Genomic DNA, 72,089 nt, shown 5'->3' on the forward strand with positions numbered 1-72,089 from the left:
ATATTCTGGATTATTCTCTTTAGTATTCAAATATTTTATCCAAAACTCATTTCGATAAGTGTCTCTCTGTGACAAACATCTGAGAATATTTTTATTATGTCCTCATATTTTAGTAGCAATTTGGCCGAATACAACTAGAATAAAAACTCAAATGCTTTAAAAAATATTATTTCACACTTCCATTTTCCTATCAAAGAGCTAGTGATCAGGAAAGGATGACTACCCAACTTGACAACAACAACAAATGAAGAGAAACAATCAAGTTTGTGATTTGGACCAACTGGAGTGCTGAGCTCACAGAAAAACCAACAGGTCCTAAATCTAAGCAGAGACGTGCCTACAGGAGAGATATGAGGCATAAACTAATTTGTCTTAACAAGAGGCATTCGGACAGTAGTAAGGAGAATTCAGCTAGAGGAACTGGCAAGTTGATGGAGGATAAGAGGGCACTGGTGATAGATGATTAAGCCTGTAGGTGGTGAAAGAACTGGGGGAGTCCACACTCAATTCTCTTAAAAACTCTACTGGGTACACACAGAAAAGATTGAGACTCCTGAGAGCCTCCCTTATTCTCTTTCCCCTTTCTGGAACAAAAGCCTTAACTGGTGGGGCAACAAATATTGTCGCCCTCAGGGCACTGGTGAAGACCCATTGTAACTGGAGAAAGGTAACAGGATAAAAACATTCCTCCACCTCTAGGTAAAGAGAACCACAATGGGGAAGAGACCCAGCATGAAAAGGGGCAGTCCTTGAGGCCCAGGGACACAGTGCCTGCCAAAGATGGAAGCTCAACCAGAACAAAAGAGTGTCCCCCTCATTACCATGGCTAGGCTAACAAGCATGGAATAAAACTTGCAGGAGACACACCTTCTCTTCAGTGCAAGGCACAGTGAAGACCTTAGGCTGGAGGGTGAAGCATGCATTGAAAATACTCGCATGGAAAACCAGTCTCTACCCTAAACACAAGATATTGCTAGGGAAATATGAAGTCCATAACTCACTAAGCACAGCCCTAACAACAACCTCAAATCCAGCCCAACTCCTAGTTATGTGAATTCGAACAACCATTCTAAAGACTTAGCAGAAAGAAAAATATATGTCTCTTTCAGGTATGAAAAATATTTACCTCTATGTCTAATGTCTTTCACAAGATGTCTGTCTTCCAACAAAAAATTACAACACATGCAAAGTGGCAAAACACACACACACGCGCGCGCGCACACACACACACACACACAGCCCTCTCCTGAAGAAAAAATAACCATCAGAACCAGACTCTAGTATGACACATATGTGGGGACTATGCAACAATGAATTTTAAATAAGTATAGGGACTTTAAAGAAAAAGGCAAACCAGATACAAGACTTAGTAGATAATATCAGCAGAGAAATAAAGTTATTTAAAAAACAAAATGAAAATGCTAGAAATGAAAAATGTAGTAACAGACATGAAAAATGCATTTAGCTGGCTTATTAACAATGTCAATAAGCTAAAGAAGCAAGGAAATTGAGGATCTCAAAAAATTACTCAAACTGAAGCACACAGACAAAATACAAAGAGAAAAACAGAACAGGAAATCCAAGAGTTGTGAAACAAATCAAATGGCCTAACAAACAGGCAATTGGAATGGCAGATGGAAAAGAAAGCAATAACGGGACAGTTGAAATATTTGAAGAAATAATCATCAAGGATTTTCCAAGATTAATGACAGATGTCAAACCTCTAATCTAAGAAACTCAGAGAATACCAAGCAGAATAAATGCCAAGACAAACAAGAAAACAAACAAAAAGCACATCTATTCATAGAGTAGTCAAATGCAGAAAGCAAAAGACAAAGATAAAATATTGAAGGCAGCCAGAGAAAAAAGACTCGTTATATAGAAGAATAAAGATAAAAATTATATCACATTTTCCTTAAGATATTATGAAAGCTAGAAAACAATGGAGTAACATTTTCAAAGTACTGAAAGAAGTAAAAATTGTCAGCCAAATGAAAATATCTTTCAAAAATTAAGGAGAAATATTTTTCCTGACAAACAAAAACAGGAAATTCACTACCAGCAGATCTACATGGCAGGAGATATTAAAGAAAGTTTTTCAATCAAAAAGAGTATAACACAGGACAGAAACTCAGATCTACACAAAGGAATAAAAGGTCAAGAAATTGAATATATAAAAGTAAAATACTATTAAGAGAACTTAAAATTTTCTTATTTTTATTTACTCTAAAAGATAACCAATGGTCTAAAGCAAAAATAGTAGCAATGTATTGAATGTTTATACCATGTGCTATATAGCATAAAAAATTGGAAGGAGAAATTGGGAATACATGGTTGTAAGGTCCTTAGTCTACACATGAAGTAGTATAATTTTATTTAAGAGTATATTCTGGTTATACTCCATGAGTATGCAGAAAAAGTGGGAAAAAAATGAAGAATAGATGGAACAAATAGAAAAATACTAACAAGGTAGTAAAATAAAGTGTAAATATATCAATCATCATTTTATATGTGAATAGTACAATGGTATAACATATCAGTTAAAAGACAGACATTACCAGCTTAGATTACAGAAAGAGAGTTGGGTAGCACTCAACAATATGCTACCTGCAAGAACCCACAGCAAATATAAAGACAAAGATAGGTTAAAAAATAAAAGTATGAGATTTCTGCTTCAGGGAAGATGAAGTAAATGTACTTTCCTCATTCCTCCAGCTAAGTACAATCATCCCTCAGTATGTGCAGGAAATTGACTCCATCATCCCAGAGATATCAAAGTTCTTGTACACTCAAGTCTCTTATACAAAATGGTATAATATTTGCATATAATATACTCACATACTGTAAGTCATCCCTAGATTACTCATAATACCTAATACAATGTAAATGCTGTGTAAATAGTTCTTATACTGTATTTTTATTTTTACTAATTTATATTGTTAATTTTTTCTAATTTTTTTAGCTGTGGTTGGTTGAATCTGTGGATGTGGAACCTGTGGATATAGGGAGCTGACCATATAATTAAATATCCTGGAGTTCTATACAAAGCAAACAGAAGAAAACTGAAAGGTGTAAAGAGAAGAAGGAAGACCTTTAGGTACCTTAAGTCCTAAGGAATAACACAATGGTGAGTTCCCATTGTATTCCTTTTGTCTCACACAGGCATACTTCATTTTACTGTGTTACACTTTCTGAAACTCTCCAGATACTGTTTTTTGTTGTTGTTGTTGTTGTTGTTTTAAACTGAGGGTTTCTGGCAACAGTGCCTTAAGCAAGTCTATCAGCACCATTTTCCCAACAGCATGTGCTCATTTCATGTTTCTGTGCCGCATTTTGATAATTCTCACAATAACTCAAACTTCATTATTATTATTATTTATTGCTATTTTAATAATAATTCAAAGCAAGGCTCTAACTCTTCAATTCTTTGTAGGCCGAGAGAAGTGAGGAAGCTGCAGAAGAAAAGTCAGAAGGTGGCAGAGCTTGGTACATGAGGGTTAAAGAAAGGCGCCATCTCTGTCTCCATAGCATAAAAGTGCAAGGTGAAGCTACAAGCACCGGTGTCGAAGCTACAGGAAGTCATCCAGAAGATCCAGCTGAAGTAAGTTACGAAGGTGGCTACACTAAACAACAGATTTTCAGTGAAGGCAAAACAACTTTACATTAGAAAAAGATGCCAACTAGGACTTTTATAGCTGGAGAGGAAAAGCCCATGCCTGGCTTCAAAGCTTCAAAGGACGGGCCGATTCTCTCGTTAGGGGCTAATGAGGCTGGTAACTTCAAGTTGAAGCCAATTCTAATTTACCATTCTGAAAATCCTAAATCTACTCTGTCTGTGCTCTACAAATGGAACAAGAAAGCGTGGATGATAATATTTTTGTCTAAAGCATGGTTTGCTGAATAATTTAAGCCCACTGTTTAGACCTCCTGCTCAGGAAAAAAAAAAAAAATTCCTTTCAAGATATTTCTGCTCACTAACAATGCACCTAGTCACCCAAGAGCTCTGATGGAGATGTACAAGGAGATTAATACTGTTTTCATGTCTGCTAACACAATGCAGTCCATGGATCAAAGAGTAATTTCGACTTATAAGTCTTATTATTTAAGAAATATATTTTGTTGGACATGGTGGTGTGTGCCTGCAGTCCCAACTATTCAGGATGCTAAGGCAGGAGAATCACTTGAACCCGAGCAGCAGCGGTTGCAGCGAGCCGAGATCACGTCACTGCACTCCAGCCTGGTGACAGAGTGAGACTCTGCCTCAAAAAAAAAAAAAAAATATATATATATATATATATAGTAAGGCTATAGCTGCCAGAGATAGTGATTCCTCTGATGGTTCTGGACAAAATAAATTAAAATGTGAAAAGAAGTCAACATTTTAGATACCATTAAGAACATCTGTGATTCATGGAAAGAGGTCAAAATATCAACGTTAACATGAGTTTGGAAGAAGCTGATTCTAACCCTCATGGATGACTTCCTCCAAGACTTCGGGAGAGGAAGTCACTGCAGATGCAGTAGAAATGGCAAGAGAATTAGAATTAGAAGTGGAGGTGAAAATGTGACTGAAATGCTGCAATCTCATGATAAAACTTGAACAGATGAGTAGTTGCTTTCTATCAACGAGCAAAGGAAGTGGTTTCTTGAGATGGAATCTGCTCCTGGTGATAATAATGTGAGCATTGTCAAAATGACAACAAAAGATTTAGAATATTGCATACATTTAGTTGATACAGTGGCAGGGTTTGAGAGGATTGACTTTAATTTTGAAAGAAGTTCTACAGGGGTCAAATGCTATTAAGCAGCATTTCCTACTACAGAAAAATCTTTCACAAAAAGAATCAATTGATGAGGCAAACTTCATTGTTGTCTTATTTTTTTAACTTGCCACAGACACCCCAACCTTTAGCAACCACCACCTGGATCAGTCAGCAGCCACCAACAACAAGGCAAGGTCCTCCTCCAGCAAAAACATTATGACGCATGCTGAAGGCTCGGATGATCAGTTGCATTTTCTAGCAACAGCATGTTTTTAAATTAAGGTTCCTACTTTGTTCTTTAGACACAATGCTATCAAACACTTAATAGACTATAATATAGCATAAAGATGATTTGTACATGCCCCGAGAAGCCAAAAAGTTGTGTAACTTGCTTTATTGAAATATTTGCTTTACCACAATGATGTACAACTGAACCCACAATATCTTACAGGTATGCCTGTACAGTTCAGACTTGGGGTTGAAGAAGTTGGCAACCCAGAAATACCAAAGATAAAATAAGCCCAAACAAAAGCCCTCTCTCTTTAAACAAAGGACCAGGAAAGAGGTAGCAAGACAGAAAATTCTGAACAACCACCACTCTGTTGCAGACAAACATCACTGGGAAGGCTATAGCTGCATTCATACACATGCTAACAAAAGTCAACTGAAGAGCCTAGACTTCCACCCTCACCAGGCAGTACAAGGGACTTCAACTTCCCTGCTGAGGTGGTATCAGGAAAGGCCCAGTAGGGAGCCAGAACTTCATCTCCATTAGCCATTTAGAAAATCTCCCTCACTCACACACCTCCAGTGGAGACTGTATAGAGAGCCTGGACTTCTACTCTAACCCACCAGTAACAAGGCATTCCTCCACCTTCCTGCTGGGGTGGTGTCAGAGGAAGCCTAGTGGAACATCAGGACCTTCACTATCACTCAGAATTAACAAGACCATCTCCACTGCACTGTCAGTGGAGACCACATTGGGAGCCGGAACTCCCACCCTCACCCAGCCGTAAAGAATAGCTCCTGCCCTGGGTGCCAATAGAGGCTGAATGGGGAACCTGGACTTCTGCTTCTCCCTGTCAGTAATAAGGTAGAAATGCTGCCTTTGCCTTTTAAAGCAGTGTCAGCAAAAGCCAGCTAAAAGAGATTTAAATATGATCCAGAGTCTCAAAATATCATATGAAAATGTTTCAATTAAAAATAACTAGTCATACCATGAACCAGGGAAATCTCAATTGAGTTTGGGGAAAAAAAAAAGATGATCAATAGATGCCAACATTGAGATGACAGAGATGTTCGAATCATCTGACATAGATTTTAGAGCAGAAATAATAGAAAATGCTTTGACATGCAATTACAAACATACTTGAAATGAATTGGTCTCATAGAGATGATGAATAGAATGGTGGTTACCAAAGTCTGGGAAAGGCAGTAAGGAGATGGGGATAAAGAGGGGTTGGTTAATGGATACAAAAATACAGTTAGAAGTAATAAGATCTAGTGTTCAATATCACAATAGGGCGACTATAGTTAATAATAACTTACTATCTGTCTCAAAATAGCTAGAAGAGTAGATTTGGAATGTTCTCAACACAAAGAAAAAAAAGTTTGAGGTGGTGAAAATCCCAACTGTCTAGATTTCATCATTACACATTTTATGCTTGTATCAAAATATCACATGTAGTCCATAAACTGTTATGTATCCATATACATTAAAAATTAAAATTAATAAATACATAAATAATTTAAAGTTTGAAAAAAATAAATTAAGGCTAAAAGTACTCAAATAAATAGTGGCTGAAAATTTCTCAAACCTGGCAAGAGACATAAACCCACAGATTCAAAAAACTGAGCAAACCGAACAGCCTAAATACAAAGTATTCTAAACTAAAATATGTCATAATTAAGATTTTTTTTAAAAAAGACAAAGAAAATTTTTGAAAAAATGACACCATAACTATGTGAATAACCACAACTTAAATGATAGTGGATTTATCATCAGAAACCATGAAAGAGAAAAAGAAGTGGCATTTTCACTTAACACTTAATATTTTAAGTATTATTTAACACTTAAAATTTAACGCTTAATATTTTAAGTGTTAAATGAAAAGAACTGTGACCCCAGAGTTCTATACCCAGTAAAACTACTTTTCAGGAATGAAGATATAAAGACACCCTCAAATGTAGAAAATCTAAGAGAAACTTGTCAAACGATCTACCCTAAAAGAACAGCTAACAAAAGTTTCCTAAACCACAAAGAAATGATAAAAGAAAGAAACTTGGAACACCAGAAAGGAAGAAAGAACATGGTATACAAATATACGGTTAAATAAAATAGGTTTTCTTTCTCTTGAGTTTTCTTAACTATGTTTGATAGTTGAAGGAAAAATTATCACACAACTGATGTCATTCTAAATATACACAGAAGAAATATTGAGACAATTGCACTATAAATGAGGAAGGAAGAGGGACATAAAAGGAGGTAAAGTTTGTATACTTAATTTGAATGATGAAATGGCAACACTAGTAGATTGTGGTAAATTACATGTATATAAAATGTGAATTTTTACTCTGAATTGATCATTCCACACTGTATATAGGTATCAAAATATTATGTGTACCCTCAAAAATATGTACATCAATAATATACCACAAGAAATACAAATAAATAATTTTTTAAAAATAAAATATAAATCATAGAAAAACCACTAAAAAGAATATACATTGAAACACACTCAGAAACAGTACAGATAACTCAAAATAAAATTCCAAAAAATGCTTAAGTAACACAAAAAAAGCTGAGAAAAGAAAACAAATAAATGAAAAAGGGGAAAACAAACAGAAAACAAAAAAATAAAGTATTCTTAAGCCCTAACATGTCAATAATTTCATTAAATCTAAATGGTCTAAATACACCAATTGAAAAGAAATTGGCAGAGTGATTTTTTTTTAATGATCCAACTATTTGCAGTTTAAAGGAAACTCACTTAAATGGAGCAACATAGGCAAGTTGAGAGAAAAAGGATGGAAAAAATTATACAGTAAAAATGTTAATCAAAAGGTATCAGGAGAGCTAGATTAATATTTGATAGTGTAGACTTAAGCAAAAAAAATTACAAGAGACAGAAAGAGACATTATATATTAATAAAAGAATGAATTTACTGGCTGGGCACAGTGACTCATGCCTGTAATCCCAGCACTTTGGGAGACTGAGGCAGGTGAATCATGAGGTCAGGAGATTGAGACCATCCTGGCTAACACGGTGAAACCCTGTCTCTACTAAAATTAGAAAAAATTAGCCAGCCGTGGTGGCAGGCGCCTGTAGTCCCAGCTACTCGGGAGGCTGAGGCAGGAGAATGGTGTGAACCCAGGAGGCAGAGCTTGCAGTGAGCCGAGATCGCGTCACTCACTCCAGCCTGGGCGACAGAGCGAGACTCCGTCTCAAAAAAAAAAAAAAAAAAAAAAAAAAAAAAAAAAAAAAAAGAATGAATTTACTGGAAAAAAAAAAAAAAAAAAAAGCAATCTTAAATCTGTATGCACCAAACGACAGAGCTGCAAAATATGTACAGCAAAACTGATAGAAGTAAAAAGATAAATAGACAAATTCACAATTATAGTTGGAGACTTCAACACTCCTTTCTCAACAACTGATAGAATAACTAGTGAGAAGATAAGTAACAATATAGAAGAACTTGACAACACCAATAACCAACAGAACCTAATAGAACACTCAGCACAACAGTAGAATATGTATTATTTTCAAATATCATACAAATTGTGTTCTCCAGTTACAGTGAAATAAAACTCAAAACCAATAATAGAAAGAGAACAAGAATATCTTCAGGCATTTGGAAACTAAAAAACACACTTACAAATAACCCATAGGCCAAAAAGAAAGTCTCAAGGGAAATTTAAAAAACACATTTAACCAAATGAAAATGAAAATACAACATATCAAAAAATGTGGGGCACAGTTAAAGCAGAGTGAAGAGTGAAATTTATGGCACCAGATGCATTTGTCAGAGAAGAGGAAAAGTCTCAAATCAATAATCTAAATTACCACCTCACATGGAAAACAGCAAAAATACCCAAAGCAAGTGGAAGAAAGAAAACAATAAAGAGCAGGAACCAATGAAGTTGAAAACAGAAAACCAATGAAGAAAATCGATGAAACTAAGAGCCTATTCTTTGAAAATCAATAAAATTGACAGAGAAGACACAAGATACCATATTGGGAATGAAATAGGTTACATCAACACTGGCCCTGCAGACATCAAAAAAATAATAAGAGAATATTATCAATAATGCTACATATATAAATTTCACAACTTAGATAAAAAGGACCAACTCCTCCAAAAACACAAACCACCCCAATTCACCTAATATGACACAGATAATTTGAATAGCCCGATAACTATTAGTGAAATTGAATTTATAATTTATAGGTTCCCGAAAAAGAAATCTCTAGGACCAGATGGTTTGGACGTTCTACCAAATGTTTAAACAAGAATTAACACCAATTCTACACTATCTCTTCCAGAAAATAGAAGATGAGAGAACACATCCCAATTCATTTTATGAAACTAGTATTACTCAGATACCAAAATCTGGCAAAGATGGTACAAAAAAATAAAACTGCAGACTGATATTCCTCATGAATATGGATACAAAAAAATTCTTAACAAAATATTAGCAAATAGGATTTAGCACTATATAAAAAGAACTATATACCATGTCCAAGTGGGGTTTATTCCAGGGATTCAATAGTCAAAATTTCAAAATCCATGTTTTGTTCAATATCTCAAAATCAATAAATGCAACCCACCATATTAACAGGCTAAAGAGGGAAAATTATACAATCATAGCAATTGATGCAGAAAAGTGTTTGTCAAAATTCAAAACTCTGAAGCAACCAAGATGTGAATAAATGTGAAGCAGTAAGTAAATGGATGAATAAACTGTGTTACATCCAGACAATAGAATATTATTTAGCACCAAAAAGAAATGAACTATCAAGCTATGAAAAGACATGGAGAAAACTAGAATGCATATTAGAAACCAATCTAAAAAGGCTACATGTTGTGTGATTCTGACTATATGACATTCCAGAAAAGGCAAAACTATGGAGACAATAAAAAGATCAGAGGTTTTCAGGATTTGATGCAGGAAAGAGAGTGAATGAGTGAAACCAAGATGATTTTTAGGGCAACGAAAACATTCTGTATGTTTCTATAATGATGAATATATGTCATCATGCATTTGTTTAAACTCAGAATTTATAACACCAAGAGCAAACCCTAATGTAAATTATGGGCTTTGGTTCATAGTGATATGTCAATATAGGTGCATCAGTTGTAACAATGTATCACTCTGATGGGGAATGTTGATAGTCGGGGAGGCTGTGCATATATGGGGGTAGAGGACATATGGGAAATATCTGTAACTCCCTCTCAATTTTGCCATAAAACTAAAACTGCTCAAAAAGTAAGTCTTCCAAAAAAGACGAATAAGATTTTCAAAATTCAACGACCATTTATAATAAAAATGCTCAGAAAAAAATAGAAAGGGACATTCCCTCAACTCTTTGAAGAGTATCTACAAAATAGCTACAGATTGCATTGTATGTAATAGTGAAAGACTGAAGGTTTTCCCCCTCATATCAGAAACAAGGCAAGGATGCCTATTTTCCCCACTCTTATTCAAAAGTGTGCTAGAAGTTTTAGCTAGTGCAGTAAGTCATGGAAAGGAAATAAAAGGCAGAGAGATCATAAGAGAAAAAATACATTCTCCCCACTTGCAGATGATATGACTGTCTATGTAAGAAACCACAAAGAATCTAAAACAAAAGTTCCTGTAACTAACATTTGAGTTCATCAAGATCTTAGGATATGAGATAATATACAGAAATCACTGTAATTCTACACATTAACAATGAACAGAGACACGGAAGTTAAAAATGCATTATCATTACAATTACTTTTTAAAAAGATAAAGACTTAGTTATAAATGCAACAAAATATATGCAAACTTGCACCCTGAAAACGATACAGTACCAATGAAAGATATCAAAGAAGATCTTTAAAAAATAGAGAGTTATACCATGTTCATTGATTTTAAGTCAGCATACTCAGCTATGTCAATTCTTCCCAAAATGATATACAGATTTAACACAATACCTATCAAAATTTTATCAAGATGTTTTGTAATGTAAACAAGACTATCCTAAAATTTAAATTGAAAAGCAAAAGAACTAGAATTGCTAAAACAATTTTTAAAAGACTAACAAAGTGGTCATTCTAATTTATGACTTATGATATAGCCACAGTACTCCACTATGTGGTATTGGTGCTAATCACATTGATGTGACACATAGATCAATGGAATAGAGCAAAGAATCCAGAAACTGTCCCACACAAATATGTTCAACTGCTTTTTTGGCAAAAGCACAAAAGCAATTCAATGGCAGAAAGCCTTCTCAACAGCACCCACAGACAATAAAAAGATGAACCTCAACCAAAGACTCACACTTTTACAAAAATTAACTGAAATAATCATGGACTTAAATATAAAATGTAAAACTATAAAATCTTAAGAAAGAAAGGAGAAAATTTTTGGAATCTAGAACTAGGCAAATTGTTCTCAAATTTAACACCAAAACCATTGTCTATAAAAGGAAAAATTGCTAAGTTAGACTTACTCAAAATTAAAAATTTGCTTTCTAAAAGATCCTGTTAACTGGTTAAAAGACAAACTATAGACTGGGAGAAAATGTCTGCAAACCACATAGTTGACAGGAGACTAGTATCTAGAATATATTTTAAAAACTCTTATTAAAATTCAACGGTGAAGAAGCAATAAAATTAGATTATTGACACAAAAAAACGAAAAGACATTTCATTCAGTAGATATGCTATATTCACTGAAGAGGATATAGCAAATAAGCACACAAAAGCTATTCAGCATTATTAACCATCCAGGAAATCCAAATTTAAAGCATAATTATTTATTATCACACACCTATCAGAATGGCAAAAATAAAAAACTGGGACAAAACCAAATGCTAGTGAGGAGTCAGAGAAACTAGAATATTCATATATTCATGGCTAGTGAGAATGTAAAATAGAACAGCCATTCTGGAAAAGTTTGGCAGTTCCTTGAAAAATAAGCATGCAACTATCATTTGAAACAGCATTTACCCTCCTGGGCATTTATCTCAGATAAATAAACTATGTTCACAAAAAGACTTGCATATGAAATTTTTTTTTGTAATAGTCCAAATCTGGAAACAGATGTCCTTCTGGGTGAACGGTTAAACAAACTGTGGTACAACCTATATGATGGAATACTACTCAGCAATACAAAAGAAAATGAAGAAAATGCTGTCAATACACACAACAACTTGTACGGCTCTAAAGGGCACTATGCAGAGTGAGAAAACGTCAATCTCAAAACGTCAGATGCTGTATGGTTCCATTTCTACAACATTTTGAAATGATAAAAATTATAGAAATGGAAACGGTGAGTACAGGAGGAAAGTGGGTGTGGCTACAAAAGAGTAACAGAAGGGATTGTTGTGGTGATAGAACTGTTCTGTGTCTTGGCTGTGTCAACATCAGTATCCTGGATGTGATATTGTGCTATGGTGTGCAAAATGCCTGATAGGGTTTGGATCTGTATCCCTGCCCAAATCTCATGTCAAATTGCAATCCCCAATGTTGGAGGAGGGGTGTGGGTGGGAGGTGATTGGATCATGGGGGCTGATTTCTCCCTTGCTGTTCTCATGACAGTGAGTGAGTGTTCTCACAAGATCTGGTTGTTTAAAAGTGTGTAGCACCTCCTGCTTCACTCTCTTCCTCCTACTCTGGCCACACAGGACGTCCCTACTTCCCCTTCACCTTCGCCATGATTGTAAGTTTCCTGCGGCCTCCTCAGCCGTGCTTCCCGTACAGTCTGTAGAGCCATGACTCAATTAAATCTCTTTTCTTTATATATTAACCAGTCTCAAGTGGTTCTTTATAGCAATGTGAGAACAGACTAACACAATGTCACTATTAGGAGTAATGTGAAAGAGAGTACATGGGACCTCTGTGTATTATTTCTTACAACTGAATGTAAGTTATCTCAAAATAATAAGTGTAATTAAAACAGAACAATGTTCAAGCAACAACAATAAAGGATGAAAATGATAAATGAAGTATTTGGGGGTCCTCAGATCACCACTATGTCTTGAGATTTGCTAGATGGACTCACAGGACTCAGCATATAGTTGTACTCACAGCTAAAGTTTATTACAGTGGGTAGTAAGGACACACAGCCAGGTTACAAAGAAAAAGAGGACGGTTGGGCACAGTGGCTCACGCCTGTAATTCCAGCACTTTGGGAGGCTGAGGTGGGTGGATCATGAGGTCAGGAGTTCAAGACCAGCCTGGCCAAGATAGTGAAACCCTGTCTCTACTAAAAGAAATACAAAAATTAGCCAGGCGTGGTGGCAGGCACCTGTAATCCCAGCTACTCAGGAGGCTATAGCAGATAATTGCTTTAACCCAGGAGGCAGACGTTGCAGTGAGCCAAGATCACACCACTGCACTCCAGCCTGGGTAACAGAGCAAGACTTTCTCTCTCAAAAGAAAAAAGAAAGAAAAAGAAAACACGTCTAGAGGAATCCATATTCAGATGCAGGCTTCCTTATGCTTTTGTCCCTCCCATAACAAAGAAAATGCAGCAATATGTGTGCAGTGTTTCAAAATGCAGCAATATGTGTGCAGTGTTTCTACCCAGGGAAGCCCAAGAGAGACGCAGCACTCAAAGCTTTTACTGGGGGCGAGTCATGTTGGCACTCTCTGCCTAACACATAGCAAAATCCAGACTCCCAGAAGGAAATCAGATGTTCAGCACAAACCACATTGTTTGCACATTGAGCTACCCTTATCAGTGAGGGAATGGTGGGGATACACTGAAATCCAAGTTCCGAGATCCCAGTCAAGAGTCAACCTTGCCATAGGCCTTTCTAAGAATGGCAACCTAGGTCTACTATGATAACTCTTCACTGCACACTATGCAGACACTAACCAAAAGAAAACTAGAGGGCTATTTTAATCAAACAAAGTAGATTTACAAATAAGGAATATTATCAGGGATAAATAGGGCATGACATAATGATGAAGGGTTTCATTCTCAAAAATAAGAATCTTACCTGTGTATGCAATAAGTAACAGAACTTCAAAATATATGAGTGAAAGCTTATATGACTGAAATAGAAATAACCAACGCTACAATTATAGTTGAACTCCTCAACAGCCTTCTCCAAGTAATTAACAGAACAAGTAGACAGAAAACCACTAAGGATATAAAAGTCCTGAACAACACTCTAGGCCAAATTTGACCTAATTGACACAGAATGCACGTTCTTCTTAAATTTACATGGGACATTCACCAAAATTCACTACATTCTTGGACATAAAATAACCTTAACAGAATTAAAAGAATAGAAATTGTACTAAGTACAGGCTCAAGCTATAAAAGAATGAAACTAGAAATCAGTAACAGATATTTGGAAAATATCTAAATATATGGACATTAAGCAAGACACCACTAAAAGAGAGAAAGCCTCGAGGAAAGTTTTAGAAATATTTTAAGCTGAATGAAAATTAAAGCACAGAATATCATGTTTTGCAGGATGCAGCTAAGGCAGTGCTTAGATGGAAACGCATAACATTAAATGCTTACACTGGAAAAGAATGAAGATCGCACATTAGCAATCTAAGGTTCCACCTGAAGAAGAGCAAATTAGACCCAAAGCAAAAAGAAAGAAGGAAATCATACAGTTAAGAGCAGAAATCAATAAGGTGGAAAGTGGAAAAAAAATAGAGAAAAATCAATAAAATTCCAAACGGGATTTTAGAGGGAAAAAAGCAGTAGAAGTGATACACTTCTAGTCAGACTGCCCAATTAAGAAAAACAGAAAAAGACAAAAATCAGTGGTTTAGGGAAGTAAAAAGGAGATACCACTACTGCTCCTCCAGCTATTAAAATGATAATCAAGAAATATTAGTAACAACTTCATGTTAATAAATTTGAAATCTTGGATGAAATGAATCAATTCTTTGAAAGACACAGGCCACCAAAACTCACTCAAGAAGATACAGCTACCCTGAATAGCCATATACCTATGAAGGAAATTAAAATTGTAGTTAAAATCCTCCAGAACAGAAAACTCCAGGCTGATATGGTTTACTGACAAATTCTATGAAATATTTAAGGAGGAAATTACACAAATTTCTATACAACCTCTACCAGAAAACAGAAAAGGAAAACATTTTCAAACCTATTTGATGAAGCCAGCATTATCCTAATACGAAGACCAAGCAAAGATATTAGAAAAGTTTAATTTCAATGAAGTTCAACTTATTAATGTTTTATTTGATAGGTTGCGCTTTCAGTGTTGTTTCTGAAAATCTTTTGCCTAACCCAAGTTTACAAAGACCTTATCCTAGATTTCCTTTAGAAGTTTGGATGTTAACACAAAATGTGCAAGATGATATTTGTAAAGCACATAACTGATTTGTTTCCAGAATATATTAAATACTTTCAACATACAAGAAAAAAAAACGTCAAATTTAAAAAATAGACAAAAGGTCTGAACAGATACTTCATCAAGTCAATGACAAATAAGCATATGACAAGTGCCCAAAGTCACCAGTCATTAAGCAAGTGCTAATCAAGACTACAGTGATATGCCACTGCACATATATTAGAAAGTCCAAAATTATAAAGACATCTATATCACGTGCTGGCAAGGATGTGGAGCCATTGGGACTCCCATACAATCATTAGTTGGGTACCAAATTTTTCAGCGCTAGAGATAATTGGCGTTTGCTTTTGTTTGTTTGTTTGCTTTTTATTTTTTATTTTGAAAGAATCTTTGCAACAGAAGAGTTGAAAAGATAAAGTTTCCTGTTCCCTTCCCCCATTTTCCCTCGTGTTCGCACCTTACATAAATACAGTAAATTGACAAAACTAATAAATTAACAATGGTATGACATTATTAACTAAATTATAAACACTATTCACATATCACTAATTTTCCTCTCATGTCTATTTTGTATTTTGGCTCCAACCCTGGGTCCCACGTTGTACCTAGATGTCTTGTCTTCATGAGCTCCTTGCGCCTGCCACAGTGCTTCAGTCTTCCATTGTCTTGCATGATCTTGACGCTTTTGAAGAACCCTAGTCAGGTGTTTCATAGAAAGTTTTCAACTTGGTTTTGTCTGATGATGTCTAATGTTTAGATTGAGAGGTGCTGCGCCCCACTCAGTGCCTCCTATCAAGGATAAACGATGTTGATGTAACACTTAGGTAAGATGGCATCTTCCAGGTTCTTCACTATAAAATTTTTATTTCCTCTTTTGCAATTAATAAGGTTTGAGGTTTTCCCTCATCTCTCCACTTTGGCACTATATGTCCCCTTTGGATCTGAGGTCTTTGTTTATTTCTTTTCATTCCAGAAAATATGTATGTATTATTTCTCTCAAGAGTTTCTGTTTTCTACTTTTATTTCTTATATCCTTTGATCTCCTCCACATTGCTGGTTTTTGTAGACTCTAATTGAAGGATTTGCACTCTTCTGCTTCTCTTTTCCATCTCTTTTAGCTTTTTGTTTATTTTTTTCTATCATGTTCCTCAGAAATGTCTAAAAGCTGGTGTTCCAGATTATGAATTAATTCCTCAGCTATATCCATTTTGTTAAATAACCCATCTTTATTCAACTATTATACATTTCACATACAAATGTTTACTTTTTTTATTTTATGTTTTCTTATTCTTGTTTTATGGTTTCTTTTTTTTCATTTAGTGTGTTTATTGGGCTTGTTTTAAACTCTTGGTCTAGACATTCTAATATTTCTGCTTCTGATGGAATCTGTAATGCACTATCCCACTTTTCTTTTGAAATAGCTGTACCACTCAAATGTCTCATTACATTTGCTAGTAAGCCCCTTTTCCCTAGCACTGTCAGGTACTCTGTCAGACAATGAAAGCCAGGATCTGAGTCAATATTAGCCTAATTCGCTCAGATGAACAGACCCTAGTTGGGAGAACTTCAGGTACCAGAGAATGGCAGCCAATCACCCTCTACTCCACAAAGCAACTACCTAGTTCAAGACTTTACTTTTCATCCATCCAGAAAGTGCAGTAAAACAAGACACTTAGATAATTCAGGCGGGGGTAGAGAAGTGGGGGTAGAAAGGGGGTTAGATGAAAAGTGGTATGTATGTGAGTTCTCACTTACTTTTGTCAGTTCCTAACCAGCACAGGACTTTTGTCCTGCAACAAATTTTTCCTGGGGAACACCTGAACCAGAACTTGAGTTGCCATAGGTATGAGGGCAGGCTTTGCACTTTCTAAAGTAATGATGGAGGGAAAGCAAAACCAACCCCATAGGTTCTCATCTTCCATCACTGTGCCTGACTTGGTCTGCCCCAAGTCTACTTTCCCCACCCACGAGCTCAAAAATCCTCTATAACCCCAGGAATTTTCTCACAGCTTTCCATTTAAGTTTCTGTTTTTGCTCTAGAGCAACTGCCTCAACCTCAGCACCACGTACATTTGGAGCCAGGTAATTATTTGTTGTGTGGGGGCTGTGCTGTGCCTCGTAGGGTCCCTGCGGCAGCCCTGGCCTCTCCCCACTCGATGCAAGTAGCAGCACTGTCCCAGCTGGGACCACCAAAATGTCTCCAAATATTGTCAGATGTCCCCTCGTGAGGGGTCATTTTTGGATGAGAACCACTGTGATCTTGGGGCCGTGGGCTTGCACTCATGCTAGTAATGGCGTTTTGGCAGGAGTCACCAAAGAGCAGTCTCTCCTATACAACTGCACATGATACGTGCCCGATAAGTATCACTTCTCTTCCTTCTCTGCCCCTCCCTGACAAAGCAAAAAGGTAAAAACAAAAATTGGGCCTTAAACCAGACCTACAATGGTGCTGGAGACGACTGAGGAGAAACTACAGGGGAGGTTACTGGGCATGCCTTTGAGGACATGCGGCCCTCCACTGAGGGCAGGGGACTTCTCTGCCTGCTGATGGCATAGAGTCCACTAGTCACTGCCAGGCAAACTTCCCTGCCTCCTAAGACCTGTGCAGTCACCAGAGCCAAGAAATCCACACTGGACAGCTTAAGGCATCAGCTGATGAGCTGCCTCATCTGGGCAATGCACGGGCTTTAGCTCCCCTGCATTTAATTGGTATTAAAGATTAAAAAGCAAATTACCAAAGCAATCACACCGAATCCACTTGTCTATATCTCGCTACGGCTCCCAAGCAGTTTGATATTTACTGTCAGCTGGCATTTAATTACTCAGCCAGATTTGGAGGCCATAATTGACAGAATGCTGAAAACTAATTCTTTAAAAGGACGCTTTCCACATGCAAGAACACTTGGGCTCAGAGGTGACGCTGTCTCCCTGTTCCAAGGATCAGAGAGACAGACACCAGAACAGATTGGCTGCTTCTCCCTGCACTCCTCCCTACTGTTCTCTAGTTGATTTAGGTCTGTGTGCCTGCTGGAGTCAGTGGGGAAAAGCAAATGAGACATTGAGACATGAAACATTTCCCCTTTCTAGCCACAAATCCACCCTAGTCCCAATTCTACAGAAAACTCCCATAGCCTAGAGAGGGTCCTGCCTCCAAGGCAGAACTATGAAGCCAGCAGAGCCACTGTTGTGCCAAGTATGAAGGAAGAAACCCCAGTTAAAGGCACAGTGGGAGGAACATCCGGGTACCGCTGACTATGTAATTACATATTTCTGAAGCGTCACTGCACATTGCAAAAATCTCCACCTCACCCTTGCTATCCATGTCTCTTGTCACTGAACGTTGTTCTGACTTCCTAATCCTGCATCAATTATGTCATGCGCTATTGAATAATTTAGACACTAAAACTAGACTGGACTCAGCAGCATACATTACAGAAAAGGGGGCAATGCCGTTCCACAGAAATACGGAAAAGGTAGTAATCCGTCAGTCATTTCTCACCCTAATCTGTCAGTGTTGCCGTCCATAACAACTGGGCTCCATGCTACACTGAAAATACAGAGATCCTAATACAAAGAGAGGAGCTGATAGCACACTTGCCCTCAGCTGTTGTTTATGAAGGTTTATTTTTAAATAAATATTTCCAAAACTCTTACAAATGGCATGTTTTCAAAAAGGATTAAAAAAATTTTTCCCAATATTCCTACATTTCAACTAGCAAATCATCAAGATCAAGTATCAATACGAGGAAAAACGCCTTTGTTTTCTGGTTTCTTTTCTCAAGCATTTAGGCTTAAGGGAAAGGGGGCATTTTTTAAAGAGGGGTAGAAGGAGAAGAGCTGGAGGAAAGCCTAACTTTGATGGAATGATTGTTGGAAACCTGGGCTCCCCCACATAGGTTTGTCCTGGTCTCAGCCAGCTGTTCACCACTGCATGTCTGGTCTTTCCTCCTCCTCAGGAGGAAATGGAAGTTCTATTTGAATCTGTGCAAGGCCAAAGTCTCCAAGCCTTGACAAAATCACAGTTAGGAATTTTACAAAGCAGCCTTCCATACAAATGCACCGGGCTTTCCGTGGAGAGACAGACGGGGGCTATTTTGGATGTCCCACTTACAGCCGCGGGGGTGCCCTGCGCATAGAGCGGGCGCTGCTGGGCTCAGGGCTAGGGCGCAGAGCAGATGCTCGCGCTGCAGCGCAAGTTGGGGAGTATTAGGTGCCTGGATTTATTCCAGCAGCCCTGTGACTGCACAAAGCCAAGGTGTTCCCTGGCTCTGGCCTGCCGCATACACCTCTCCCCAGAGCGCTGTCGCCCCAGAAACTTCATGGACCATGGCCTCGCTGCCATCAGTCCTGGGAGGATTCATGGAGCGTGTATCTACCCGGCTGACTGCCTATTTTAAGAAATTAATAAAAGAGCAAGTACCAACTATTCCTTCAAAATCTCTGTCACCACACATCTGCTCATAGGAGGTGATGGCATGAACCCCACTCCACTCCCAGCAGCCTGTGGTCTTCACCCTTAGATGTTTCAGCTTGGGGTAGGGAAGCTCTGCCCCGCCCCCTTCCTATTTACACATTGTTTCCAGGTCATCTTCATTCTCTTTTCCTTGCTACCAAACTGGCAGGCTCAATGCTCAAGCCCCCAGGAATTTCAGATCTCAACAGAGAATATCCACTTTAAAAGAAAATACATCTATCTAAAAATAATGTAGAAACCAGAAATTTTATTTTTCAAAAATTAAACAAAAATACCTACAATCTTCATCAGTACTTACATTTTGATGCATTTCCTTCCAACATTTGCTAAAATAAAATTTATTTTTTTGCACGACTAGGATTATATAATATATTTATTTTTATACCCTGCACTTTTTAAATTTTTGCAAACATTTTCCCATTGAAAAGTGTTCAAAAGCTCCATTTAAAATGGAAACCTAACATTCCTGTAGCAGAGAGGCACCCTCACTTACTTAACAGTCCTTGAATTGTTGGGTATTTAAGTGTTTCCATTTTTTCACGATGAATAACTTGGAATGAACATCTTCGGACATACATCTCTGACCCTACCATTGATTACATTCTCAGGTTTCTAAAAGTGGAATTATTGAGTCAAAAGATATGAGCATGTTAAAGCTCTTAAAATAAATTGCAAAATTTACATCCAGAGAGGTTGCTTCAATTTGTACTCCCACCAACCTGTATTAACTTCATTTTTTAAAATCTTTAATAATCTCATAGCCCCAAAATTGTATGTAGTCAAAGTTATTGATCCAGTCCTCTGTGATTCTTTTTAACATTCCAATGCTAAGAATAACCATCCTCATTCGGAAGGCAGAAAAACAGCCATCTAAATATCTTCTAGTTTTTTTATAAGATTTATTCTCTTACATTTAACTCAGTAATCTATGTGAAATTAGTGCATGTATAAAGAGAGGATCTCTTTGGGGGCACAAGCCCCCTCTCCCCATTCCTCCAAGCTTCCATGTAGAGGGCTGTGTCTTCCTTATTTGTTTTTTACACGAGACAAGCAACTTACCTGATTGTGCATGAGAGAGAATGCTAGGCTCTTCCTCTTTCCTCTTTGTCTCTGCACTCCCACCGGGAGTCCCAGCTAGTCTGCCCCTCTGCCCTTGGCTTTGAGGGTTGGTCCCATGGGAAGACCTGAAGTGTTTAGTGCTGCCAGGGACTCCGTCTGGGCAAGTCTCTCTGGCCCAGGTGCAAAGCGTTAGCGAGTTGGTTTTCTAACACATCTAGACCCACATTCTCTACCCAGTCTCTGCAAGTAATCAGTGTAATATATTGACCTCTGTCTTTCTGACTTAATCTCTCAACTCATTTTAAACATGGGCAGTGTAGAGGAGGTTATTTATCAAATCCCCTAACATCTAAACAATTTACAATGATTATTTTAAAATAACTAGGCAATATTTCTAACTAAATAATAGATCCCTTCCTCACCAATCCGTGAGTCTTCCTTTACTGCATATCATTGAATATTTATATACTTAAGTCTAGGCTATTCAGTCTTTTCTATATTCTATTGATAATACCAACTTATTCTGTTCCATACAGTATTTTACAGTGTCATACAGTATCTATAGCATTGTATAGAACACAGTAAATCACTTATGACACTGATTCATTAGCCAGTATCATAGAGATTTATACTGTGTTCTATTATTTGTGTTTTAACAGATGCAATGATGATGTTATTCATTTGAATTGTCTGAGAGTAGCCCTGATGACAGTGATTTCCAAACTTTGGTGCACATCAGAATCCTCTGGGAAGCTTGTAAAAACTAGGATGCTTAGGTTGCCCACTATACCACCAATGAAATCAGAATGTCTGGAGATATTTTTTTAATGTCTAGGTGATTCCAATGTGCAGCAAAATTTAGGAGTGACTGCCTTAAAAGAAGACATGTGTGTGCAACCAGAAGACCAGGAACCAAGGGTTTTCTGCCAACTTCTCAACTGCCCTCACTTGCAGTCTTCACTTTCAGAAGATGAATATGTTAGTGCCTGGTCATGGCCTCGCACACTGGAAAGAGTTTCCATTAATGAAAGAATGTCTTTTCAATAGTTAGTACTCCCCAAAAGAAACATGCAGAATTATCTTTAGTCATGAACTTTACTAGCAATAAAAAGTATACTCACATAGAGCCAATCCCTGTTTTGCCAGGGGATTATATGGTAGAGCAGACAATGGATGTGTCAACCAACCATAAACACAGACTGCATCACAAAAGCATGATGCTTAGACCCACAAATTAAGAAGAAACCACTAAATAATTAGAGTATGCATTCATTTTATCCATTCAAAGTATTTTGACAAGGTTGGAAAAAAATTCTTTTTGGTTTAAAACATTTGCAAAGCCTTGAACTTGGGCCAGACTACAGAAAAAATGCCTAGAATTTATATAGCATATTTCTCCTAAGGAGTCATCATTTCCACCCCCAGCCCCAAATGTGCATCTACAGTTTTAGCTTTCTGTGCCTATTAGTGCATCCATGTGGGCCAGAACCACCACAGCTTCCTCAGCCCCCAAAGCCTGGGTTACCTTCTAGCTGAATGGTGCCTGCTGGGGCAGAACTTTGACACGATACCCTAACCCCTGCTGAAGGCTGCAGGAGCTTCCTCTACTCTCCAGGACTCTGATATCCAATAAAGGGTTCCTGACCTGGCATTCTTTTCTGAGTCCTGCCCTGACTGAACTCCACGCTGGGCTCCAGCTTGCAATCACCCACTGTAGTCCAGAAGATGACCTTCGCACTTCCACCTCTGCCCTTTTCATTTCCCAGAACACCAGGCTCCTACCCAATGCTCAGCTCTCAACTTGAGCCTTGCTTCCCAAAATGCTGCCACCTGGCTCCCTTTCTCCAGAGTCAGTCTTCTCTCTGTTCCCCAAAAGCCATTAAGCCATGGCAGAGGACACGTAAACTAGACCTGGGACTTGGCTCAATGACCCCCTCCTCCTCTGGAGCTCCTGCCACTCAATTATAGCATTTCCTTTCACATCTTGTGTCCTCAAATAAGACATTGCTGTCGGGGGTTCTGGATCCCCATAGAGTTCCTTTCCAGCCACCTCCTGCCTAAGTGCAGGTGCACCCCAGAGTGTGGACCACATCCTCCTTCTCACCTTATTCTCAGTCTGTCCCAAGTCAGCCAGTTTACACGCATAGTTCTGCAATCGCCTTGTGACAAAGCCATTGGTCCCCAGGGTTCTCCAGAGCTTCAGGCCTGTATCTTTGCTGACGACCAGAAATCTTCCCCTGAACATTCCAACGGCCTCAGTTTCAAAGTCTCCAAAGCCAAGGGCTCTCACATCTCCAGGTCTTCTGGTGGCACTCTTGTCTTTTCTAATGACTCTACTTAGATCCTTCAACCATGGTAGAGCAAGGTATTATAGTAGTAATGATAACAGCAGCACCCAGTGACAATCACGTTTACTGAGCACTTACTCCAGGTGTGACGTCTTGCTGGGTTGGTGCAGCTACCCTTCCGGGCATGGAGCGTCATCTCCGTTTTGCAGCTGAAGTTCAGGGAGGATAAGTACGTTCCTCCAGGTTACACGGCTAATATGTAGACTCTAGTCTAGACTCCCAGAGCCCTCTCTGTGCCAGGTGCTGGGCTCCTGTTACGCTCCCAGTACCTGTGAGGAGAGTGTGGGCCCTGCGAACCACTCCCCGACATGCATCCGCCTCAGAGGACCTAAGCCAACCAACCCGGTCTCTCCCTCTGCAGCGTTGAGCTCAGGGATGGACTGTGGTTATGGGTTGAATCGTGTCTTCCTCCAAAAAGATATGTTGAAGCCCTAATGCCCAATACCACAGAATGTGACCTTCACTGGAGACAGGGTCTTTGCAGAGGTTAATCAAGTTAAAATGAGGTAATTAGGATACGCTGTAATCCCATATGACTGGTTGCCGAATAAAAAGGGGAAATTTGGACACAGAGCTTCACAGGGAGAGGGTCTTGTGAAGACGGGAGTCGGGGTGTGGGGGGAGGGCAAGGGGCAGGTAAGCCACACACCCCAAGGAACCACCGGAAGCCAGGAGAGGCCCTTCCCTAGTGTTGCCTGAGGGAAGGGGGCCCAGCTAGCACCTTGATCCCACACTTCCAGTCTCTGGAGCTGTGGGGCAGTGGAAGTCTCTGGTTCTGAGTTGCAGAGTCTGCGCGCTTTGTTAAAGCAGCAATAGGAAACCGACACAGCCATCTCCTCCAGCCCGGGGGTGACACTCCAGAGGAGCACAGCTCAGGGATTCTGAGAACAGAGGCTGTTCCCCTTGTCCTGTTGGTCGTAAAAAAAAAAAAAAGAAAAGGAGCACGTTGCCACCAGCTGATGCTGCTGACCTCCTTGCAAACATGAGGGGAGGCCACACATGGAGGGGGAAGGTCCAAGAGATGGCCAGGCAGCGGACAAGGTCTGCTGACCACCTGCCAAAGAGCCTGCCCTAGCTCAAAGCTTCTGCCTCCTCTGACTTCAGGGATCCTTGCTGCTCAGTATCAGCTGTGCTTGCAGCAAGCATCACACCCCCATTTTTCAGAGGCTTAGAGAGGCAAAGTGTCCCACCCAAGAGCCCACAATTCATAGGTGGCAGAGGTGGGACTAAACGAAGTCCACCCAACCTTGAATGCAGTGCTCCCACTCACGAAGGATGTCACGACAGCGACACCCAGTGTCCCAGGCTGCTTCTGGAGGTAGCGGATCTTGTTTGTGTCTGCCTCTTCACCGTACCTTTCCTATTTTAGTCCACTCCTAGCTCCTTCCAATAACCTTAATTTAATGTAAATATATAGTTCTCCTTTTTAATCCTTGGCACTTTCCTCCAAACATAGACCACTGGCCTTCTGGGTCTACTCACCTCTGGCCACTCAGGGGCCCCAGTGGCCCTAGGCAAGCCCTGACCCATTCCCCACCCACAGGGTCTCACAGTGGCCGTGCCGCTCCGTCCACCTCTGCCAGGCTGGCTCCCTACCACATGTACCCCTGGAAAAGAAAGAGAAACTTCCTCTGCACCCCTGCTGCCCTGGGCTCTATGCATCATTACTCTTATGTTTGTTCCCACAGCAGACTGTCACCGCCTGGAACATAAGCACTTTGTGGGCTTCCAATCTTCTCATTCTGACTTGGATGGCAGACCACTGGGAAATTAAGGCAATATCTCATGGCTTTGCCATATTATACTTTTTGACTCATTCAACAAATATTTGAACACCTGCTACCATGAGTAATGCACTGCATTACTGAGAGCTATGAGATTAATTAAGTAATGAGAGTCCCTGTCCACACTGAGCTGACTGCACAGAGAATAGAGACCAAAAAATATAATAATAATGAGATAGAGAGAGAGAGAGAGAGAGAGAGAGAGGTGAACACAGGCTTATTTAAGGGAAGAGAAATGGTTCCATGTGTTTGGTGTATAGAGCTGTAAAAGATAAAACTGGAGACATGAGTAAAATCAGGCCCTGGATGCCTTATAAGTATGTTAACTGCTGAAGACTGATTACCTAGTATGTAGTAAGTATTAAACCCCTTCATGTTTTAAGGGTTACTATTCATGCTAACACACCCATGTATAGAGTTTTGTTTCACCATCAGAAGGGGAATTAGCAGCCCAAAAGATACTGGGTGGTAGTGAAACCAGGTAACGAGCAGGTGCTGGCTAGGAAGTCGGGGTTCTGCCTCCTTCCCCACCCCAGTCCTTTTTCTGAGAGTCTGCCTGCACTGCTGTTTCAGGGGGAAAGATAAAAATCTTACTCTGCAAGAACTGTTTCCTATCAGTTTTGCTGGGGTCGGCCCTAGCCCTGCTGAGCTGCAGGGCACGGGGCTATAAGAGCTGTGCTGGAAGTGACTTCTTTGATGTTTTCAAAGGTCAGAGCACATCTCTCCCCTTTTGGAGTGTCACTCAGCTCTAGGCAGACGATGTTTCAGCGGTGGGGAGAGCCAATTAGAGCCAATTATAACCTAACTAACCTCCTATGACACCAAAACTCCTTGTAGAATTTGCCAGCTTCTTGCAAAAATAATGTACATCTAGGCCTAACTCCCGTGTGGAATGTGCCCCAACTCCAGTCATCACTAAAGGTTCAGTCGTTTTCCACTGTGACTGGGCAGAGTATTCATCGCCAACGCTGAGATTCCATGCCCCGATGGTCCAGTGTAGGGACTGAGATGTGGGTTCCAGCATCAGTTAAAAAACATCCCCAGGTTCGAAAAATTGTGATGTATCTGAATTCTCCCAAAAACACAGCTGGGCTTCTCTGAAACCCAACTGTTTTCTCTTCTTTTCCATTATACACACGTTTTTCTGCATTAGTTGGCATCTGCATTTATAAACATTGGGTCCTTATTTCATATTTTGTGATTGTTCATTCTAATTATATTAACTATTTCAGGTATGTCCCTCATATATCTGTACTTGCATCTGATTTTATTTTTTTTCTCACCGAATATATTTCAGGTATCTTGAACTACACAAGTGAAGGAGTAAAATTCGTTGTAAACTTTTTTCCAAAATAGTTATGAAAACTATTTTTATTCAGTGAACAGGAAACCGAATCCATAGCATCTAGAAATAAATGTGCATCTTTGACAACTATAGCCATATGCTTGATACAAGTGTGTATATTTTCCTGTATTTATAAGCATATATCCAAATTTATCTCTCACACACACACACACACACACACACACACACCTCCCATAGCACAAAGTCTTGTAGCCAACCTCCAATAGGGAGTAATCTTGAAGCAAAAAAGTGAATGAATATACACATGAATAGATGCACAGATGCTGAAAGTACAAGATAAGTAACTTATATTCACTTAAATATGGATATATAGCTTATATGTAAATACAACCTTATTTCCAGTTGGCATCTGAAAATAACAGGACATCTGTTATAAATTCCAAATTTTTATTCAGTCTATGTAAATTACTGACGTATTCATAGAGCAGGATATGACTTTTTATTTTTAAATGTTAACATATTATATTGATGCTTTTAATAGTGATTAAAACAAAACTTCATTACATTGTTATTATTACGGGGGTATGTTCAAGATAACCCTTAAAATATAAGGGGATTTATTAGACTCCATGATGAGAAATGAAAAGAAATAGTAATTTCCAGAATAAATCAGGTTTCAGATCATGAGACTAATGCCAAATAGCAGCAGACACAATTGAGTCCAACAATTTTCAAAGCTTTCGATGTGTTTTGTAGCAGCAGAACTCTTTCTTGTCATAAAATCTTGAGCAGAAAACCAGTATCCTCTCCAGAGCAGCAGCCCAGTTTAAAGTGAGGCCTCAGAGCCCTCGGCATCAGCTGTCCCGGCTGCGGACAAGCGCAGCTGGGGAACCACTGAGCTAGTCTGGAGACTCTCGGTTCTAGCTGCACATTGAAAAAAATTACCTGGGAGGCTTTTGAGAAGCCCCAGACCCCACCCTAGAGATTCCGACTGAGTTGGGCTGAGGTGGAGACTGTAACGCACAGCCAGAGTTGAGAGCCACTGGCCCGGCACAGCTCCTGCAACCCAGGAGCAAAGCTGAAGCCCAGGGAGGCAGGACGGCAAAAGCACCGCTGCAGGGCGGGCTGGGGCCAGAGCTCGTGCTCCTGAATTATTCCAGTCCAGCGATGACGCTGCGTGCACTGTAGCCCCTGGGAAATGCTCTCTCTGAGGGGACTGACTGATGGAGGACCCCCTAAGGAGTCTGTTATCGCCACAGCAGGGGCAGAGGGGAGCTTCCCATGCTCTCCCAGACGTAGCCGTCCACCTTCTCCCACGAAACACACAGTCATGACTGCAGCAAGCTATCACACAACGTTCTGAGCAGGGAGGAGGGCTAAAGGAAGAACGGCCAGCAAGCCTGGCTTCCACTAAGTTGTCTCAGAAGAAAATAAACTCGTGATTGGTTCGGCCAGTAATTTTTATAACAATGACAGGTAAGATTGATCGTTTCATTAAGTGTTTTATACATATCATCTCATTTAGTCCTTGTAACACACCGACGAGAATGATAGCCCTTTGGAGGAGGAAACTTAAAGTCTCAGTTCTTAAAGAAGGTTCGTGATTTGCCCAAGGTCATAGAGCTTTAATTGGCTGAGCTGAGAGTTCAACATGGGCCTGTCTGATTTGAGAGCCTGTGTTTTTAACCTCCAGAGTATAAAATATAAAATGTAAAACTACTCAATTGCCTTGATTGTAGGGGCCCTCAACTTAACTCGAGGTCCTGGGAGGCCATCCGCATCTTCCCTTCATAAAACCTGGAGCCTCTTTCATATCCAGGAAGCCCATCCTCCAGCTAGAAATCCCTTCAAGCCTCCTTGAGGAAAGTATTGCTATAAACGAGGCACATTAGCTCTTTTTGTGTTGTGTATTTATTTCTTTATTATTTGCTCTCATTATCTAGAAATCTATATTTTAACCCTAATTGTCTCCCTGCGGTAATGATTAAGGCATGACTCTGAGATTTGCATTGCAAACACCACGAGGCCTTCAACAGGAGCAGATGAATTCTGAACTTGGCATCTAACAGCATTTATTGCTTCATTTTCATGTCTTCCCAGCTTCAGTTTGGGCCAAAGTTGTTAATATTTTTTTCAGGTTCAGAAAGGATGGGAGGAGGTAGAATTCAGGTTCATGATTTCAGCCTGCATTGACTCTAGCCAGTAGATCAAAATTGAACTTTTACCAGTGAAACGGTATCTTTGAATTAAAAAAAACCTATGGATCAGTGCCTTACGTACATTTTACTAGTGAATATTTATAGGACCACCCACAGGGTGTACAATCTCATACAAGCCACTCTATTTAGACAATGGTTATTTGGGAAAAACAAAAGGGGCCCTAGAAAAAGCTATGCGGTAAGTGGGACGCATTTTTATTCCTCCCAAGGGGAGGTGAGAAGCCTTCAATGGATAGCTGCACTTTTTCAGTTCTATAGTCTTAAAAGTTTTATTTATTTTAGAAATAGTTACAACCTAGCCAGGTAAATATATTGCGATAAATTCCATTTAACTTTTTCCCTCACTGGAATAGCCTCATAAAAGACAACAAAAACCTGCAGAAAATTCAATGAGGGAACAAGATTGTCAATACAGTGTGTGTGTATTTGAAAATAAAATGGCACAATCAGGTATAAAGAAGAGTCTTCATTCAAGTTAATAAAAATCAATCTAGAAGAAAGAAAACTGCATTTTGGTGTCTAAGTAATCTTATCTTTTAATAACAATAAAACTTTCCACTTTATAGGGCTTTTTCTTTGGAGTCTCTAAGAGTTTGTCAAGCAAGTGTTGGACTGGGGTTGATGGTGCACCCAGCAGGTAAGAGTCTGTCCCTGACCTCCCCAGTAATGATGGCGAGATCGTATCCCTGAGGCACCTCTGCTACACATACAGTTCCCCACCATCGCCATCCCTTAACTCACCAATCAGTAATGTTGACAAACCAGTGTTGTTCCAACTACAAAACCAAATATAACTAAGAGGAAATGGGAATTCTGTAAAAAACCATGTGCATTAGGTACTGTTTTGTTGCAAACAGTGAAATGCACTTAATAAATGGGAGCTATGCCACATGAATAGATGACTCTAAACACCCGAATGAAAAATAATAAATCTGACCTCCAGAGCCAGATAAAACTATTTTCATTTTATTGAGCTACCATATTTTTATGTCTCTAAGAAGCCATTGATTGCAAGACATGCCATCAATTTAATAACTCTCCAGGGGGAAAGGAAAGAACAACCACATTGAATATACATATCAATTATAAGAAACATATTGATTTTAGAAATGTTAAAACATGGGGGGGAATATGTCTTACAAGTGAGGAAATACAGCAAATATAAATGTATACTAAGTTTAAAGAGTACTTTTATATTTATTATCTAATTTTTCCCACAATTTCATAAGGCTGCTATGATTATTCCATTTTACAGATGAAAAAAAGCTCAGCCTCTGAGATGCTGATTAACTTGCTCAGGATCACACAGCTAATAAACCAATACCCTTAACTCTTTGCGTCTGAATTCCGTGTTCTTCTCACTACTCCACACTACCTTTCTGTCTTAAAGTAATAGAACCTTTTTATCTAAAATGTTTTTCTGATCACTAATAAAGAAAGACACATTTTTACAAGACTGCTCCAATAAATTCTTCACAACTGCTCTTGAAATTTCTTCAGCTAAGATGGTCTTCACACCACCTATAAATCAAGTTCTCTACTCATTGTTGGTAGTCAGGTTAATAGAGATGCAGCCATCCCAAAGGATGCACCCTCCAAGAAAAGATACGGGTCACTGGCTGAAAGCTCAGGTGGCCCCCGCAGCAGCTAGCTCACTGCTGTTCGCTTCCTCACTTATTCTGGACAGAGCACACCTGCTTTTGCAGATTAAAATTTTGAATTGGCTACGTTAACTACCCTTGGTGTGTTGTGAATCTTCTTTCTGAAGATTCGCTAATGAATGTGCAGTGCCCATAAAGCTTTCATTGACTGGTTACACAACCAACTGTCCCCACAGTGTCTTAGTGATGAGAGTGGGAACCTGCAAGTGGCTTTCTCCATTACCTAGATTGCTAGAAATCGATTCAGTGGTGGGGGAGTCTGGTCATACCTGGTTATGACCCGGAAGCCTCCTGGGAGGTCAGCAGATACAGAGTCAGAGGAGCATTTGCCTAATGCAGACACGCCTCATGGTGCACCATCCAGGGCCTGGGTATGGGATGGCACTGGGGGACATCTGACATCCTCCATGGTGCATGTGGCCAGCACGGTGGCAGCAGAATGTGTAAACAGAGGAACCAGAGCACATCCTCATCAACGCAATCGGTGCCACAACGAGACAGAGAACAGACAAGCCTCAGGAGGGGAAAGGAGGCTTGCTCTCCCCTCTGGCCCACCACTAAGAGCCCTCCAGGCTACTTCACCAACCACAAGTCCCACCTTAGACAAAGCCAGGTGCACTCCGTGATCCCTCCCCCATCTTGTCCGCAGAGGCACTGTGCTGGAGGCTATGGAAGTACCAGGGGAGTTTCTGTTTTTGTCCCAGTAAACATCAACAAGTAAGCAGAACTATTTGTTTTGGTTTTTAGTGAAAGACTCCACTGAACTACAAGTTTAGCAGTAATTATTTAAGAGTTTGACTTTTCCATTAGTATTCAGGGGCTGGCTTTGTGATTCAAGCCTAATGCTCTTACTAAGTCACTTCTTACCATTTAAAGAGGGGGAAGCTATAACTGAGCTTGTGGTATAGGAAAGGCAAAAAAAAAATGAGGACAAAGAGAGGAGCCCATGATACATTTGGAATGCAGTGGGGATTCCAACAGCAACACTAAAGTGACTTTCTACGTAATAATCAGATCCTCTGAGACCAGTAGTCCCTTTGCATGGCCCCAAGAGAAACACACAGAAAACAGAGAGATTTTTAAATGCAAGAGTAAACTTGTTTAACTTCCTCTTTTAATATAATTTGGGGAAAAAATACAAAACAAATTTAAAAAAATGAGTTTGGTCATTAAAAAGCCATAATGGGGTTGGGTGTGGTGGTTCATGCTTGTAATCCCAACACAAGGCAGATGGAGGCCAGAAGATAGAGATGAGCTTGGCCAACATGGTGAAACCTCCTCATCTCTACTAAAAATATAAAAATTAGCTGGGTGTGGTGGTGTGTGCCTGTAATCCCAGCTACTCAGGAGGCTGAGACATGAAAATTGCTGAAACTGAGGTGAGGTTGCAGTGAGCTGAGACCACACCACTGTACTCTAGCCTGGGGGACAAAGTGAGACGCTGTCCAAAAAAAAAAAAAAAAAACACCCACAATGAACTATCACCTCATACCTGTGAGAACAGCTCTTATCAAAAAGAAGAAAGATCAGCAGTGGCAAGCAGGTCAAGAAAAGAAAGTCGTGGCACACTCTTGGTGGGTACAGCCATCATGGAACACTGCACGGAGGGTCCTCAAAAAGTTAAAAGTAGAACTACCATGCGATCCAGCAATACCATCGCTGGGTCTATACCCAAAGCAAATGAAATCAGTGTGTTGAAGAGATACCTGCCCTCCCATGTTCATTCCAGCACCATTCACAACAACCAAGATAATATGGGAACAACCTAAGTGTCCATCGCCATATGGATGGATAAAGAAAATGTGGTATCTATGCACAATTGAATACCATTTGGTCATAAAAAGAAGGAAATCCTGTCATTTTCAATAATGGGGTTGAATCTAGATGACATCATGCTAAGTGAAATAAGTCAGAGAAAGAAAGCGTATATTATCTCATTTACACGTAGAATCTTGTGTTTTTTTCTTTTGTTTTGTTTGTTTTTTGAGATGGAGTCTCACTCTGTCACCGAGGCTGGAGTGCAGCGGCACAATCTCCACTCATTGCAACCTCTGCCTCCCGAGTTTAAGCGATTCTCCTGCCTCAGCCTCCTGAGTAGCTGGGATTACAGGCGCCTACCATCATTCCCTGCTAATTTTTTTGTATTTTTGGTAGAGACGGAGTTTCACCATGTTGGCCAGGCTGGTTTTGAACTCCTGACGTCAGGCGATCCACCCGCCTCGGCCTCCCAAAGTGCTAGTATTGCAGGCATGAGCCACCATGCCCAACCACACATAGAATCTTAAAAAGTCAAACTCATAGAAACAGAGAGTAGAACAGTGGCTATCAGTGGCTGCGGGCGTAGGGGAAATGGGAAGATTTTGGTCAAAGGGTACAAACCTTCAGTCACGAGATAAACAGCTGCTGGAACTCAGCAAGGGTGGTGATGGATATGTCAATTAACTTGGTTATGGTAATCAGGACACCATGTATTCATATATCAAATCATTATGTTGTACATATATACAATCTTTATTTGTCAATTAAACATATTTTAAATTAATTAATTGTTTTAAAATGCCCTAACTATAAAGAAAATTCAAAGCAGTTACTTTAAGAGAAACCCCCTTTCAAAAAAACCATGTAAAATGGGGCAGGCTGTTCCTCCGTGGTGTGACCCTATGCCCCATCCAGAGGCCAAGGACAGCACAGGAGGTTACCTTAGCAGCCCCCACTCCTGAGGAGATGAATTTTACTTTTCTCTCTATTGTAAAAAGGGAACAGGTGTCCCCTAGGCAATTTTACTGCAAAGGACCTCAGCAAGTGGCAGCTGCTTCAGGCTTCAGCCATCCCTTCCAGGCACTTCTGAAGCTAAGGGAATTTCCTTCCTTGCTTGGCCACCCCTCCTGGAGTCTCCACCCACAGAGCTGAGCCTGCCTGGTCCGCTCCATCACAGAGCGTGAGGACAGATCTGATATACATAAATCAACATATTACTCATTTTCTAGCACTGCCTTTGACAGCTGTTACATGAGCACATTGTTAGAAACTGTCAAGCAATGATACACAGTGCCTTTTACAACATATGTTGACTTTTATCTAATGTAGCTCCATAATTAGCCCCAGGGAAAGTGAATCCAGGCATCCACCTGGCTGCGTGATCTCAGTTAACCTTTACTTTCTTCTGAGGAAAGTTAGCAGGGTCGGGGGTGGAGATCCAAGCAACGAGGCCCCCAGGACTCAGAGAAAGGCAGTAAGTGTGCAAGCTGTGCAGGGTATGGGAGACAAACTGCTTACACCGCCCTACCCTCAGCCTATAGTCAGAGATTGGGGGGTCCAGGGGTTCTGGTCAGGGTTTTCAAGTCCCTCAGGCCTGGATGAGCTCTGGGATCATTATTGGAAAAATAAAATAAATCTCCCTGGAAAAAGGAGGAATTCCCAAGGGGATGTCCATGTGAAGGAATTGTACCTCTGTCTGCATCCGTTCACCATGAGTCCCACCTCAGCCGTCCACGAGCACCACCTGCCACATGCACTGCAGTATCAGAGAGACTGTGGGAACTCATGAACCGCATAAAGCAAGGTACCTGCTCTGCAGGTGTCTGGGTTGGGCCCCGGGGATGCAATAAAGACCGGCGCTGTGCTTGACCTCAGGGAGTCCAGTGGGAGATGAAGTCCAATGGGATGGCAGTGCAGCAGGGCTATGACACAGAGAAGTAGCCAGGAAAATGGCCACAGACAGAATCCCAAAGAACAGCCATTTAGGACATGGACAAAGAGGACTGTCCAAAGTAGGAAGAAATGAGGAGAAAAAGATGTCCTAGAAACCAATAGAGAAGTAAATTTCCAGAATAAGTCCTCATTTCCCAGGATAAGATGCTATGGAAAGTTCAAGTAAAATAAGGACTGAAAACCATTCAGGAGATAACTAATCAGCAATGAATAAGTGATTTTATTGAGACACATAAAAAATTAAATAGTATTATCAAGACAGATCTGACCAGGTGTCAAAGGGTAAAAATTATAAAAGCTATGAGAACTCATAAGATGGAGGGAAAGATCTCTGTAGGAGGGAGAGGTTAAGAGGTGACTGATTCACAAGATATAAATTGAAGTGGGCCTTGAGAGATTAGTAGAATGGCAGGGGATGGGGAGGACAGCAGGGGCCTAGAGCTCCCAATTAGGGGCAAAGGTTGAGTACAGCACAGGGCTGTGTATACTCTGGTGATTTCCAAGGGTCAGGGAAGAGGGTTTGGGGAAATGAGGCTGGGGAAGGAATTTGAGGTCAGACTGAGAGGGGATTTAGATGCCAGAGTACCAGTTTGCCCCATAGGATTTGGGTAGGGTCAGACATGTGCACTTGAAGCCTGGAGAAGATCCATGTAATAGCAGTATAGAAAACATAAAGGGTCAGTCTTTCACTCATATGAGCAATATTTGTGTCATAAAAGAAATAAGAGACCATTTGCCTATCATGGCAGGGAGCAAATCCCCTTATCCCTTGAATCAGCATGCTAGGTTCCTTCAGAGTTTAAGAGGATGGGCTCTGAAGTCAGACTGAGCTGGTTCAAAGATCAAACCGGTGACATCCCTACCACATGCCCTTGTTAGGTTGCCTAACTCCTTGGAACTTCAATTTCCTCATCTATGAAATGGAGAAATCAATGGAACCTACTCAGAGTGTTTTAAGTATATTAAAAGAGGTAATGCATGTAAATGGCTGACAAAGGATAAGCACCCAATAAGTGTTATCTATGATACCATTTTATTACTGAAGGATATTGCTCACTCAGGTTAGAGAAATATCTGCAAAGCATATGAAATAAACACCTCAAGAAATGCAAGTCATCAACAAACATGAAAAATTGCTTACATTCAAATATTCAAAAATTTACATGATCCAGTAGCTGAGAGTTAAACAATCTGAGAATACCAAGTGTGGCCGGCAAAATTCTCAGGTCTCCAGGATTCCCACCCCGTGATGTACAGGTCCTGTGTAATCCCCTCCCCTTGACCATGGGCAGAACCTGTGAACAGGATAGCAGTCCTGTGATTAGATTAACAATCCATCAACTTTTAATCAAAAAAGAGTTTATGCCGAGTAGGCCTGACCTAATCAAAGGGGCCTTTAGAAGGTGGCAAAACGTCCGAGAGGCATGCTCCTCTTGGCCTTGCTGATGCAGTGTCCATGCTTCTTACAGCTGCAAGGAATTGAATTCTGCCAACAGCCAGGGGAAACAGAATCCTGAGACTCAGATGAGACCCCAGCCCAGGCTGATACCTTGAGTGCAGCCTGGGGAGACCCTGAAGAAAGGACCCCATTAAATTGTGCCCAGACTGTGGCCCAGGCAAACAGTAAGGTAATACATCTAAGTTGTTTAAAGCCATAAAGCTTGTGGCAATTTGCTATACAGCAATAGAAAACTAATATACCTGTGGCTGGCAAAAATGTAGAAAATCAGAAAATTAAATCCACTGTTTGGGGGGATGCATTTGAATTCAATTTGGAAAGCAGGGTGACATACTCCATAAGGTTGGAGATACATACACACCACACCCACCCACCGCCATGCTCTTGCACGTGGCCTGGATAAACCACTGCCTGTGTAAATAGGTGCACATGTACCGGAATGTACATGGCAGTGCAGCTTAAATAGTCAAATGCTAAAAACAACCTAAATTAAATGACTATCATGATAAGAATAAATAAGTTGTGGTATCTTCAGAAAATGGAATATTAGCAATGAAAATGAGCAAAGTATAGCTAAAATATAACACGATAGATCTCAAAAATATAATGTTGACAAGCAAGATACAAAAGAGGGCACACATTCCATTTCCATAAAGTTTGTAAACAGGCAAAGTAAGACTATCCCCACTTAGAGATGCATACACAGGTATGAAAACGAGGGTTTTTTTAGAGGCAAGGAAGTCATTTTCATGAACTTCAGCATAGTGATTTTCTCTCTCTGTGAGGAGGAAGAGATTGTGTTTGGAAAGGGAAAAATGAGAGAACTTCCAAGGTGCTAACAATTTAAAAAATTCACAATTTTTTTGTGAAAAATTCAATTGTTTTCAAAAAAAATTTTTTTTGTGAAAAATTCAATTGTTTTCAAAAAAAATTTTTTTGTGAAAAATTCAATTCACAATTTAAAAAAATAAACGCATCACTCTATGCATGCCTCTGTGTGGAGGATAGATCTCAGGACTAAAAGGTGGGGTGCTGAAGACCTCTGAGTGACCTGTCTTATACTCTACCAGGGAAATCTGCCTGAGAAAGTCTAGGGGATACAGATCTGGGGGCTCCTCTGACATGTGGAAGCCCCCAGTGGGAGTCAAGCTTCCTAGGAGCCTGCACTGGGCTTGGAGCTGATGGCTCAATGCACCTTCCCCCGCCCCCTCCCACGCCAGAAGAGCCATCAGCTTCATGACACCTGTGCGGGCTCCGCAGCTGCAGGAGGGAGGAGGGAGCTGTCAGGAGCAGTCACTGGCATCAGACTAATAATAAGATTCATTTCTCCAAGACTCCCAGGACACAACCCAGGGAGACTGAAGAATGCTAATGCTGCCTGCAAGGGCTCTGGGGGCTGGTTACTTATTTTTATTTTTTAAGGTCAATTGTTTCAGGTCGGTACGCTTATTAGAGGGGGGATCAGTGGAAAAAGAGCATGTGCCTCTATTCGAAGCCTAAAAGGAAAAGCCAGACAGAAAGAAGACATTCATTCATTAATCATGTCCCAATCCTCTTTCTTAGAGGGTGCCTGAGTGACCAGGGACAGAATCAAGACCTGTAGTTGTTAGATGTTGTGGAGCTCAGAGCTGAAGAATCAGAGTCATAAGACAGAGATGCAAAACTTGGGGACAGTTGTTGCCCTTTCTTTCCTCCGGTCCTTCTTGAAGGTTGTTTCTCTATGCCTTTGTCCTCATCACTGTATCAATTTCCTATGGTTGTGTCATAAAAATTGCCACACTTAGCAACTTAAAGCAACATAGATTTATTATCACAAAGTTTTAGTAGGTCAGAAGTCTGGGCATGGCATGGCTGGGTTCTCCACTCAGGATCTGACCAGACTGAAATTCAGGCGTTGCCTCAGGTATGGTTCCCATCTGTGGCAGAATTGAGTTTTCTGCAGTTGTATGACTGTGGTCCTCATTTCCTTGCTAGCTGTCATGTGGGGGTCACCCTCAGGGCCTACAGGCCACCCACATCCCTTATCACATGGTCCCCTGCATCTTCAGAGTTAGCAACAGAGAAATACTTGTGCATCCAATTCCTTAATGCTTCAAGTCTCTGACTTCTTTTTTTTGTGAGCAAAGAAAATTCTCTCCTTTTATAGGGCTCAAGTGGTTAGGTCCAGCCCACCGGAATAATCTCCCTATCTTAAAGTTAATTGATTCAATACCTTAAACATATCTGCAAATCCCTTGCACAGAAATACCTAGATTAATGTTTTAAATAATGGGGAAAACATGGTTATGCCAACGGCTAGGAATCTTGGCAGATGGTCTTAGAATTCCACATACCACAATCATCAGTTGTTAGTATTGCTATTCTGAACACAGCAATCATAGGGATGTAAACAAAACAATGTGCCCAAAGGGAGGAGGAATGTCAAAAGATGGCCCAGACAATTGGGAGATTTATTCATTATATGAGTTGAACTACACCTGGAGTTGGGAATAATAGCTTTCATTCATTCACTCATTCAACAAGCATGCTAGATGCTGTGGGAGGTTACACAGATAAGTAAAATAGACCCTTCCATGACATTTACAGTGTAAAAAGATAACAAAACTATAATATTCATCCATTTAACAAATACGTATTGTGTGCCTACAATGAGGCAGGTGCTAGATACTGAGGATACAGTGAATGACTCTACCATTACTAGGTACAATGCTGCAAGTTACAGCCTAAAAGAGTGCAAGTCTCGTGGAAATTCAGAGTAAAAAAAGGGCTTCTCCAGGCAAGGCAATGTGCAAAGGCAGCCCCCTTACAGACAAGGAGATGATGGGCTACGCGTTACTTTAAGAGGAACTGAGGATTCGAGGGGAATGGCTTGCTGGTTAGAGAAACTGATGTGAACAGAATCCCAAGGTGAGGAAGAGCAATGAGAAAGTGGAAAACAAAATAAAGCCCACTTTAGATAGATTACAAGTGATAGGAAGGAGTGTAAGCAAGATAAGAATATAAAGAAAGTTTGGGCCAGATTTTGAAGGATCTTGAAGGACAATGAAAAGCCTTTTTTCGGATCAGACGCTCTCAAAGCTTCACTCTCAGGAGGTCAGTTCGGCAACACTATCCATTTACTCCTTCATTATCCACTAAAAGCCCAGTATGTAACCCAAGCATAGTTTAAGCTGCTGGGCATACAAGTTGAAATCTCTGACCTCATGATATTTTTACTCTAAGGGAAGAGACAACAATAAACAAAAAAATTAATAAACAAGATAATTTCAGATAGTGATACATCGTAAAGGAAAACCTATCAAGCAAGAGAGTGATAGAAATTAGGGGAGAATGGTTTTAAGTTGAAGGGTCAGAGAAGGCTTCTCTGAGCAAGACATATTAGAGTGAAGACCTGTACTCTAGGAGGAGGCAAGCCATGCAGACACCTGGGGGAGCCTTCCAGGCAAGGGCATAGGAAGGGATCTGGACATGGAGTGACAGGTGAGCAAAGGCAAGGCTTCAGCGCGATAGAGTGGTGTGAGAGAGAGGACCAGAGAGAGAGTGATGTCAGAGAAGTTGGCAGGGCCAGAGCTCTTAGGAATTCGAGGGCCAGGGAAAACAGTTTGGATTTCATTGTAAATGCACTAAGAGGTTCCTGGAGATTTCCAAGTAAGGCAGAATGCTGAAATGACTGATCAGTCAGGCTAAGATGAAGAATCCTAGGGGAGCGCGAGCAGGCCCACTGCTGCTGTCCAGCCTCTGAGAGGCAAAGTCCCCGGAGGCCCGGGGTGCTGGCCAGTTTGGGGCTATCTTGAAAGGGAGCCGAAAGGTTTTGCTGATAGATTGAAAGGGGGGTGAGAGAAGGGGAAAACTGAAAAGAGGAGAAGTGGGCAGGGGGACCTGGTAGGACCTATTGCCAACAGGATGGGAGAGCAGAAACGAGAGGCTAGGCCATGTCTGGCAGCAAGAAGGGGTGACAGGTGAGGAAGGTTGCACACAGTAGACTAGATCAGGCAGATGAGGTCAGAGAAGGAAGCTAAGGTGACTCTGATTCTTCCAGCCTGGACCACTGGGGGAATAGTGGTGCCCACTAACAGAAACAGGGAATTCAAGAAAAGCAGCACAGAAGGAGGGCAATGAAATAGTTGTGGACTTGAGGCCTTGCAGGGCACAGGCTCCCTGCACATAGAAAGGAGGAGCTACTGATGGGACTTAATGAGCTCCATGAACTTACTAAGCCAGAACTGGCTGCCTGCAAGGTGGACTCCAAGGTCTAGTGCCATTCATTCTAGTGCCATTCACCAGCAAGGCTGCCAGCCGGTGCTGACCATAACCCGCCTCACTGGAAAGACAAGGGGCCATGTTACCCCACAGTCTATCACCCCATCCCCTACTGCCCCACACAATGACTAAACGATACAAGAGTGGAAAAGCTTGACTCTGTTGCCTGAAGGTGGGTCAAAGCTGGCTGCGCTCAGAGACCCCCACTGGGTCATGCCAAGGCTGGACCCCAGCTTTGGCCTCACAGCTAAGCGCCAGGCTCTGCCCTTGCCCTGTCTTGTGGTGACGATCATAATCCCAAAAGACACAATCCAAAATGCCATAGTCTCAAATGTTGAAATCCTGAAGGAGCAACATCCCCAAATCTAAAATCCCGAAAATCACAATCCCAAAAGATTAAAATCCCAAATGTTGAAATCCTGAAAGTTGAATTCTGGGGAAAAGAGTGGCGCATTTTCAGTTGTATGAAGAATAGTTTCACCATGTTAGGTGGCACTATTGCCTTGCTATCGTCTTACTCGGGAATTAAGAAAGGTTTGAGGAGTGTGTGTAGGTGCCAGGTTGTCACGGGGTGGACGTGTGGGCTGGATGTTAGGTGTCACTTGGACCAGATGAAGGAATCCCTAGAGACCTGGTAAAGCCCTCCTTTGGGTGCATCTTGAGGTGTTTCCAGAGGAGACTGGAGTGTGAGTCTAGGTGGACTGGGCGGATCCTCTGCCCTCAATGCTGGCAGGCACCATCCAGTCAGCTGGGGGCCCAGAGAGAACAACCACAGAAGGTGAACTGCTCTCTCACTCTCTGAGAGCTGGAACAGATTTTTCTTCTGCTGTCTTGGACATCAGAACTCCAATGCACTGGTTTCTGGACTCCAGAACTCATGACACCAGTGGCCCCCAGGGTCCTAGTGCTTTCGGCCTCGAACTGAGTTACGCCATCAGCTGTCCTGGCTCTGAGGCCTTCGGACTTGGACTGAGCCAACCTAGAGTCTCCAGCCTGCAGATGATGACCTGTCATGGACCTTCTCAGCCACCATAATCATGTGAGCCAATTCTCTAATAAATCCACTTTCCTCTCTCTCTCTCTCTCAATTTCTCTCTCTCTCTTTCTCTCTCTCTCTCTTTCTCTCTCTCAATTTCTCTCTCTACCTCTCTCTCTCTGTCTCTTTCTGTCTCTCATCTACCTGTCTGCCCACACATAGACACATATCCTATTGGGTCTGTCTCTGGAGAACCCTGGCTAACACAGATTTGGTACTGGGGAAGCCAAATATCATTCCTTCCTACTATATTCCCTATCTTGCTTCCTTCATTCTCTTATAGGTTTTACCCCCTCGATAAATACATTGCATAAAAATCTCCATCTCAGGCTCTTCTACAGAACAGGACCTAAAACCTATTTTTACTCATAATAGTTAATAGAATAACAGCTAACAACTATAATAATAATAATAAATAGAATAATAGCTAACAGAAAATAATAAATAGAATAACAGCTAACAACTACTGAGCACTTAATGCAGGCCAGGCCCTGATAACCCCTTTCTTGCATTATCTCATTTAATCCTCACGATAACCCCGTGGGATAAGAACACTATTATTGCTAGTTGTGTTCATTTCCTGGGGCTGCTCTGACAAATAACCACAAACTGTGTAGCTTAAAACAACAGAAGCCGATTCTCTCACATCTCTGGAGGCCAGAAGTTCGACATCAAGGTATTGGCAGGGTTACACTTTCTCTGGAGGCTCGAAGGGAGAACCTGTTCTTCGTCTCTCGCAGCTTCGGTGCCTGTCAGCATTCTTTGACTTGAGCCTACCTCATTCCAGTCTCTGCTCTACAGTCTCAGCATCCTCTGACTCGGGCCTACCTCATTCCAGTCTCCACTCCACAGTCACAGAGCCACCTCCTCTTGTGTGTGCCCCTCTTGTAAGGATACGCGTCATTGCACATGAGGTCCACCTGGATCATACACAGCAAGCTTCTCCTCTCAAGATACTCACTCACGTTCTTTTGCCAAATAAAGCAAGATTCACAGATTCAGAAGATTAGGAAGATGACATATCTTTTTGAAGGCTATTTGTCCCACTACACCCATTTGTAGATGATGGGAGGAAAAAGGCAAAAGTAAAAGAATAATAAACAGAAATCACAAAATAAGACAGAGGAAATACATTGGTAAAAACAATAAATTTAAATGGAAAGGGCATCCCAGAATGGAATAAAACACACTAACAAAATATAGCTAAATGTGGTTTACAGGAGACACACAGAAATTGAAGGGAAACTGAAAGGAACAAGATTGAAAAGGATATACCAGGCAAATACTACTTCGAAGAAAATTGGAGCTGCTATAATAATGATAAACAAAACTGACCTTAAGGCAAAGGCATTAGTAGGAATGAATTGGAAGTATTAGTCATGATTGGTTAGGTTAGGCTGCAATAACAAACAACCCAGAGGATCTCAGTGACCTGCTTGTTACTCATGCAACACACCTGTCTCAGAGTGGGGACGCTCTGCTTTACCGTACGTTGACCCTGGGACCCGAGCGGATGGATTCGTCTCTATCTAAAACAAAAACTGTCTCATGGAAGAAGAAAGAAAAAGATATTATGAAGAAAGAAAAATATATTATGAAGAAAGAAAAAGATATTATGTAGCAACTTCAGGTTCTTAAGTCTTCTGTTTGAAAGTGATGCTTCTCACTTCTTCTCAGATGTCACTCCCCAAACCAAGTCACACAACTAACACTATGTCAAGGAGAAAGGAAATACAACCTCCCCTTAGCACAGGGAATAAATATTTTAACAATGATGCAGAGTCTACCACAGTGGGCCACAGAATAGTGATCAGCAAAACAATTCACCAAGACCTTGTAACAATTCTGCTGTTTGATGCAAATAATAATTGAGCCTCAAAATATTTTTAAACCAACAAATTTGCACACAGGAAATGATAACTTTAGAATTATACTTGGAGATTTTAGGACGTTTGTTTCCCAAATGAGTAAATAAAGTAAATTAAATTTATAAAGGTATTAAGTATAAACATACAAAGAAATATCATTCAGTCTTAAAAAAGAAGGAAATCCTACAATTTGTGACAACATGGATGAACCTAGAGAAAATCATGCTACATAAACTAAGCCAGTCATAGAAGGACAAAACTGCACGATTTTATTTATATGAGATAATCTAAAATAGCCAAACAGAAGCAGAGAACAGAATGGTGTCGCCAGGGGCTAGAGGGAGGTGGAAATGAAAAGGTGTTACTCAATAGTTATAAAGTTTTGGTTATCCAAAAGGAATACTAAATATGCAAAGTAAGTAAGTTCTAGAAATCTTCTGTACAGCATAGCACTTATAATTAACAATACAGTATTGAGCACTTAAAAATTTGTTTAGAAAGTAGATCTGTTTTTAGCTTTTTAGCTTTTTAATTTAGCTGGTTTTTAGCTGTTTTTAGCTTTTAAAACAAGACGCACCCAAAGGAGGGCTTTAACAGGTCTCTAGGGACCTCTTCATCTGGTGAAACTGACACCTAACACCCAGTCCACAATGTTAACTGCTCTTGACACCTTCAACCCCCACACACGCACCCACAGGAACACAAGGAAACTGGGGGAAGTAATTGATATATTACAACCTTGATTCAGTGATGCTATCTTGCCTGTATGCATAATAAGTTCAAAGTCATCAAACTGTGTAGATTAAACATGTGCAGGAGGTTTTTGCATATCAACTATGCCTAAATAAGTCTGTTTTTTGAAAAGACATTACAGAAGATTCAAACAACAAAGTAAGCAAGTTTGAGCAAATAGACACAAATATAGAGTGCTGTGCCAACAAAGAACATACAGGAAACTTCCATAAAAATAGAACTTGAACTAGCACAGAGAACATTTCTGAAAATTTTAAAGTATAAATATCTTATAAAACAGATTTTTAACAAATTGTAATTAAATGAAAACTAGCAATAAAGAGATAAACCAAGACAGTCACAACATACATATGTTAGAAGTTTCAGTGCATTCTTTAATAATCCTTTGAATATAGTAAGTCACTGCTAATAAAATATTTAGAATTGAACAATAAAAACATAATGTATTAAATCTTGTAACACAGCTAAAGTTGTATTCAGAGGTAAATGTATAGCTTTAAAATGCATTTACCAGAAAATGAAGATTGAAAAAACTACCTAAGTATCAAGAAGATTAAAAAAAAAGGTAACACCCAAAGAAAACTTTTAAAAAGAATAAAACCTGAGAAAAAATTAATGAATAGAAAAGAATCAGAACCAATAAGAAAGTTCAACAAGTTTGTCATAGATATAATGAATTTATAAAAATCAATTGTGTTTCTATATACCAGCAAGGATATTTTTTAAATATTTAATAATTCTTAAAGATAATGAAAGACTACAAAAATGTTAATGGTGTAGAGGAATAATAATAACAAAAGATACATATTACATTTCTGCTTAAAATAATAAAATTTTATTGAAACAAAGAAAACACAGATGAAAGCGGTACGTCATTTTCACAGGTGGGAAGATAATATTATGAAACTCAATTCTCAACTTAATCTATTAAGTTTTTGTAAATCGATTCATCTATAAATATAATTTATAATACAATCAAAAGCAAGCATGGATCTTCAAGAATTATGAGTTAATTCTACAATAGAGAGATAAAATCAAAAATTGACTAAAACTTTTGAAGAAGTACAAAGTGAAAGTAATTATTAAATCAAATATTAAGACATCATGAAGCAATAGTCAAGAGAGTGTGGTGTTGCTGCAGAAACAGGTAAAACAAAACAGAGCACTGACAGATAGAACCTAAAATATAATGAAAATTGGTATATGACAGAGTGATGATAAAAGGCACCCGGTAAAGTATGGGATAAAAGCAAATTACATTCCTCACCCCATATTCCATATGGATTTTAAAACTAAATACAAAAGCAAATCTTTAAAAACCTTCAGAGAAAAATTCAAGACACTAGATGACCTCAGGGTAAGGAAGGAAGGACTGCATCAGACACAAAAAACACAAGCCATAAAGAAGTCTTCACATTACAATGGAAATCCTATGAACATCGAAAGTTGTCGCACACAAATTGAGAAGAACCACATATGAGAAAAAGGCATATGCAAGACATACAATTAACAAAATATTTATATCCGGAATATATTAAAATCCCAACTCAAGAAGCGAAAGGAAAAAAAAAAACCCATGGAAAAATTGGCAACTGGAATCAAGAGGCAATTCATAAGAAAAAAAGCAAAAATGGGAAATGTCTGAGAACATGGCCAACTCCACTATTAATCATAGAAATGCAATGTGCAACAGTGATCCACCATTTCATATCCATCTTTGGCAAAGATTAAAAAGCCTGGTGATACCAAATGTTGGTGAGAATATGGAGCAACTGGAATGTGCAGCTAGGCAAAATTAGACTTTGGAAAGGAATTTGGCCAAATCTAGCTGTGTTGAAGATGTGCACGGCCTTGAGATCTAGCACCTGCAGTTGTAAGTGCGTTCCCTCGGGAAGCCCATGTGTGTCTTGGGAGGCATGCATGAGAAGATTTACTGCAACACTTTCTGTAATTGAAAACATCAGAAAACAATCCAAAAGACCATCCACAGAAGAATGTATAAATTGTGGCATATTCACGCAACAGAATACTCCACAGCAGTGAAAATGAAAAGGTTAAACTGGCCAGGCATGGTGGCTCACATCTGTAATCCCAGCACTTTGGGAGACTGAGGTGGGCAGATCACATGAGGTCAGGAGTTTGAGACCAGCCTGGCCAACATGGTGAAACCCCATCTCTACTAAAAGTACAAAAAAATTAGCTGGGCGTGGTGGTGTGTGCCTGTAATCCCAGCCACTCAGGAGGCTGAGGCAGGAAAATCGCTTGAACCCAGGAGGTGGAGGTTGCAGTGAGCCAAGATTGCACCACTGCGTTCCAGCCTGAGCAACAGAGCGAGACTCCATCTCAAAAAAAAAAAAGAAAGAAAGAAAGAAAGAAAGAAAAGGTTAAACCTATAGTTAATAATATGGACAAATTTAAAATATATAATGTTGAATGAAAACAAATGTTGTGGCATTTTTACAGAACAAAACCAATTATATAAAGTTGAATGGCAAGAAAAATAATACTTTATAACATCAATGGGCATGTTAAACATGGAAAATTATATTTAATAAGAAACAAAATTTGAGCAGTGGTACCCCTAAGAAAGAGAAAGAAAAGAATGTGATTGAGGAGAAGTATATGGAACTTCAATGAAATATAGGCAAGGGAAAATGTTAAGATTTGGTAAATCTAGTTGATGAGTTCGCTCTATTATTCTCTTTATTTGTCTGTACATCTGCAACATTCCATAATTCTTTTAAAATTAAAAAAATATAAATAAGTAAAGACAAAAAGTAGAAGCTTTGTCCTGAGCTTGCTGCTACAGGGAGCAGTGGCAAAATTCTCATTCTCTAAAGGTCACAGTTGACACGTGAGGAGAAAAAGAATAAGGTCCTTCCACTCCTATGAAAGGGAATATAGCTGGACCCCACAAGAACTGGAAGAGTCTCCTCTCTCCCTTCCTCCAGTTGGCCCCAAATGTCTACTTTCTATAAATTGATTACCTTATTTCATCTCTCCACCATGGGTCTTACATTTTCATGGGCCCTCAAAGCACCCTCGCCCCTGGTCTATTTGGCTTTTCAACTCAAGAACTTACACTGACCACATCTCTGTGTCTCCACTCAAATTTCTGAGAGTATCTGATTATCCCCTGCTAAGTCTGTGGGGTTTGCTGGCCTTGGGTCAGATGCCTATTTCTAATTCAATTCGCTTTGACTGAGAGAAAATATAATAAAAAAGGATCCCTTTTAGGGGTTTGTGGGCAGGACAGGATTTCAAGAAAGTTTTGGATAAAACACATACCTCCCCACTCCGTCCATCAACCTAATGTAAGTGGGCAGGAATTAGAACAGAAGCCTGCACAGAAATAAGGAATGTGCGTGAGGTTGAATCAGTCTCCTGTGGTCTTTCCCACACTACTTCTTGAGTGACCATCTGAGAAGTTGAAAAAAAGATAATTGCTCACATCGGATTCTTGTCATGGACAACAAACTCAACGAACATAGGAAAGCCAGATGGAAAAGTAGCCTCGTACAGAGGATGGGGGCGGGGGGACAGCTATAGAGCTTGTGAGGAGACTGCTGGCGTGCAAGATGAAAGAAGCCAAATGTGACCCTGAGGCTGGCCATGGAGGCAGCTGGCCCCGATCAGAACTCACCTTCTCCACCCCCCAATCACTTAGAGGCTGCTCTTCCAGAGCTCTTCTCTCAATAAATCGCAGCATTATTCATCCACTAGCCAGAACCCAGGGCATCATCCCCCTCCCTTTCCTCTGGTCCACCCTACAGCAACATCCTGTGGCTTCTACACCCCGAGGGCTTCTCCGTTTTTGCCGCATCTTTCCATTTGTCACTGCTGCCTCCCACCTGTTTCAGCCTGCATTTCCCTCTCACCTGGTCTTCTGAAAGAGCTATTCCCAACTCAGGTAGAGGAATCCTTAGACACCACCAACCCAGTTCGTGTTCAGCCATCACCACTGCATCTCCACAAGGGGTCAGCCAGTGGGAGGAGCACTGGCCAGAGACTGGCCAGGAAAGCCGCAGTGATCCTTGCATTAGCGTTGGGGAGAGATGGCCATTAAAAAAAAAAAAACATGAAAAAGATTTTTATGGTAAGTCGGCTAAAGTGTTCTGAAGGAAAAGCTCTGCGTACTTCGAGATTGCTTAATCAGGGAAACACAATTTCAATGGAAGCAGTCAGAAAAGACCTCTCTGACGAGTGACTTTTGACCTGATGGAGTCATGGTTTCCTCCTCAAAGCTTTCATCGCTTCCCCTTTCTGAAGATACAGATAATCCAGGGCAAAGCCAGATGTAATTGGCTTCTGTTTCCCTTCCTGTCTAAATCTGTCTTCACTTTCTCCCCAGCTTTTCCCTCTCCGGCCACCCTGCTCTCTGCTCCCTGAAGATATCATTGAGGAAAGATCTTCTTGTCCCATTTCCCCCAGCCAATCCTCATCAGGTATGAATTAAACGTCACTTGCTCTAAGAAACCATCCCGGAGAACCTCCGAGGAGGCTCCGTCTGAGTGCGGTGTCATGTATATTGATCCTTCCTTATACCAAATGCTCTTGTAACCACCTCCTCAAAACCTGTTAAAATTCTCAGTTCCATATCTGTAGAGGAATGTCAGTCTTTTTTCTCAGTATAGCCCCAGGGCCTGGCTTATTAAAGATACTTAACATGTAACTTCTACATCATCAAAGAAATAAATGAACGACTTCACTGATGTGGCTTTGTGAAGACCCGAATCTCAGAATTAGAAAGGACCTCAGAAGTCATGTGTTCTTCCTCCCACCAAGTCAGACATGGCAGATATCACAGTTTCTCCAAGCCTTGCACCTGTCTCCCTCACTCAGCCGCAAGCTCTTCACAGGCAGGGACAGCAGCTTATTCATCTTGGTATCTTCCTCCTCCACAGAATTACAAACCAGAGAGCTCCAAAAGGATCATGATCTCCACCCACAGCCTAGAAACTATGTGGGACGAAGCCAGCAAGTGACTTCCTAAAGGGATTTCAGCACAGCCAACTGTAAATAGACCCACCCAGGCTCCTCCTGCTGAATTTCCTCAACTGCTTCGTTTCATGGACAGTCACTCCAAACTTGTGGCCAACCCGCCCCACCTGTCATCCCATAGTACCCAAGATTCCCACTTTATAGCATTCCATTTTCTTCCAAGAATTCCCTTCCAGGCCTCACACTGTGCCCCTGCTGCTGGCCAAATGCCTAGAGATGCCCTGGCTTCTCCTCGGCACTGTGATCTGTTATAGGGAATTAACAAGGAGCCAAAGACCAGCACACGTGCACTCGCGCGCACACACACACACGTCAGGGAGCTCCAGAAACGGCACTTTCTTCATTTCCCCGTCTTTGGGGCGGCCTCCAGCTTTAAGTCCTCCACTTTTGGCAGCAGCCTTTCCCTTTGGGAGAAAGACAAGCAACTTTAGAGTGATATGGAAATCACCCCCTAAACATTTGCAAGCCTTGCAGGACTTGGAGCTGGTCCCAAAGCAAATTCAATCAGCCCTTTCTTCCCCCTACACTTGCTGCCTCCAGCTGAGCCCCATCTCATACAGTGAAGCCCAGTGAATGGGTGCACCTGATAAGTCCTGAGAGACCCCAGCCCCATACCAAGAAAAAGAGCGAGAAAGCCACCACGAGAAAGGAGGAGCTGGGGGGGAAGGAAATGGGGCCAGGCCTGGGACAGCTGCCATACTGAGCCTGCTTTTGACAAAGGCCTCTTCCTGCACTGAGAGGGACCTTCAGCTAAAACATGAATTTACACGGCAAGGAAGTGATCCTGCTGGCCTGTGGGCCCAGTTCCTGAGCTTTTAAAGACGGAAAATGTTCAGCTTTTCAGTGTTTGACTCGGAAAGCCCTAAATCCCTCTGCCTTCTCAGATTAATAAATGATATTTGCAACTGGATACTGTGATACTGGAACTTCTCCCATCTCTTATCCATAAAAACCTAATTGTAAAGCATTCACTGAATTCGATCCTCTGATGAGACAATGAAATTTCAAAGGATCCATAAAGAGAGGCAGAAGAAAGCCTTCAGTACACAGTCCTATGTGCTCTGAAAATCTAACAGTATATGTGTAATTGTGTCTTCCCCAGCAGTAGGAGAATGGGCGGGGCACTGGCAGTAGGAGAGTCAGAAGGACAGGAGACTGACCTAATGAATATAAGGGTGAACGTTGAACCCTAATTCCACAGGGCAGCCACTCACGACAAAATCCAAGGTGTTGTCCTAATCCTTCTTGATACTGATGGTTAAGCAGTATCTTTTCCAGCTGTCACATAAACTGCCTGACTGCGGTCAGTACACGCTAACCCAGGATTTCCCTAGCAAAGCTCCCACCAAATCCCATTACATCAAAATAAGTATCAACATATTCGGAGGATTTGTACACCCTTAAGTGAGGTCTCTCACCTCACATTGTCACAGTCTAGGCATCTAAAAAAAGTGAATCCAAGGGGAATTGAAAAACTGGATGATGAAACACCTCCCACAGTGCAGGGTTAGAAAGCTATCTGTAGCCTTCAAGCAGCAACAAGGTGTTTTGTTGTGTTGAGTTCTGTTGTGCTTTTTGGTTGACTCAGACCTGTGTGAGAGAAATGGAACATGAGTCTTGAAGCCAGTCCTGAGTTTTACTCCACACTCTCCTATTTTGTGACGTTAAACCTAACACTTAACTACTTAGCGCCTTGGTTCTCTGGGGTGGGAATAGGGGTAGGAGTGGGAATAATACTTCTTTTGGTTTATAGGTTTTTAGGCTCATGATTGTTATTATCGATGACATTTGTGTTTTGGGAGAGCTGCTGTGTTCTCCACAAAGTCCCTGTGATAGGCAGAAGATCTGAAAAGCCTGCCCTGCGCGGGTGAGGCACTGCGTCACTAGGACCTACACGGCTACAAGAACCGGAAAGCCATATTTGCTTATCCTGACTGGCAAGTGACGCAACATCCTCATGAATAATTCACAATGCCTCAGGTGTAAACACAGATATCATTTAAAGCAACCGAGTCATTTCCGAAGTGTGCTTCAGTGACTATCAACTATAGATTCCTTCTTAGCAGCAACTTCTGATTTCCTAAATAAATCTTCCGTCTCCCAAAAAGAAGACTGAAAGCACATCTCTACTTCCCCATCAAGGACAGTCATCTCTGAGAACGGACAGGGAGGCCCCAAGAGTACTGGTCAGTGACAGTGTCCCACAGGGGGACCTACTCCTGTTGCAGGTACATTCTCACAATGGAGACACTCCCAAACCCAGGGCCCGGGCAGACAGCTGGGGTCACACTCATTTCCTGCCTGCAGTCTGTTTCACTCCTTCTAGGCCCCTTCTGCAGGAGCCCAAGGATGCAGCTGTGTTTGCACTAACATTCCTGCAGGGGGGGAGAGAACATCGCTGCAAGGCAGTAAGAGGATGATCATTAAAACAAACAATAAAATGAAAATTTCATCAGCATTTTCAAAATAGGAGTTTTCAACTAGCAGCATTTTGCACAGAGCTGGGACAATTCCATTTTGGCAGACATCCTAAATCCTTTGAAGCCGGGAGACTACCCATGTCCTTTCAGGAGAGGAGCCTGGCGGGGAGTTCGGGGAGCTGGCCAGGAGAGGCTCATGGCCTGGGTCTTCCTTTTGCTGTGAGTTTGAACTATGCTGCTTTTGCAATGAGATTTTGAGCACTCTGAAGGATCATGCCTCTAAGAGGAAGATAGGAAGGAGAGGGGACGTTCACTGGGCCAAATTGGGCCAATCATCTCTGCTTTGCGAAATCAGACAAATCCAAGCCAACTGGCTCCTGGGAAGAAGATGTCTCCAAGCCAGACAGGACAAGGCTGAAACAAAAGCTAAAGAATTCAAAAGGCACAAAGGTAAAAGCCAGCCCTAAGGGCTAGCCAGCTCTCCTTCAGCAGAGCCAGTCAGGCCAGAGAGCAGAACGTCCAGGGTTCAGAGCTGGCAGTATAAAAAAAGAAGGGAAATGGGAAGAGGCCAGGGAAGGGGGAGAGCTGGAGAAGACAAAAGCCCGGGAAGTCTCCCGGATTTTTCAAAATGACCTTTGGTGACCACAGTGAGTAGCCAAGAGACCAAGTTGTCACAGATGGAGTGAGGTCCAGTCCTAAGAAGGCAAATGTCTTTACCTTCCTAACAGCCAGAGTCTGCAGCCCAGCTGAACTGTGGCAGAATACAGGGACAGAAGGCCACTAAATGCGGCTCACAGCTGGTGCAGACCGGGAAACCCAAGGCCCCCTCTGTAAGGGGAGACACGCCCAGGTGAAGGCCTGTCAACCAGAAATCTGCCAACTGCTTTTCAATTTGTTTTGTGTTCCTCAGTTTCCTTTTCAGGTAGGTCATATGTTTAAAAACTGATTTTCATTTGGGAGGCCGAGGCTGGCAGATCACAAGGTCAGGAGTTTGAGACCAGCCTGGCCAATATAATGAAACCCTGTCTCTACTAAAAATACAAAAATTCGCCAGGTGCAGTAGCACAGGCCTGTAGTCCCAGCTACTCAGGAGGCTGAGGCAGAAGAATCGCTTGAACCCGGGAGGCTGAGGTTGCAGTGAGCCTAGATCGTGTCACTGCACTCCAGCCTGGCAACAAAGCAAGATTCCGTCAAAAAACACAAAACAAAACAAAACAAAAAAACCTGGTTTTCAATGCGCAGAAAACATTAAAAAGTGGACAAAGGACATGAACAGACACTTCTCAAAAAAAGACATACAAGCAGCAAACATATGAAAAAATGCTCAGCATCACTGATCATCAGAGAAATGCAAATGAAAACCACAGTGAGACACCATCTCACACCAGTCAGAATAGCTATTATTAAAAAGTCAAAAACAACAGATGCTGACAAAGTTGTGGAGAAAAGAAAACATTCCTATGCTATTAGTGGGAATGAAAATTAGTCCCGCCCCCCACCCCCCCACCCCACCCCACCCCCCACCCCCCCGTGGAAAGGGGTTTGGAGATTTCTCAAAGAACTAAGCCTAGAATTACCCTTTGACCCAGAAATCACATTACTGGTTATATACTCCCCGCCCCACAAAAAAATAAGCATTCTACCAAAAAGACAAATGGACTCGTATGTTCATCACAACACTGTTCACAACAGCAAAGACACAGAATCAATGTAAGGACCCATCAGTGGTGGATTGGATAAAGAAAATGTGGTACACATACACCACGGAATACTATGCAGCCATAACAAAGAATGAAATCATGTCCTTTGCAGCAACTTGGATGCAGCTGGAGGCCATTGTCTTAAGTGAGTTAATGCAGAAACAGAAAACCAAATAGCACATGTTCTCACTTGTAAGTGGGAGTTGGACACTGGGGACTCATGGACAGAAAGATGGAAACAATAGACACTAGGAGCTACTAGAGGAGGGGAAGGGAGAGAGGCAATAGTTGAAAAACTCCCTATTGGGTACTATGCTCAGTACCTGTGCAAACAGTTCTGTTGCACCCTAAACGTCAGCATCACACAATATACCCTTGTAACATACCTGCACATGTACCCCCAAATCTATAATATAAAAGAAACCTGATTTTTTTCTGATTACTATAGCAATATAAGCAATATACATTCTCAGCAAAAAGGAAAAATTCAATATTAATTACCTATACTCTCCTCCACCTCCTGAGATAACCCTTGTTTATACGTTGGTGTCTACTCCATGTTTCTTATATATCTATACAATAATTATTGTCACAAGTTCAAAATCATAATGTACAATCTGTTTGTAACCTTCTCTTTCCACCCAAAATATCATGATCACTCTTCTTTGTGGCTTGTGTCTCAATCAACACTTATTTATGATAAATGAAATGCACTAAAACTAGATTTGGCCAGAGGGAATTCATCATGTGAATTAGGGACCTCATAGAACCCAAGAAACAACAGCTGGGACACAGGCTAGCACCAGGATACCTCCCTGACACCCCAGGGCACGGTGTCCTCTCACTGTGTCTGCTCAGCAGTGCTCTCTCTCTGCAGCCCAGGCCCCTGCTTCCGTGTGTAGCAGCAGGCAGTGGCCACACAGCCCACCAGCTCCACTGGGCTTCTCTCATCCTGAATGCAAAACACCAGCCTACTAAACTCCCAATTCCAAGTGCCCAAGGTCCATAATCCGACTGGCTTGGTTCACGTCATCTGCGCACCCTTGAAGTAATCAGCCATGGCTGGCGGGAGTGGGAGAGGCAGGGAATTGGTGCGCAGGCCATTAGAGAAATGGACTCACTTACAAATGTTATTTACTGTTCCTTCAAAGGATATGCCAGGAAAACAGCCTGTATTAGTCAGGGTAGACTAACTGCTATTTACAGACAACCCAAAGGCTTATTTCTTGCTCGCGTCCCAGTCTACTGTGGACCAGTAGGGATGACTGGGGACGGGTGTGGGGGTCAGGAGGGTCCTTCAGAGACCAGGGCTCCTTCCATCCCTGGCTCCCCTATCTTGTAGGGTCTTACAGTCCTCTACTGGACCTTTTGAACTCAAAAACTTAATCATGTCTGATCCATTTGCTTCCAGACAGCTCCATTTGCAAAGCAAACACTCTCAAGGTTCTTTCCTAGACATAATTACAAAATGTGCTTGATTTCGTTGTTTCCTCCCTTACCCTCCCGCCTCTCTTGTTCTCAGCGACTGTCTTGAGACTATGTGGAATAGTAGACTTGAATGGGACAGCTACATCCCAATCTGACTTTCTGCTACAGGACTAAATCACTTTCTTCGATTGAAACTCATTAATGGGTCTCTGTCTCAATGCTTCCCTATCCCATTCCTTACTGTTAAGGAAGCAGGCAGCTTTTCCAACCCCTCTGTGGTAGACTGGATTTTCCCAAAACTGGCCGTGGCCATAGCAATCTTGCCAATGTCATGTGTTCTCCCAGAGCCTTGACGCTCGGCCCATGATGAGGTGGAGCCTGACTCCCTTGCTCTGCATACGGGCTGGCCTTAGTGACTTGCTAACAACAACTGCCATGAGGCAGAGGTGACACCGCCTGACTGCTAAGGCCAGGGGGTAAAGTGATACAACTTCCGCCTGGCAACCCAGCCGCCATGCTGTGAGAAAGTTCAAACGAACCCACATGGGGAGACCAAAGGGAGAAGTATATGTGGACAGGCACTGAGTCTCCAGGCAACAGCCAGAATCAGCCGCAAGACACACGAGTGAACCAGCCTTCTGATAATCCCAGTCCCCAGCTTCGGGTCTTCCAGCAGAGCCCCAAACACTGTGCAGCAGAGGCAGGATGTCCCTGCTGCGTCCTGCTGGAGTTCCTGATGCACAGATGCCAGGAGCATAAGACATGGCTCATGCACGAAGTTTTAGGATAATTTGTTACACAGCAATAATGGTTGGAACATGTTTGGTGCACCACACTGTTGCATTCTTCTTACTCCCTGTTTTACATTTCTTTTAAATCAGCTCATTCTTTCCTAACTTCCTTCTTCTTGGGATACTTTGCCAAAGGCAGACAATAGAAGCCCACCACACATAAATATACACACACTGCTAATGTTCTATTTTCTAAACACTTCCCCTAGTGCTAAAATCTCAGGCACGTGGTCTCCCTTCCAGATCATCACTGTGAAGTTCTACCAAACACTTTGCCACAGCAACACAGGACTTGCCAGCCTTCCCGCCTTCTGGATGTGTCTCCTCACCACCCACAGCCTGAATATTAAGCCAATATCCCATGTTTCAGGCATTTTTATTATGGAAGCACCCACTTCTGGCATCAATATCTGTATTATTCAGGGGAGACTAACTTCGGTAGCTAAGAATCCCATCATTCAACACCTTAACGCTATAGAGTCTTGTCATTCATGTTGTGGTCCCATACATGTGGGAAGGTCACAGCTCCCACACAGACATCTTCTGTCTGGCTGATTCTCCATCACCAGCACTCAGCAGCCTCCCCTGGGTCTTGTGCATCCTGCCAGTGTGGAGGATCATACGATCAGTGCCTGGAAGTAGCACGCCTTACCTCAACCCACATTTCACTGGCCACAGCTCAGTCCTGTGGCCCCATACAACTGTAAGGAAGGCTTACATCAGCTGTGCCCCTGGGAAGAAGAAATGAGTTCGTGAGCATCTAGCCATCACACTTCCACACTGCCCAAAGCAAGGCTGAAAGTCCAGCCACAGTAATGTCTCTTCCCTAACTGCCCCCTTCCCAGAGTCCCTGCTCTGTGTGAGCCAGGCCTTCCCAGCAGCTCATTCCTAGGGTCTTGCTCAGGCTTGTCTAGGGACTACCACGGTGGTATGCGGAATAGTGTGCCAGCAGAGACTGCCACGTGCCAACCCCCAGACTCTGTGCATAGGTCACCTAGCATGGCAAAAGGGACTTTGCCGCTGTAAGTAAGGTTAAGCACTTTGAGTTATCCTGGTCTGTCCAGATGGGCTCTATCTAATGACATGAGTCCTTAAAAGAAGAGAAACCCTCCCGGGCTGTGGTCAGAAAGGTAGATGTGGCCAGAGAGATGCAAGGTTGCCAGCTTTGAAGACAGAAGAAGGGGTCCATGAGTCAAGGAACTCCAGAAGGTGGAAAGGGCAAGTGAATGCAGAAAGTGAATCCGGAGTGGAGCACAGCCCTGCTGACACCTTGACCGTAACTCAGCTGGACTTCCAAGCTACAGAACTGTCTGATGATACGTTTGTGTTTTAAGTCCTAAGTTTGTGATCATTTGTTACGGTAGCAATAGAAAACTAATACAGCCAGCGGCTGCTCTCGCCAATGAATTCTGAGTCCCACACTTCAACAACGCAGAGTGCCCAGGACCCCAGTAGGAACACACTTCATGTTCACAAACTAGCTTCTGCCAGACTCTGGTTGCCTTCTCCACACCCACGGCTCCGCCCCTGTTGTCCTTACTCCCCTGCACCCAAACCTCTGAGACTCAGGCCACCAGCCCTAAGGAGGCACTCTGGGCTGCCCAGTCAGCACGTTTGCCTCAGAGCCCTTCCCTGCTAAGCTTGGCCTCTGGTGGAGCAGAAAGACCAGAGGCCAGCCAGGGACTGCTGGTGCTCTGCCCAGAGGCCCTAAACCCAGAGTCGGCAGACCCAGCTGCACAATGACAGAGGGATACACTGGTGTGTCCTACACGTGACCACGGGAGACATGGCTCTGGGCAGCGCTGGTCAAAATATGACAATGTGGCCACCATTCTCCCTACCACTCCCAAGAACTCCCCTCAAGAAAGGGTTGGAAATGATTCCCCCAGCAGATGGGTGATAGCACAGCACGCCACACACCCTCCCTACCATGCCCCGGAAAGATGGGCTCTGTACAAGAACTTGCAGTTTAAGCCAAAACAAATAAATAAACGACGTGTGGAATTTTAGGCAGGCACGAGGTGAAAGGAGGATTATTTGTGTCTTGGGGTTCCCAAGATGCCTTCAATAACCAATATGTTACCTGCCCACCTGCAAATGGAGTCTAGACCAGCCATGAAAATAGGCACAGCTCTGGGTGAAGGGAGGAGAACTAGGCAGAAGGAAAGCGAGATAAGAACTGAAGACACAGGGAGAAACTGCACAGTGAAGCTGGAGAACCAAAGCTAATCCTGCGGGTCAGAGACAGCTCAGGAACTGGGTAATACTCAGGCTAAAGCAGGGGAATCTGTGGGGTGAAAAGTGTGCTTGAAAGTCTATGGGTGGGAAGAGAGCAGAGAGCAGCAGGAGGCAGCAGGGTGGATGAATCTGTACAAGGGCAAGGCCCCTGTTTCACAGGACTCTGATACGCAGTTAGGCTGCAGTTTCTGTCACCAGAGCAGGCCAGGAGCCACACACACAACTCATTCAGCAGCACACCCACCCGGGAGACTCCGCTGCTCCTTCTAGAGTCACAAGCTCTGGCAGCCCCCACCTCTCCACTCCTGGTCCCTCCCAGATCCATTCTCTTTGCAGGTTTTTCCCCAATTCCGAGGGCAACACTCCCTCCCACCCTCCACCACCCAGACATTCTACTGGATGGGACAGATGGTGGCCTGGAACCACAGAAGCTTCCCAACTCTGTAAAGTCTTGGGATGTTCTCCCAACAGCCCTCCAAGTCTTGGAGCAGCCTCTCCATCCAGATCTCTGGGGAATTCGTGACACAAGATCATCGGGATTCCCTCTGATGAGCCATAAAAATCGATTAGCATAATTAGATCAGACATACTATGATATCATTACAGTCTCCTCTGCTGTCTTGCCCTTCATTAATAAAACACACACTCAAAATGCAACCGTCTAGTCCCATTTCTGCTGGCCCTGAAGGAGGTCCTGTTGGAAAAGAGATGCAGAGACAGTAGGACTAGCTAGTGACTTCACTCTCTCAGCGCTCGCATTCCCTCACCCCTCCTCTTGCTGCACCTGTCTGCTCCAGCCTTGCTGGATGGGGGAGGAGCAGGCCTGCTGGGCACCAGGTCCCTGCGGGAGGAGAGCTGCCAGTGAAGCTGGAGAACCAAAGCTAATCCTGCAGGTCAGAGATGGCTCAGGAAAAGACTTTCGCAAGACCAAAGGCACTTCCAGCCTAAATGGCATCAGAAGCTGAGTGGGTGTGGCAAGCTTGGCAGCACAGGCAATCTAGAGACTGCGGCAACTGCGACTGTGAAGGAATATTCCAGACTGACCCATAGGCGGCAGTATCAGGGGAAGTGAGAACTGAAGGTGCCTTACACATCACTGGGGTCCCTCAGTTTAACTGAAAATTATCAACGGGCCTTTGTTCCTCCAAGTCCCTTCCGGCTTCATCTCTATTCCAACCCTTCAACGCCCCAAATGTTGGAACTCTCTTCAAATACTCTACTGAGAAAGAAATCCTGTTATTTCATGAATAAACAGGCCAAGGCCATAAGACTCACAGGCTGAGGTGATCCAGCCAGGTGGGGTCGACAGAACCTGCTGCCTGGAGTCCAGCATCCTCTCGGCTGCACACGCACGTGACTGTCCAAGGAAACTGGTAGGAAAGAAGTGGAATAAAATGAAGTGTTTTACAGCAAAAGCCATCCTGTACTTTCTTACCTACAGAGGTACCATTTCATGACCTCTGAGATAAGGGGTCAAGTTCAAAATATACCAACAATGAAAAGACACAGGAAAAAGCAGAGAGGTTTTCTTTTGTGAAAATTGGTGTTATTAACAACGGCTTTAACAAGTAGAAACCACGTTTACTGAACACTTCCAGCATGCCCAGCTCCTGCCCAGTGCTCCTTCATGCGCGCTACTTGTTAATCCTCACAACAGCCCTGGGAGAGATGTACTGTTATTGCCCCATTTTCCAAGGAGGAAACTAAAGAACAGAAAGATAAACTGCCTTTTCCCAGGCTACCCAGTTGGTAGAGCATCGGGCGGAGACTCCAACCAGCGCCGAGGGTGCTAAGCACATCTGCTTCACTGCAGCTCCTACAGCCCCGCTGCTTGCCTTTAGCCTCAGTCTTGCAGGGAAGATCCAGACACCTCCAATCCATTCTCCCAACAGGGCTCTACTGAATGCGCCCTGAGTTTCCTGCATGGCACAGCTCTGGGCACTGAACACTTCAGCAAACAGAGCAGGCAAACTCTCTGCTGTCTTTGTGAAGCCCAGCAGTGGTGAGAGACAGACGATGAACTCAAAACTTAGGAAATCGCACACTCAGTTGGAAGGTGGTGAGGATGAATGCCATGGGGGCAAGGGAAAGGGGAGACGAGAAATGCAGAGCAGTCTAATTTTAAATGGAGTGTTCAGGGAAGGCTCGCCTAGAAGCTGACATCAGAACAAAGGCTTGAAAAGGTTAGGGAGTGGGCACAGGGTGTAGAGGTTGTTCCCAGAAAAGTTCTCTCCTCCCAGGCCTGGATGATCCATCCTCATTTCACGGAATCCCCAAATGAGAAAAGAGATACAAGATATGTGACAGATGCTGGCACACAGTAGGTGTTCACCTATGCCCCTTTCCTTTCCTTCTAATGGGGATGGGTTTTCCTTCTAGGAAGAATATTTGAAGAGAGTTCAGAAATGTGGGCACTGAAGAGCTGGAAGAGAGATAAAAGGGGCTTTGAGAACAAAGGCCCATTGATAATTCTCAGTTAAGCAGAGGGTCCCAGCCCTGTAACAAAGATCGAATTAAAGACACTTCCTTCTCTTCCATGATGGGGTGAACACTGTCCCCTAAGTAATCGTATGCTAAAGTTCTGATCCCCAATATCTCGGAATGTGACCTTATTTGGAAATAGGGTCATCACTGATGCAATTGTAAAGATGCGGTCACACTGGAGTGGAATGGGCCCCTATCCAGTATGACCGGAGTCCTTATAAAAAGGAGAGATTGGCCAGGCGTGGTGGCTCAAGCCTGTAATCCCAGCACTTTGGGAGGCCGAGACAGGCAGATCACGAGGTCGGGAGATCAAGACCATCCTAGCTAACACGGTGAAACCCTGTCTCTACTAAAAAATACATAAAACTAGCCAGGCGAGGTAGCGGGCGCCTGTAGTCCCAGCTACTCGGGAGGCTGAGGCAGGAGAATGGCGTGAACCCGGGAGGCGGAGCTTGCAGTGAGCCGAGATCCGGCCACTGCCCTCCAGCCTGGGCGACAGAGCGAGACTCCGTCTCAAAAAAAAAAAAAAAAAAAAAAAAAGGAGAGATTTGGACAAAGAGGCAGACACACAAGGAGAACGTGGCACGAAGATGAAAGAAGAGGCTGGGGTGACACAGAGAAGCCAAGGAACACCAAAGATTGCCAGCAAACCACCAGAAGCTAGGAGAGAGGCACGGAACAGCGTCTCCCTCCCGGCCCTTGGCCCTGGGCAGGAGCATCCCCGCTGGCACCTTGATCTTAGGCTTCTAGTCCCCTGGACTGAGACACAGTTCATTTCTTTTGTCTAAGCCACAGTCAATGTGTGGTACTTGGTTATGGCAGCCTAGCAAACTCAAAACCTTCCAAGCCTACTGTTTCTGATGTCTCATTAAACTGTGAGGGAGGATGGCTCCGGGCAGGAAAGAATTTAAGTACACTTGAGGAGGAAATCTTGGAAAGAACTTTAGCTGCTGATACTAGTATTTGGAACTGACTGGAAGCAAATAGTTGAGAAACCTACCAAGTTTTTGAGGGAATTGAATACCAAAGAAACTGTTTGCTGGCCTATAAGAGCCTGTGAGTAAAAAGTGCCCATTAATCAGAAGCAGACACATGCCCAGATGCCCCCCTTGGTGTCAGATGTGACCACCGAGTGGGTGGACAAGGAAGTGCCTCCTAGAGGGTAGGCAGGGACTCTGAAGGACAACGGACAAGGACATCTCTCACAGCAAGCAGAGGCAGGTCTCACCATGCAGCATCCCCACTGCCACGGTAGAGCTCCTCACATTGCCCACCAGCAAAACTCCATCCCATCCATGGATGTGGCATGTCACCCACGGACACGGGCCAGCTTTCTCGTCCTTGCATCCCAGTTGTATCCTGAGGGCAGATAAATTGCCTCGCTAGCTCGCAGTTCGCCAGACCTTGAGAAGCTACATGAGACTTGAGGGGAAAGACTGCCGCTTTGAGGCCAGGGTGTGCGAGCATGTTCTGCACAGGACAGAAAGCAACACAGATATTTGGTCACCTGAAGGGTGGCCAGCAGTAGAGTTTCCTCCTAGCTGTGCCCCAGCACCCAGCTTTCTGTTTTGCTCCTTTCTGGGCACACAGCAAGACTGTCCTCCCTTGTAGTGAAGCATGGCCTCACAGGATAGCACTCGCCAATAGAGCATGAGTCACAGTGATGCGTGCCTCTTTCAGGTCAAGCCTTCTAAGAAGTGTCTGCAGTCCCTCAGATCTCTTTCTCCTCCCACCATCTAGAGAAAGAGGCAGCAAGGCCCTAGGAGCTCACGCCACCACACAATGAACAGTCATAAGCACCTGAGTCATCATGGGATGGAACTGCACCTGCCAATCAGAAATGCCACATCAAACTGTTACACGGGCAAGAGAGAAATGTCCACGCTACTAAGTCACCAAAATTTCAGAGCAGACAGTGTTACCTTACCTAATAGAGGCAGCCCTCTGAATCTGTAGGTTTCACATCTGCAGATTCAATTAACTGCGAATCAAAAATGTTTTTAAAAAATAACAATATAACAGTAAAAATAATACAAATCCTAAAATACAGCATAACTATTTCCATAGTATTTGCATTGCATTGAGTATTATAAGTAATCTAGAGATGATTTAAAGTATATAGGAGGATATACATAGGTAATCTGCAAATACTATCACATTTTATATCAGAGACTTGAGTATCTGTGGATTTTGGTATCCAAGGGGGATCCTGGAACCAATCCTCCTCAGATACCAAGGGACGACTAGATATGCAGTGACTGAATCAAAGTTGGGGACAGCAAGAGCTCCTCTGTCAAGGGGCATCATGGTGTCACAAGATAAGCCCTGGATCAGCATTCAGTTCTAGAATCAGCCCTGCCATTAACCAGCCTATGGCCACAACAGGTCAGGGGACTTCCCTGAAGAAGGGAGGTCCAATCCAGAAGTGTGGCTTTCAAACTTGCCCCTCCTCAGGGGTGCAGCCGTGGTGTGGGCCAAGGGCTGAGTGGACAGGCCTCCAGACAATGCCTCCCAATGACCAGAATTGCCTGCCCTTGATTGTGAGGCATCTGTGGACTACCAGGTGAGCTTTCTATCTGAGGAAATGAGAGAGTGATGGTGTCCTCACGAGAAGGAAGCCCCTGTGCCAAGGGCATCTCTGAGGACCTTTGTGTCTTCCTTGTGCAATCAAAAGCTTCACCCTCTCTTGTTCCCACTTACCCCAGGGTCCCCAGTGGGTCATGTCACAGAGTCAGAATGCAAACCTGGCTCCCTGAAAATCAGATCTAAGCATGCACACAACCTGTCCTCCCAGCCCTGCCAATGACGGTCACTGGGCACTTCTCAGAGAGAGGGGAAGGATAAAAGGCACTCATGGCGCAGAGGCCCCAGGGTGGGCCAGACATCCTCCCTCCACCAACTGCATGGCTCCACTGCATCCTACGGCCCCTCACAGCAAGCAGCGTCTTCCCTTTGATGCACATGACAAAGCTGAGGCTCAGAGTGATGTACAACCTGCCCAAGGTCACGCTGCTAGGCAGCACAGCCAGAAGGGCAACGCATATCTGGCCGACTCCAAAGCCCTTCATGCCAACCCATTGCCACGTCCACATGCCGTCCATCTGCTCAGTGGAAGAGCCTGGTGCTGAGTTTTCTCTCTGCCCCCTCACGTGCCCTCACTGCACTGTCCTTGACCACCAGGACAGAAAGGCGCCCCCTCCCCAACAACCACCAGGAGCTGCTCTGGAAGCCGGTGCCTCTGGCTGGGCACAAGGATGGCCCAGGGTCCGGGGGAGGCCATTCCTTGCTGCCCTGAAGGTGGTGGATGAAGCATGCAGACCCATCTGCCTTCTAAGGAGGGCTCAGCACTCTTCACACGTCAATATCTCAAATATTCACTATGCTTTAAAGTAAATGTGCATATTTTTATTTCTTGCTATGAAGCCATTTCAAATATTACCCAGGGAATCTGGGTTAACCACCCTTTCTGCTGTTTTCCTATTTGTGTTTCATTCCTTCCTTCCTTCCCTCCTCCCTTCTTCCTTCCTTCTTTCCTTCCTTCCTATTTTATTTAAAATTTTTGTCACCCTAAATCTCCTCTGATATCAGTCTGTTTAAGTGCTCAGACTAGGTAAGCTAATTATAATTGCAAATTTCCTGGATAAAGAACATAAAAAAATCATTCTAAAGTCAAATAATTATTTTATTTCCTCTCTTTTATATTGCCCAATAGTAATTACAAATCAAGATTTAGTTGAGAACAGGAATGCCCGATCCTAACGAGGAGGATCACAGTTTACAGAACACAGTCACGCGCACAGATTTTTTCAAGGGTCACCTCTGTGGAACGGGCCTCAGGGCAGCTGTCATTATCCCCATTTAACCAGTGAGGAATCTGAGTCTCAAATATATTAAGTGAATTTCTAGAAGGGATACAAAGTAGCTTTAAAACAAATAAAGTTTCCTGAAGACCCCTTTGCCCACAGCTCTGTGGCCAGGTCCCAGTGCTGGTGAGGGGTAAGGGCCTGCCCCTCCTGCTGGCAGGACTTCCCCGGGCACAGGAGCCAACCCTCCTTCCTGACTCCTTCCTGCATCCTCCAGGTCTCCTCTTACCCCTGGGCTCTCCTCTCACATTTAGTTGGCACAAAGTGAAATTAGAGTTGTTTTTCATAACTTTAACGAAGACCAATTCTTCCCAAACACCAAAAGATGGAAGAGCTGTAACACCAAAAGCTATTTTTTTCTTACAACTCCTCCGACAAAGTACTCCAAGGATGGCGTTGTCATCTTGAAAGGGCATTTAATGTGTCTCCGTATTCTCAGGCCCCTCACCTTTGGCCTCTAGTTGGAGACACTCTGCACCGCGCTGCCACCTCCCCTACTCTCTACACTAGTCGCCCACAGGCAGGTCCAGCCCAAAGTCTGGAGGAAGAGCAAAAAGTTTTAGCATCGGAATCCTCCCACACATGACTTATTTAGTGGCACTGAGTAACATGCGGGTGTATTTCAGTGTTTGGGGGCAAAGATTGAACTTAGAAGTGGGCTTGTCTTGGAATATTAATGTCAGCGGTGGGGATGGAAGGAATGAGGCAGAGAAAGCCAGAGAGGGAAAGAGCTGTCTCCTGTCAGGCGTGAGCTCTGGAGCAATAGAGATATACTGGGAGTTCAATTTCTGTTTGCCTGAGCCAGGGAGAAAATCTAATTAAATATGGTGTCTGAGTTTGGAGAAGCCAGAATGGGGCTGGAATACAAAGTGTGGCAGCTACCCATAGATCAGAGGGCAATATTAATAAACCCACAGAAAGGGACAGCAGGATCCGCTGGTGGTATTGATAAAATGCAACGCAAAGACAAAGCAGGCCGGGGAATATTGCATGATAATGCCGATAAAAGCGCACCAGGGACGCCACCCCCACTGCGGTGGACCTGGGACTGCTGTTCCAGGAAGCTGGGTGGATGGCGGCAGGTCCCCTTCCCTATTCCTCTTTCTCCTCCTCTTCACCCTGACTCTGGTCTCACCTCTGTTTCCCACAAACATGCGAACTCAGCATCAATGAGTTTTCCGAGAACTACTGAAGCCAGGACAGGAAGTGAAGAATTAACAAAAGGGATAAATGAGTCTCCATTTCAGCAGAGAATGTTTGGAGAAGGAAGAAATCATAAAGGCTGCAGAACTCCTTTCTTTGCAAACTTCCAGAAAGAGCTGGTCGCATATCCGGCTCAAAGAGAGGAGAGTCTTGCATGGAGGCTGAAATGTCTTTTGAAAGACATTTCCACAGAGGTCACTTGAAGGCAGCCCTCAGCCTCCATGCAAGACTTCTCTATTTGAGCCTGATATGCAACCAGCCCTTTCTGGAAGTTTGCAAAGTGCTAGATACTCACAGAATTCCCCAGCCCTCTGACACTCCAGACCCAAAGCAGGAGCCTTGGGGACATGCAGTTTTCAAAGAACCCTCGGAACTCCTTGAAGGTGCTGGAGCACAGTTTCAGGGTGAAATCCCTGGGAACCAGTTGGCACTTTGTCATAGATCTTCTGTCTTCTCAAGAGCTGTTCACGAAGGGGTTGGAGATGGGGGGCTTTTCCTGGTGGGCGGAAGCACCACCACTGCATTCCTCCCCACCATGCACCCCAATCTTTCTCAGGGCCCCATCACAGTTGCAGTGAGGCTCTCAAATCTTAGCTGTGTTAATGTCATTCTTTTGTCATCTGTACTTAATTGCCATCAGCTGGTATGATATGATTTCGCCTGATTTTCCTAAGCTTTCTGTGTTATAGCTAGCATCTGCCCAGAGTATTTTCAGCAATTTTTATTGTGTATTAATCTGTGCAGTCTATAATGCTGCATTATTTCCAGGGACTGTGTGTGTGTGACCATAACAGTAGTGGCTCTCGACAAATCCATTTCTGCTTAGATCTGATTCAGCTTTGAATCTATACCCCGACCTCCACATATCCTACCTCCACAGACAGTACCATCCTCTTCTTTGGAAGTGAATTTGTATCAGAAGGTTTCTGTTGAAGGCCAGCACTTGCTGACTGTGTATATTCATCCTGCTAGTCTCTGAGCCTCCATTTCCCGGTCTGTTGAATAGGAATAATAATAATTTCAACCACTCTGGATGGGCTGTGAGGATCAAGTGAGCTAATCTATAAGGAGAGTGTTCTTCAGGTTCTGAGAATGCTGTCTGATGCTTGCCTGAAGAAATGGAAATCCATTCAACACTCAAGAGAGGCCTAATTATTGTGATAGCAGCTTGCATTGCTATTGTGCACCCTAACTTCAAACGGCCCTTATCACACATGTCATTTGACCTTGACAATATCTGATGAGGTCTGGAGGCACCGTTTCATTTTACAGATGAGAAATCTGGATTACAGAGACTGACAAGAGATCTTTTCAGATGCAAAGATGATCATGTCCTAGACACTGCTTTAAATTTCCATCTTGGGAAAAGGGCAACCGGAAATCCTAATCGGAGCCCACAACCAGCATCTCCTGGCCAGACTCCTCCATGGATCCTCCTGGGCAATCAGCCCTCACTCTCCACACAGCTGTGTTGCCTCGTCCTAGGGGCTTAACATCACTCAAGTCATACTGCAGCATCCCGCCCCCTCTATTCCTTGCTCCCTCTGCTGCAGCCACGACAGCTGATTCTTTGACAGGCCAGGCCCACCTGTGCCTCAAGACTTAGCACGTGCTGTTCCCTTTGCCTGGAACCCCCTTCCCTAGATATCTGCAGCTCACTTCCTCATCTCATTGGGGCCCGTCCCCAAATGTGACCTCCTCACTAAGGCCATCAGTGACCACGTTCTATAAAAAAGCAACTGTCAGCCATCCTCTCCACTCTCTGCTTTGCTGTTCTACAAAGCATAGAGTACCATGGCCTTCTATATCTATTAGATCAGCTCTCTCTAAATGTGGTGCCCCTCCCTCCACTAGAACCTGAGATCAGGGACGTTCTCCTACCCATCACCATAACTTCAGAGCTTATAAGAGTGCACATATGTTCCTTGGCTTATTCAATAGTTCATTATATAATTTTTTTCAACAAGTTTTAGAGCGATTAAGTCATACATCCTTGACTTAATTACATAGTTAGTAAGTAACAGAGCTGGGACCTCAAGTTCAATGTTTTCTACCATATGAAAATCTAAATTCTGAATAAATACAACCCAGGGTGACCATGATGTAGAGAAGACTCCCACGGTCACACACATCCTGCAATGACCGAGGAAGCCACTTCCCCTACAGACGCTTGTGTCCCAGAACACTCTGGGGCAACTTGATGTGGGAGAATCAGAGGAAGCCAGACCTGCCACACTCAAGGGGCCATGGCCAAATGACCTATGTGCACCAGGTTCCCCGGGAGCAGCTGGCGGGCGGGCTCTTGTCTGAAGGAATTCTTCTCCCTCTTTGCCAAGCACAGCTGTGTGAGTGGCAGATTTGCCTGCTCCTGCTCTTTTTGTACCCAGATCATGAAGGGCTTATTCTTAGCATTGGAGCAAGTCCATTGATGGGGATCATGATGCTGAGGGTGAGACCTGTGGATGGCAGAGCGAGAGACAGAGACAGAGAAAGAGATGGAGAGATGGCATCAAAAGAGACAGAGACATGAGAGAGAGAGACACACAGAGAAAGTGCCACATGGGGGAGGAGATCTTGCGGAGCTACTCTTGCTGGTCTTCCTCTTGGTTTTCATGCCCCCTGGAAAGGCCTTTGTGTTCGGTACTAAGCATACACCACAACCCCAAAGGCTCCATCCTGAGGCTATTGATCACTATAGGAACTGTCACCACAGTGATCTTTCAAGAGATGCTTTCTGTGGCCAGGGTTCATTCAGAGGGCCCTTCTCACAGCCATGACAGAATTCCATCCAGGGAAGGACACACACTGTTTGCAACTGGAGCCAGCCCACTGGTGGGGACTGTGATGCTGAGGGTGAGACCCGTGAAGATCAGGCAGGTAGAGACAGAAAGAGATGGAGAGATGGCATCAAGAGAGACAGAGACAGAGAGAGACATGCGAGAGACAGAGAGAGGTGGAGAGGAGGTGGAAGGGGTGGTTCCTGGAAGGATTAGGAATGCAGGTAGGGTGTCACATTAACCTGGGTCTGAAAACATAACATGCAAATCGATTGGCTTTTCAGTGGCGTGGTTCAGGCTACATTGAATCAGTTCAAACTTTATTGAGACTATGAAGATGGACAAGACCCAAATCTTGCCCTAAAGTACTTAAAATGCACTGAGTCTGACAGGCCCATAAATGGCTGGCGGAGGAGGGTGGGGAGGTAGGGAAGAAGGGGGATCTATTTTTAAATACAACATAAAAAGAAATTATGCTAAATATATAGACAGTGAGACGTGGGAATGAACTTAATCTTGCTGGGGAGCTGGGGCCCAGGATAAAAGAGGACACATTTCACAGAGGATGTGGCATTTGAGCTGAGTGTGAAAAGGCATGTGGACTGGCATTCCCGCCTGAAGAGCCGAAGACTTGAAGCCTAGGACGAAGGAGGCCACGGGGCAGGACCCATAGACTTTTGCAGAAGCATGGGCCTCATCTGTCTGGGATGGGTTAGGTGAACTCGGAGATGTCATCTTGTCATCTAAAATAACTCTAGGGAGTATGGCCTGAGGAGAACTCTGTGCATCCAATCCCGGCACATTGGTGGCTTACTGAGGACAGGAGTATGTTCGTCTTCCAAACCCAACTACCCACGCAAACGCTGGAGGCTCCTGGGGTTGGAAGCGGGAGGGGTCTCAGATTCAGAGGCCTGGCAGGGAGGTGGCTTCCACCTGCACTGTCGCTTTCCCTCCCCTGTTGCGGAAAGGAAATGATACATTTCTGCCCATCAGGAATTTAAGTTTGTTCATCGGCAACATTCATTCTGAGTCTTCTCCCTGCTCCTTCAAAGCTCTGGGTGGTGGATGTCTCGATGGAAACACAGTTTTTCTATTTTAAAACATTCCCCCAAGAGTAGGAGGGAAGAATGAGCTACGATCCCTCCGGTGTTGTACTGATCACAGCAGCATTTATTGAGGCACTTAACAAACGTGCAGAACACTGTTAGAAGCTCTGTGTGCGGTTGCTCTGTCCCTGCCATGCAGGTGCTATTACCATTCCCATTTCACCCGTGAGGTTAGAAATATGAACAGGCTTGTCCAAGGCCACACAGCCAATCCAAGGTTTAATGACAACACAATTTATTGAGTGTCTACTATATGCCAGGCATTGGGTGGTTCCCAAGGTCAGCCCACCTGGGATCCATGGCACAAACCCAACCTGAGGATGGGAGAATGGGCAGGCCTCAGAGGACTGGACAAAGAACAGTCTAACACCACAGTCTTGGCCAGACCCCCAGGCAGGAGGCAGTGAAAATATCAAACCATAACACCCTTCCCAACCCCAGTTCCTCCCAACAATTTTGGTTCAAACCAACTCTGGGTGGTGAGGGGCTCGAACTTTCCCACTTTCTAGGGGGGTAGGCTGGACACACTGAATAACTCGCCTCTTCTCTTTGAAGAAAAGGGGTGCAGCAGGGGATGGAGGCATAGATAACATGGATGACCACCAGCTCTGCCCAGAGATGGTGCTGCAGATTTGCATGCAGTGCCTCACCTAAAACCAACACTGAGAGGAGGACATTATTAATTCGCAGATGGAAAAACACCATGTCTAGAGAAGTGACGAAAGTATTGCCACACAGCTCAGCAAAGGCAGGGTGGCATGAACATGGTCCTGCGGCCCCCATTGCTTTCTCCTCCCATAGCCCACACGACTTCCTAGACTGTTGGCCACGAGCCCTGAGAAAGGGGGCCAAATGGTGCAAACTCAAAGAAAAGCACCCTTTTCTTTCATTTCACAAGGCATCATTTGACCCTGGGGCCCAGGGGAGTAAAGTGTGTGCATATGTGCAAAGGCACACACACCCTGTGTGCACGTTTCTGCAATATGAGTGGTGACATGGTCCTACGAGGCTCACGGAAAGACCACACACCCATGCTGTCTCTTCCCTGTAGAATGCAGGACCAACCCCTTCAGAAAGAAGGTTAGATTAAAGTCAAGGGATCCAGGACCGGGGCAGGGGGTGCTTAATGGGCTCAAGTTGGGTGAGATTACCCACTACCTGCTCAACCAAATTGTCTATAGCTGTGTCTCTTTGTATCGCTCCTTTTTGTTAACTCTCCTGGACCAAAGCAGGACCACCTGGGGGTGGTCACAAGTATAATTAGCAAAAGATGTTCCAAGGAACAGGTGAAGGGCAGCTGAAGTAAGCAGAATGTTCTCCTGGTGCTGGTTTTGAGTTGCCAAGTTCTCTTCCACTGAGAAAAACAGCATGCTTTATCCTTGTGCATCTCGACCCTGGCCTGAGGACAACTGTCTCAGAATCACTTGGATGGAACTGATAAAAATGCAGGTTCCTGGGTTCCATCCCAAACCCACAAGATAAATGAGTCAAGGTTGTATCCAGTCGTCCGCATCTTTAATAAGTACCTCCTGGAAGGGACTCCGACACCCAGGAAGGTTGGAGAAGCTCCACTTTGCTGCAGGCTTTGAGGAAGTAGATGCAGGACCTGGGTCCCGAAAGGGGGTTCCACAGCTCTGGGATACTGATTCATGGTGCTGTTCCTTCTTTTGTCCACCCCTGCCCTTAGGGTCCCCTGTTCCATCCCTCCTGCAAGACATCCTAACTGACTGAAGAAGCCCCGCGGGGTGTGCAGGCGCAAACTGTGGCTTTGTGGTGTGGCAAGGTGAACCCACTTCCCCAGAAGTCAATACCAGTCCCCGCTGCACCCAGAGCCCAGTCGCACCTCTTCCCTCATAATGGAATAGAAGGTCTACTGTCCACTGCTCACTCCTAAATCCTGTACTCAGTTCTGCCCACGGTAGGTAGAGGAACTTGTCCCCACTGGAAGAACAAGCACAGGGCTAGCTGCAGGAGCTAATGGGGGTGTTCTGATAGCTTGTGCACAGGGCACTTGGTGGAAAATGAGCAATCAGCAGCTAGGGCAGGAGTAGGGGGTGGGATGGCACCATCCAGAACCCGGCAGCCTGCACCACTAGATCAACAGCATCACCTGCTGGCCACAGGATGCCACAGCACCCTCCTCCCAGTCTAGGCCCCAGTGAGCCTTCCCTCAGTGGGCACAAAGAGGCAGAGAAGCCCCCTCCTCAGAATGCCAGGAGTCCTGGGTCCAGCAGGTCCTCAGGGGAGCCCCTCTTTGAAGCCCATAGAGCTAAGACTCTGATTCTCCTTTGAAAATGTGCAGATCCCTCGTTGACCAAACATGAATCTCTGACAACACACCCCTCCTACACTGGCTCCCAAACGCACATCTAATATTTTTATTTTTCCTAAGTGTTTGTCTGTGGTTCCCCAGCATCTTTAGAGGCCCTCATAATCTTTTCCCTTCCAGTATAAGCTCCTAGGGGGCAGTGACTGTTTCCTTCTGGACGGACTAGATCACCGACTCACATTCCAAAAGGCTTAGGAGAGTGTTTTATAAACGTGAAGACTACCAGCCAGCAGTCATTGGTGCTGGAAAGGGCTGTGCTATGGCTGGTGCTTCTTCCCGGGTACAGGAATCCTCACAGCTACTCTGTACTGAGGGTCTACCAAGTGGCGGGCATGTGATGCCGCTCTACCCGGATGCTATCTCACTTGATCTTCACCAGGACCCCCGGACACAGAATCACCGAGAGGTTCAGCCATTTGCTCAAAATCTCACAGCCGCCAAATGGTAAAGCCAGGGTCCCAGGCCTGGCAATTCGAAGGTGGAAGCGTCTTAGCAGTTATGTTACACTGCCTCCCAGAAGCCCACATGTGCACACACACTGCTAGTAAGCACATCCTCCTTGCTGAAAGCACGCCACGAGCAGCTGCTCACTCAGCCTTCCCGCCTCCTCCTTATAAGGCAGAGACTGCTGGACCTGCCCTTCTCCCTGGAATCCTGCTCACGTACCGCGTTTCCCGTGAAAGGCCCGCTCAGCCTTCACTTTCGGGACCTCCAGGCTGGCCCACAAACGGGTGTCTATGAAGACACAGAGAACGAGGGCCCTGAAGGGCGGAGGAGGCAGACAACTGATGGGAGCACCAAGAAACAGCGGCGAAGGCCCACCCAGTCATTGATTCCTTCCACAAATATTTACTGAGCACCGACGTCACGCACTGTGTCTGGGGCAGCGGGAAACGGCAATAAAGGAGGAGGCGCTTACAGCGGCGACGGTCCGCAGATAAATGGTCCGAGGGCAACTGATCTCGGAGAGCAGCCGTGCCCAGGGGGCTGGGGGCGCAGCTGCGGGTGTGGACTTTCTCCACTCACCGCCCGCCCCGCGAAGTCCTGCCCTGTCCTCCCCACCCTGAACAAACCCACCTGCTGGGGACCTTCGGGCTGCGGACCTTGTTGTGGTCCCGAGGCCCTCAGAATCAGCTAGAAGGAGGCGGGCGGGAGAGGGCAGTGGTTCCGGGAGCGGGCGGGGACGGGCGCAGGGCTAGGAGCGGGGCGCGGGGCTGAGGGAATGCGAGGCTGGGGGTGGAGAGAAGGGCGGGCGGGAGGAGCTGGGAGAGGAGCTTGGGACTGGGGGGAGGGGCGGCGGGAGGATCCCGGGGCCGCAATTAGGGGAGCGCCGCGGGCGAGGAGGGGGAGGGGCGCGGGGCTGGGGAGGGGGAGGGGCCGGGGAGGAGTCGGGGGAGGGGAGGAGTCGGGGGAGGGGGAGGAGTCGGGGGAGGGGGAGGGTGGGGACCCCGTGCCGCCCGTGCCCCGCCCCGGTTCCGGCTGGCTGCGGCAAAGTTTCCCAACTCGCCGGGAG

The 72,089-nt window shown here is 43.4% G+C and overlaps 1 long non-coding RNA gene across 1 annotated transcript; it reads right to left on the bottom strand.

Moving 5' to 3' along the window:
• Positions 1–23,226: 23,226 nt before the first annotated feature.
• Positions 23,227–48,848, bottom strand: LOC119626497 (uncharacterized). Its single transcript, XR_012093125.1, has 3 exons — positions 48,821–48,848; positions 48,549–48,641; positions 23,227–24,087 (listed from the first exon to the last, which is right to left on the bottom strand). It is a non-coding gene; the product is annotated as an uncharacterized lncRNA (long non-coding RNA).
• Between the last annotated feature and the right edge of the window lie 23,241 nt (positions 48,849–72,089).

Source organism: Chlorocebus sabaeus, chromosome 1 (assembly GCF_047675955.1).
Source record: "Chlorocebus sabaeus isolate Y175 chromosome 1, mChlSab1.0.hap1, whole genome shotgun sequence".
Lineage (NCBI taxonomy): Eukaryota > Metazoa > Chordata > Mammalia > Primates > Cercopithecidae > Chlorocebus > Chlorocebus sabaeus.